General features: G+C 34.8%; 6 protein-coding genes and 1 pseudogene across 10 annotated transcripts; 1 reads left to right on the top strand and 6 right to left on the bottom strand.

Annotated features, from left to right (window-relative positions):
* Nucleotides 1-1,891: 1,891 nt before the first annotated feature.
* On the bottom strand, nucleotides 1,892-3,004 carry LOC110658417 (uncharacterized). Its single transcript, XM_021816016.2, has one exon. It carries the CDS (start codon nucleotides 2,778-2,780, stop codon nucleotides 2,166-2,168), a length of 615 nt encoding a protein of 204 aa, XP_021671708.1. The 5' UTR covers nucleotides 2,781-3,004; the 3' UTR covers nucleotides 1,892-2,165.
* Nucleotides 3,005-24,279: 21,275 nt separating this feature from the next.
* Nucleotides 24,280-26,540, bottom strand: LOC110639679 (protein RGF1 INDUCIBLE TRANSCRIPTION FACTOR 1). Of its 4 annotated transcripts, none has more exons than XM_021790720.2 (5): nucleotides 26,306-26,540; nucleotides 26,087-26,211; nucleotides 25,792-25,992; nucleotides 25,465-25,680; nucleotides 24,280-24,982 (listed from the first exon to the last, which is right to left on the bottom strand). In XM_021790720.2, the coding sequence occupies exons 2-5, from the start codon at nucleotides 26,087-26,089 to the stop codon at nucleotides 24,683-24,685; spliced, it is 720 nt and encodes a 239-aa protein (XP_021646412.1). In that variant the 5' UTR covers nucleotides 26,090-26,211; nucleotides 26,306-26,540; the 3' UTR covers nucleotides 24,280-24,682. The 4 variants fall into 4 exon arrangements, with proteins under 4 accessions (XP_021646412.1, XP_021646414.1, XP_021646415.1 ...); XM_021790722.2 differs by having other exon boundaries at nucleotides 26,129-26,211; nucleotides 26,306-26,519; XM_021790723.2 differs by having other exon boundaries at nucleotides 26,129-26,187; nucleotides 26,306-26,519.
* Nucleotides 26,541-30,359: 3,819 nt separating this feature from the next.
* Nucleotides 30,360-32,960, bottom strand: LOC110639683 (galactan beta-1,4-galactosyltransferase GALS1). 2 transcript variants are annotated; one of them, XR_002491951.2, is made up of 3 exons: nucleotides 31,519-32,960; nucleotides 30,907-31,368; nucleotides 30,360-30,576 (listed from the first exon to the last, which is right to left on the bottom strand). XR_002491951.2 is itself a non-coding variant. In XM_021790728.2 (2 exons), exons 1-2 carry the CDS (start codon nucleotides 32,670-32,672, stop codon nucleotides 31,017-31,019), a joined length of 1,506 nt encoding a protein of 501 aa, XP_021646420.2. In that variant the 5' UTR covers nucleotides 32,673-32,960; the 3' UTR covers nucleotides 30,766-31,016. The 2 variants fall into 2 exon arrangements, 1 of the variants encoding a protein (XP_021646420.2); XM_021790728.2 differs by lacking the exon at nucleotides 30,360-30,576 and having other exon boundaries at nucleotides 30,766-31,368.
* Nucleotides 32,961-35,866: 2,906 nt separating this feature from the next.
* Nucleotides 35,867-37,902, top strand: LOC131171363 (protein VACUOLELESS GAMETOPHYTES). Its single transcript, XM_058131274.1, has 2 exons — nucleotides 35,867-36,626; nucleotides 36,724-37,902. The coding sequence occupies exons 1-2, from the start codon at nucleotides 36,257-36,259 to the stop codon at nucleotides 37,218-37,220; spliced, it is 867 nt and encodes a 288-aa protein (XP_057987257.1). The 5' UTR covers nucleotides 35,867-36,256; the 3' UTR covers nucleotides 37,221-37,902.
* Nucleotides 37,903-42,254: 4,352 nt separating this feature from the next.
* LOC131171362 (uncharacterized) lies at nucleotides 42,255-45,061 on the bottom strand. The gene is made up of 3 exons (XM_058131273.1): nucleotides 44,166-45,061; nucleotides 42,662-44,069; nucleotides 42,255-42,552 (listed from the first exon to the last, which is right to left on the bottom strand). The coding sequence occupies exons 2-3, from the start codon at nucleotides 43,202-43,204 to the stop codon at nucleotides 42,349-42,351; spliced, it is 747 nt and encodes a 248-aa protein (XP_057987256.1). The 5' UTR covers nucleotides 43,205-44,069; nucleotides 44,166-45,061; the 3' UTR covers nucleotides 42,255-42,348.
* Nucleotides 43,926-44,489, bottom strand: LOC131169084 (uncharacterized). The gene is made up of 3 exons (XM_058130598.1): nucleotides 44,331-44,489; nucleotides 44,166-44,222; nucleotides 43,926-44,069 (listed from the first exon to the last, which is right to left on the bottom strand). Exons 1-3 carry the CDS (start codon nucleotides 44,487-44,489, stop codon nucleotides 43,926-43,928), a joined length of 360 nt encoding a protein of 119 aa, XP_057986581.1.
* A 2,621-nt stretch (nucleotides 45,062-47,682) lies between the features above and the next one.
* Nucleotides 47,683-53,065, bottom strand: LOC131171139 (squamosa promoter-binding-like protein 14; annotated as a pseudogene).
* Between the last annotated feature and the right edge of the window lie 4,327 nt (nucleotides 53,066-57,392).

Raw genomic sequence — 57,392 nt, 5'->3', positions numbered from 1 at the left:
TGACTTTTACTTACTTGAAGAAGCCACGCGTCTCGCATGTTTTTTCTTTGGGACAATTTTTGAAAAATCCAAATGACCATATAATAAAAGAAGCATGTATAACACAGTAGGGACCATAAATTAATAATGCCACGTCGTAGACAAGAATGACCGATGTTGCTGTTCTTCTTCGTTGCGCATACATGATATGATAGAACGATGAATTGATGATTGCCATCCATTATTGTCACTTACTCTGATTAACATTCTACTAGTTTTGAAAATAAATGGTGAATATAAGAATCAATTGAGTTAAAGTTAAAAAAGGCACCCAGGAAGTAAAGATTCAGTGTCATACTGACCCAAAATCTAATCAAAAGCAATTAGCAAGACAACACGCACGCATCATATGCCCATATGCAGTAAAAGCAATTGACAGCTGCAGCTCAAAATAGCAGCGAACACCCCGGGGGAGCATCAGATCCAAATGCCGACCTCAAAAGAATTCAGCAGAACCAATGGCTACATCGCCCACAACAAAGAACCTAGAAAAACAGCAACGCATTTAGGAGAGCCGAGAAAGCAGCAGAGCCGAACGACAAATAATAATTTCTCCTGCTGAATTCAACAGTACTCCTAGCTTTCCAAGACAAACCTAACTTGATTTCGCTCCCTTAACACATGATGGAACCAAGTAGTATTAAACTTCATTTTCAAGTTGTCAGTGAAATTAAAATCCTGCTATAGGTGCCATTTTCTGCTGTCATTATGTGCATTAATCCAAGTTAACTTAATTATCAAATTAAGATCAACCATATCAGTATATGATCTTTCGTTTGACTAAGCTGATAGTTAAATAATCAAGATATCAAATTACGAATCACTATCGAATATATTATAAGATGAATTAACTCGGACTCAATTATAATGATCAATTAAGTACTTTCAGTTGATTCAAGTATATTGAATGTACAAGTCAAAAAGAATATATTCTCCTAAAAATACGTACAGAATAAAACTGGCAGAAGAAGATAAAAACTGTAATAAACATCAGCAAATAAAGGTATGTTTTAACTGCCAAATTAATTATGCTTGTCATTGTGATTTTGGATATGGGGGTGATTTAGGTTATCGGAACCACTGCGATTAATTTCCCTCTCTAACTCTTTATGGGCGCTTGAGCATTCTAGGTCCAATCACTTGATTCTCAGAATCAATAATTATGCATGTTAATGCAACCTAATTTAAATAAATAAATAAATATATATATATATATACAAATTTTGCCCATGGGATGGATGGATGGATGGATGGATGGATGGTGGGAATAAGAAAAAGGTGCTTGATACCAAATCATAAAAAAAATTGAGGACGGTGTCGTCATGTTAAGCGTAGGTGCTGCGAATGAAAAAGTCGCAACTTGACTTTGAAAACAGGTACAACTAGAACAGCTAAATCTGGCGAAGCTGCCACGCAATCCCCGGGGCCGGCAGCCAAGCCGGTGAGTGATGAGATGCTTCCATTTCAAAATTTTCGGATTCTCCTGCTTCCTCCAACATTTAGTTCACATTGACCCCACATTTTTGACGTTTTTGTATTAATATGCACGTAATTGTATGGAAGATTTCAGTCGTCACTTTTCAAATATCTGTGTCTCAGTCCGCGTTCTCTAGATAAATGGCAGCTGAGTCCATTCAATCCTTCTTTCCCAATATTCTCTTCTTCCGTTTGTTCATGCCCATATTCACACTTTCTAATGCCTTTCTAGGAAATTCATTTTCTCTTTCATATTTTTCATATAAAAGAAAAAAAAAAAACTCTTTTTGCTGTTTTAAAAAAAAAAAAGATATTCTTCAAAATTATAAAATTTCAAATTCAATTAAAATCAAATGAAATCAATTAAAGAAATTAATGAAAGGAATTTTACGATGGGTAAATTAACTAACTAAAGATTGAAAAATGATGATGACAAAAACTAAATCAGTTACAGATGTTCAGAACAATCTTCATTAATTGTTTTTTACAGGAAACTATATAGAAGTTATGTAAACGGTAATTAACATATGAAAATTGTCTACCAAAAAAAAATATATGAAAATTTGATTGACCTGGCTTTCTTCCCCCACTTCAAAATTGGATTAACGTTCTCCTAGAAAATTAAAAAAAATTAAACAAATAAAAAAAACTCAAAGCACTGTCCCTTCGTAAATGGTGCTTAATCTGAGCTTAAAGGAGCGAACAGCTAATTTCGCTCGTCTGGAAGTATACTTTCGTAATCTTCTAACAGACCCGGATCTCGAAAGCCCTACAGGTGATTGCTGCTGTGCCTGTGGCTTCTCAAACGACTTAATAACATGGCCATCATCATCTAATGAAGGGAACTGATTGCCTAACGAAACAGGAGAAATCCTGGCCTTCTTACGCCGATGAGCTTCTTTCTTCGACGCATTTTGGATGGCTACACTAGCTTTTACGGCCAAAGCTGCCATGTCAGAAGCGGTCAGCCTGTTTTGAAGTTTAGATCTAGGAAGAACAAAGTATAACTGATTAGCGTAGAGCTGAGCGTTGGAATCCAAGGCCGGAATGTAATCATCATAGGATAAAAAGTCAGAATTGCAGAGGAAGTAAGAAGATGAGAACGATGATGAAGACGAGGATGATGCAGCTTCAGAGTCGAGGACTTGAGAGACAAATACAGGAACATAGTATTCCTCGAGATTGCCATTAACAGAAACAACCTTTGCTGTAGGGGGAAGAAGCTGAGATTCACTGAAGACTGAACAAGAGAAACAGGTGCCCATTTCTTTCAATTTGGTAAGGCTGAAATTCACCCCCAGTGATAGTAGCAGAGAAGAAGCGGAGGAGAGGGACGACAGAAGGAGAATTGCAGCTGTAGAGAGTGGAGAGTTGAGAGGGAAGGAAGGAAGGAAAAGAAAAGTTTGGCGAGTCTTCAATTGGTATTGCTTATAAAGGAGAGCATGTGGTCATTGCGAGTACACAAGGGAATGACATAAGAGAGCCCGTCATAACCGAATTTCCGTCGGAGAAGGTTCCATGTAGATAGCAGACAAGTGCTGACTCTCAGATCAATCAATACATGGATTACAGTTTTATTACTCATCAATGACGTGGCACGCCGCGTGACCTATAAGAATTTTCGCCCAGCGAAAGCTTGCTGCCTTGGGCTGCAATCAAAATTCCATAGTTTCTAGCCAATAACCATTGGAGATTGGGAAAAAAAAAATATAGCGTATTCATCACAAATAAGCGGAAACTCAAAGGCCCTTGGCTAGCTGTAACAGACGAAAATGGTAGTCCATGTCCATAGTGTGACACCAAGTAGTGCATCGCGGGAAGTTGATTCCAAAATCGTCCCATTTCCCATTTGCTCGCACGACAATTACCTTGGCGTTAAGATATGTAATTTAGGATTTGTTTAGCATTATTATTGAAATTGTAGTTAAAAAAATTATTTTTTTAAATATATTAATTAAAAAGTATTAAAAAATAAGAGAAAGGGCTGAATGGGCTGAAAGAGACTGGAGCTTCTGTGGGCTTGTGCAAGTCTGCTTCAACTTGGGCTAATTGTTTCTTCAGCCTTCTTATTTCCTGTTCCTTTCTACACCTGAACCTGCTTACTCCCCTTTTGGACCTTTTAACTATTCATATGAACCACCTCCAACATATCATCCATCTCCTTTGTTCAAACCTACTCCAACACCTGCCAGGTATGAGCAAAAGAGTCCATCTTCCTCAGAAGAATCCCATCCTTCAAAAAGGAAGATTGATAAAGGGAAGGACAAAATGTATCATGATCCTCCTCCACAGCATATGGTGTCTATACCCTCTGAGCCAGAACCAGAAGAAGATTCTTCTGAAGACTCGTCTGATGATAGTGAGGACGGACGAATGGATATCACGACATCGCTCATGGTCGATCCTCAGCCAACAGCCTCCCAAACAGGTCCTTCACCAACCACAGATTCTACCAGTGGCACTACAGGCACTACAGGTCCTCCTCACCACCCCCCTCTTGAAATTCCTGATGATTAACCACTTCTAGACTGTGGGCTACCAGCGCTCCACAAAGCCGTGCCCGATTCAGCCCATGGTTCACCTTGGATGATGTTCCCCATCAAGATGGAGAGACCGTCTTGCGAATTTAAAGCTTGGCTTGATGTCCAAATGCTCGGGAAGGTCTTGACTCCCATGCTATACTCGGAGAATTCATCTCTCGAGCAGTTGGCACACTACAAGACCGGTTTTCCTCCATTGGAGAATATCAAAAGCTCAATTTTGCCACTGACTCCCTTACAAGCAATCAACGCTCTCTTTCTTTGAGTTTCGAGATGCATCCTTATACGACAAGCGCTAAGACAAGAGTTCTTTGATATGCGCCGTTCTTTGAAAAGATCGGACATTGAGAAACACTATCGCGCATGACTCAACGTTATTATCCGCTTAATGGTTACAATGATGTCAACCTCCCAAGATACCTATATTGCCTCCTGCCGTAAGCATTGCAACGTAACTCCATAGAAGTATTGCTGCTACCAGAAGAGCGATGAATGCTATCACCATAGGAGAAATCCATCAAATGACTCTGGCTTGTCTGGATAAAATGTGCGAACAACAGAAGCTGTTCAAAGATATCATTGACAACAGTAAAGCTTTGAAGAATGCTGCTGTCCAGAACAAGACGCTACAGCGTATTGATTCCAAGATTGACCAGGTCCTCACCAGGACTCAGCATGTTGATCAAAAGATTGACTCCTTCACTGCTTTTGCCCAAAACATGTATAAGGATCTCCAAAGCAGAATTACCCAGCTTGATAGAGATCTGAAGGCTCTGATACCAAGATAAGTCGGGAGCCCTTACCACACATATAATGAACTCATGCTATGCCTCTTCCCCTCTCCATGGGTACTCTTTGGCTGTGCCCTTTTGTTTGAATTCTATTCTGATACACAGGATCCTCTTAAAGAGGCAAGTGTAGAGCATACGTATCTCTGATTATAAGAGTATGATACACATTCAAAGGTTTTCGGAGAGAAGGAGAAGAGTTTAGAAAGCCATAGAAGAGAACTTCAGAGGATATTATTAAAAGGGAACTAAGTCTGATTACAACTGAAGAGAGCAACTCCTTATATAGGCGAGGAGGCTCTTGACATTACAGGCAACCGGTTAGAAACTGGCTACCGACACTCTCAAAGCAACATAAATAAAGACAAATACACATTATTACATTATTGACAAACTTTTGCTTTTATCATGGAGTGGTGGACAGATTGAGGGTGTCAAAGTCAGAGTCATCAGAGTCGATTCCAAAAAAGTCCTTTGGCCACTGTTGGTGAACAGGAGATGGGGGGTCCGCACTATGAATGGCATCTCGTGACTCTGTGTCCATTGGATCCTGAGAATCTTGCCACATGGGATGGGTCCAGTCAATAGGCTCATCAGTGAGGGATCGGATGGGACCGAGTGATGTACAACTCACATGGGGAGGCACAAGACAAAAATAACTATTGATTTCACAAAGGTACTCAGCTAGTTGTCTTCTCAAGGGTCCCATGGCATCTTTGTCAATAATTGATCCTTCGTAGGTCCTCCATTCGTATTCAGTATTCTGGGTCCAGAGGAGTCCATCGGGCCTTCTAGAGAAAGGCCTGTGAAAAATGAACAAGGTCCTGATGTTGGGCTGAGTAGCGATGGGCCTGTCTTCTATTCCATGGGTGTCTATGATGCGCTTCAGGCTGTAGCGCCATGCTGAAATGGGCTTGAACCATTCTAGAAATCTGGACAGGAGAGTCCTGTTAGTATTGTTCATAACATACTGATACAGGGCCATGAGGGGGAATTCCAGTCCTGTGGAATAGAGTGTAACCATGCACCATAGGAGCCATAGTTCTTCTAGGATGAGTTCTCTGCCAGGTTGGATACTGAAACAGGTGAGAAAAGGATTATCAGGGATAAAGACAGTCGAGGAGGGGAGTAATCCCCTTAGGGTGTTTCTTGCACTCAGGTAGTGAAACAGATGATCCCTTGCGAACTTAGCCATTTTTGAGATAGGCTGGTTTGGTGAACATCCAGGGGGAAAACTGTCTGGAGTAGGAACCAGGAAATTGTGTATTGGAGCTGGAGTATGTGGAGAGGATGAGGATGATGCCATGAGGATCAAGGGGAGTGAAGAGGAAGCTTGGATTAGGTGAAGGATTCTTGGCCTGGATAGGAGGTCAGGAACCAAGTTGTGCTTCCCTTTGATATGCTGGACTGTGAATTTATACTTGGCGAACCAGTCCTTAAGCCTCAGTAATTGTGGTTCAGGAAGAGACTTGTTTTTGAAGTCTAGAACCTTTGGGAAGGATGAGCTGTCCATGACCACAGTGAAGTGGTGGCCAATCAGATGAAATTCGAATCTCTTTATCCAGATAAGTCGGGAGCCCTTACCACACATATAATGAACTCATGCTATGCCTCTTCCCCTCTCCATGGGTACTCTTTGGCTGTGCCCTTTTGTTCATTACACATGTGATAACGGGACCGTCGCACCTTAATGTCAAAACAAAGATATTTCTGATACACAGGATCCTCTTAAAGAGGCATAGCATGAATAGTAATACTTACAGAGCTGTTCCAACCAGTAGGTTTAATGGAAGATGAAGGAATGCACACATATAATGAACTCATGCTATGCCTCTTCCCCTCTCCATGGGTACTCTTTGGCTGTGCCCTTTTGTTCATTACACATGTGATAACGGGACCGTCGCACCTTAATGTCAAAACAAAGATATTTCTGATACACAGGATCCTCTTAAAGAGGCAAGTGTAGAGCATACGTATCTCTGATTATAAGAGTATGATACACATTCAAAGGTTTTCGGAGAGAAGGAGAAGAGTTTAGAAAGCCATAGAAGAGAACTTCAGAGGATATTATTAAAAGGGAACTAAGTCTGATTACAACTGAAGAGAGCAACTCCTTATATAGGCGAGGAGGCTCTTGACATTACAGGCAACCGGTTAGAAACTGGCTACCGACACTCTCAAAGCAACATAAATAAAGACAAATACACATTATTACATTATTGACAAACTTTTGCTTTTATCATGGAGTGGTGGACAGATTGAGGGTGTCAAAGTCAGAGTCATCAGAGTCGATTCCAAAAAAGTCCTTTGGCCACTGTTGGTGAACAGGAGATGGGGGGTCCGCACTATGAATGGCATCTCGTGACTCTGTGTCCATTGGATCCTGAGAATCTTGCCACATGGGATGGGTCCAGTCAATAGGCTCATCAGTGAGGGATCGGATGGGACCGAGTGATGTACAACTCACATGGGGAGGCACTAGACAAAAATAACTATTGATTTCACAAAGGTACTCAGCTAGTTGTCTTCTCAAGGGTCCCATGGCATCTTTGTCAATAATTGATCCTTCGTAGGTCCTCCATTCGTATTCAGTATTCTGGGTCCAGAGGAGTCCATCGGGCCTTCTAGAGAAAGGCCTGTGAAAAATGAACAAGGTCCTGATGTTGGGCTGAGTAGCGATGGGCCTGTCTTCTATTCCATGGGTGTCTATGATGCGCTTCAGGCTATAGCGCCATGCTGAAATGGGCTTGAACCATTCTAGAAATCTGGACAGGAGAGTCCTGTTAGTATTGTTCATAACATACTGATACAGGGCCATGAGGGGGAATTCCAGTCCTGTGGAATAGAGTGTAACCATGCACCATAGGAGCCATAGTTCTTCTAGGATGAGTTCTCTGTCAGGTTGGATACTGAAACAGGTGAGAAAAGGATTGTCAGGGATAAAGACAGTCGAGGAGGGGAGTAATCCCCTTAGGGTGTTTCTTGCACTCAGGTAGTGAAACAGATGATCCCTTGCGAACTTAGCCATTTTTGAGATAGGCTGGTTTGGTGAACATCCACGGGGAAAACTGTCTGAGTAGGAACCAGAAATTGTGTATTGAGCCGAGTATGTGGAGAGGATGAGGATGATGTCATGAGGATCAAGGGGAGTGAAGAGGAAGCTTGGATTAGGTGAAGGATTCTTGGCCTGGATAGGAGGTCAGGAACCAAGTTGTGCTTCCCTTTGATATGCTGGACTGTGAATTTATACTTGGCGAACCAGTCCTTAAGCCTCGTGAATTGTGGTTCAGAAGAGACTTGTTTTTGAAGTCTAGAACCTTTGGGAAGGATGAGTCGCCCATGACCACAAAGTGAAGTGGTGGCCAATCGATGAAATTCGAATCTCTTTATCCCATTTTTGACCAATATCTCTTTATAGATCGAATGATAATGTTTTTGAGATTCGGGAACTCTCCACTCGCATGTCAGCAGATATGCTGTTCTCATTGAATCTCTTCGAGGAGGACTGCACTTTGAAAGGTGTCACTAGCATCATCAAGGATGCGGCATCCAATGCCGGAATCTTTAGTGGTGGCGTTTAAGGCCACTTCTTTTAATTTTTTGATCGCACATGTCCGTTTCTTCCTCCATGGTGGGGATCCTTTTAAGCATCTTTGATACCGCAAGTGTGGGCGGCCACATGCGGGATAAACTTCCTGATGTAATTGATAATACCAAGGAACTGTTGTATTTGTTTTACTGTCAAGTCCTTATCAGGAAACTTCAGTAATTCTTCTGCAATGTGAGGTCCCGGTTGGTATTTTCCATCCTTGAATTTCATTCCAAGGAAGTCGATGTCAGTTTGGGCCAGTGAGCTCTTCTTTTCTGATAGCATAATTCCATAGGAATCCACCAGTTGTTGGAATGTGGAGAGGAGTGTCCTATGGGCCGTAACATCTTTGGAGAAGAGAAGGATATCGTCTATGTAGATAAGAGCACTGTGTAGTATGGGCTCAAATATCCTTGTCATGGCCTTTTGGAAAACTGATGGGGCCGTCTTAAGGCCGAATGGAAGGACTGTCCATTGGTATTGGGCCGTAGGAATGCAGAAGGCAGTCTTGGGCCTATCAGAGGGGTTAATACCCAATTGCCAAAAACCAGCTTTGAGATCAAACTTTGAGAAGATATGGGCTTCATGCAGTTGAGTGAACAAGGCCTCAGGCTTTGGTAACGGGAATTTGTCATCTTGAAGGAAGTGGTTGAGGGGCTTGTAGTCAATGACAAGCCGTTTCTTTCCTCTTAATCGCTCAGATCTTTTTTCAACATAAAAGGCCTGGCAGGCCCACTGAGAAGATGTGGGTTCTATGAGACCTTGCTGGAGGAGCTGTTTGCACTCTTCTTGGGCTAGAGCCAAGTCTGTAGGGTTCATCCCCGGGTGTGATGCCTTTGTCGGATTGATATCTTCATTAAGCTTGAACGGAAGATTGACAAAGAAATCCGGATTCTGCCACAGGGGGTGGTGATGATGAAAATGTGCATGGGAATCAGCACAGGACCGCAAGAGCAGCTCCTTGTGTTCTTGGAACTCAGCTGAGGCATCAGCCAGAGAATATAACCTTGGGACAGAAGTAAATGGCTGAAAGCTCCTCTTATATTTAGTATCAGAGCCTAGTTAGTAAATAGTTTGGTCAAAAGTTCTAGTGAAACCCCAAGTCGCGTATCCGTCAGCCGTTTAGCCGCAGTCAGGCGTTTTAGGCATTTGGAGTAAGTCGTTGACAGTGATCTAGAACTAATGGACAAATTATTTTCTCACTTACCTGGTAGCAGTAGAAGCGCTCGATATGAGCCCGAGGAAAACAAAAAATCAAAAAATAAAAATAAAGAAATTCTGTTAATATCTAATATAGATAAGAGTCTAAATGATTGGAGTCTACCCCCTATTTCGTCAAAATTAATATATAAGTCAACTAATAGTTTTAAGTGGAACTCAGACTATATAGTAAAAACCGTAGAACAAGCTACTCCTATCCATGAAGGATTAAGCTCAAGGAGTCTGTTTTCAAGAGAACTCTTAGATCAGCATCGAAAGATCTATCAATTCCTACACATAGGAATGATACAAGTTGCTCTTAAACCTGCAACTAGATTAGGCTTAAACACCTCAGCCTTAGTCTGTGTTCGAGATAAACGACACAAAGACTTTAATGATTCCTTATTAGGAATAATAGAATCATCCCTGACAGATGGCCCGATATATTTTTCGTGCTATCCCAATTTTACAATCTCAATAAGAGACCCAAACATTATGCAAGCCTTATCCCTGGATATTCAAACCCATGGATATAACATATTGCCAGGATCCGAGAACATTATCCTTATTTACAGGATTCATTACAAAGCCATGAACACTGTAGTCCCTAACCTTAGGGAAAATACTACAAAACTCATCACCCCAAAAGGAACCACCACTTTCTTTGTCACAGACTTGCAGAAAGGAAACCTAGTGGTCCCTAAGTCCATAGCATGGGAACAGGTTAATTTACCTGATAGCTGGATTTTAGAAGAAGCAATTCCTCCTAAAAAGGAAGAATCTGAAGATGTGGAATCCATTATTGAAACAAACAATGGAACCGTAGCAATATCTTTTGCTAGGACTAGGTCCAGAAACTCATTCTCAGGAAGATCTGTAGTTTCAGAACCTATCAGACCTAGGACATCCTTATCAGGAATAGACCTAGACAGATTCAGCTCTATTGGAATCCATAGAACTGAAGAACAAATAGCCCAGCCTATTTATGGCCCAGAAAGCACAGTTGAAAGCCCAATAGAAACAGTAAGCCTTAAAAGGCCAGAAAGCCCAACTCCTACGGATATGGGTTACGAAAGAGAAAGCATTAGGACCCAACCTAAAAGGATTATGGCCCTAACCACAGAAGAAAGTCCATTTGAAAAATGGTTTCAAATAACTTTCAAATTAGATCAACAACAAAAATTCTTAAAGGAATATCATTGGTATCAAGATAAAGGTGGAAATAAAAATTTCCAAGACTTTATGAAATTCAGGTTAGAAATCTCACAAAGATCTTTTCCAGACTTTGAAGATCAGCAGTTCCTAGTCACCCTAGAATCTGCCTACAGGAATTTCATAACTCCTAAAGGTAAAACCATAAGAGGAGTCCATCCACCATTGACAGAGATATCTTACAAGGTATCAGACAATCAAGAATTTGAATGTTCTCCATTCTCAAGATCAGATAAGCAGGGTAATTATGCCAACCTTAGCTTATACACCATAGGTCAACAATTGACCAGAGTAGAAACACAACTCCAGACCTTTAAGTCAAGAGAATATCGCCCAGAAAAAGGAGAAACCTCTAAAGCATCAATGGAGAAAAAGGTTTTATTTAAACCTGTTGAAACAGATAAAACCCCTATTAAACTAGGTGGAAACTCAGAAATAGTCGATGAACTAACTAAAAGGTTAGCAGAGTTAGGATTGGAAGCTAAGGATTCTAAAAAGAAAACTATAGCTCCATTAACCAGATCTTTGAACATTCAAGAAGAATTAGAACAAAGGCTAAAAGCTTTAAGCATTGCTCCTTTAAGTCAAGGACAAGAAGAAACTGAAACTGAGTCTGAAGATTCTTCTAATACAGAAGAACAGATTAACTCTCTAGAAGTCATGTTTAGAGAACCTGAACCTCAACCTCTAGAAGTTAATAGACTAGTTTACCCTAAACCTAGGGCAACAGTCGAAATGAAGCCTTATTATTCCAGGCCTTCGCCAATTAATCTACAATTTGAAGACACTAGTTATAACTACGTACAATTTGATGGAAATTCAATTGTAGAATGGAACATAGATGGATTATCTGAATATCAGATTAAAAATACTATCCATTATATGACCATGTATGCGTTTGCCGCTAAATCCAAAGGAAACAGTGAGCAGCAAATAGTCCATGCAATTACAACTGGATTTACAGGCCAACTTAAAGGTTGGTGGGATTTTTCCTTAACCGAGGAAGGAAAAAGACAAATTCACGATGCTGTTAAAACAGAACAATCAGCAACAGGTCAAACTCAAGTCCAAGACTGTGTGTATACCTTATTGTGTACAATAGGATTACACTTCTTAGGAGGCATGAGTATGTATCTAGATAGATCCCAGGAACAACTAATGAACCTTAGGTGTCCTGACCTATCTCATTTCAAATGGTATAAAGATACATTCTTTTCCCTTATATTTGTCAGGGAAGACAATCAATATGATTTTTGGAAAGAAAAATTTCTTTCTGGATTGCCCTCGTTATTTGCTGAACGAGTCAAAAAACAAATAAGAGATAAGCATGACAATACCTTGCCATACAACCAATATACTTTTGGTGAATTAGCGTCCGAAGTAGTTACTGCAGGATTAACACTATGCAATGAACTAAGACTTCAGCGCCAATTACACAAAGAACGCATCACGGGTAAAAGAATACTCGGTGATTTCTGTGAACAGTATGGTTTACCACCAGTAACTTTTCCTAATAAAGGCAAAGTTAAAAAACTGGGGAGAGAGAGTAGAAGAAGGTTTAAAAAACCCAGAAACTTTTACCCTCGACAGGAAAAAAGGTTTAAAAAACCATTTAAAAGTAAACCTGTCACCTCTTCTAAAAAGAAGAAAAGAATAACGAAAGAGACTAAAGTAGTCTGTTACAAATGTGGAAAGACTGGTCACTACGCTAACAAGTGTAGAGTCAAACAACAAATTCAAGCCTTAGAAATTAATGATAATCTTAAAGATTCATTAATTAAAATCCTCTTAAATGAGTCTGATTCAGAAAAGGATTTAGAAATTAATGTATTAGACTATACTTCTGAAGAATCCTCTACTGAGTTAGAACCAGAACAAGAAAAAATCTGTGATGGAAAATGTGATTATTACAAATCACTCTGTACCTTAAATGGTTTATGTGTTCTAACAAAAGAACAAAACTTGATGTTAGATCTTATAGATAAGATAGAAGATCAAGGAGAAAAAAGAGAAAAATTAAAAGAATATCTGGATCTAGTAAAGGATAAAAGTCCTTTAGAAAGAAAGATAGAAGAAAGAACAAATCCATATGAACTTAAAGAAGTTATGGAAAGAATGAAGAAAGCTAAAATGCCAAGAGAACCAACTCTAAAAGAGTTAAGACAAGAAGTAAATTCGATTAAATTCGAAATACAATTTTTAAAAGAAAAAATAATCTTGCTTGAAGCAAAACAGGAATTTCCCTTAATAGTGGAAACAACAGAAAAGGAAGAAGAAAAGCAGGAACCAGTAGAAATAAATAGCCTTCAGTATGTCAATCGTATAGATAGAGTAATCACTCATAAGTGGCATGCTAGAGTCACAATCATTGTTCAAAAAGAGTACTTATTTAGGACTATAGCCTTAATAGACTCAGGCGCAGATTTATGCTGTATAGATGAAGGACTTGTACCTTCAAAATACTTCTCTAAAACGGTTGAAGAATTGCATACAGCAGACAGTTCTAAAATGAACATCAAATACAAATTATCTGATACGGTAGTTTGTAATCAAGGAGTATGTTTCGAAATACCATTTATAATGGTAAAAGGGTTATCTCATCCAGTAATCCTAGGAAACCCATTCCTTCATATGTTATACCCAATTAAGTCAATTACTGAAAAGGGAATAACAACAGAAATAGATGGAAGAGAGATTATATTTGAATTTATCTCTTTACCCATTGAGAGAGATATTGATGTGCTTAATAGTAACATCAAGAAAAAAGAAAATTTTATTTATTCTCTTAAAAGAGAAATAGATTACAAAACAATAACAGAAAAGGTTAATGAACCTTTGATACAAGAAAAAATAAAACAGCTTCAAAATGAGATGGCTAATAGCATCTGTGCAGAAGTCCCTAATGCCTTCTGGGATAGAAAGAGTCATGTGGTTAATCTACCATATGAGCCCAGTTTCAGTGAAACAGATATACCTACTAAGGCCCGGCCCATTGCCATGGGTCCAAGACATTTGGAGATCTGTAAAAAAGAAATTGCTGACCTCGAGTCAAAAGGGCTAATTAGAAAAAGTCAAAGCCCATGGAGCTGTCCAGCATTTTATGTTGAAAATGCCGCTGAACTAGAAAGAGGAGTACCTAGATTGGTGATCAACTATAAGCCTTTAAATAAGGCCCTTAGATGGATAAGATATCCATTGCCTAATAAAAGAGATCTATTAAACAGACTCTTTGAGGCCCAAATCTTTTCAAAGTTCGATATGAAGTCTGGATATTGGCAAATCCAGATAGCTGAAACAGATAGGTATAAAACTGCCTTTACTGTGCCATTTGGACATTACGAATGGAACGTAATGTCCTTTGGGCTTAAAAATGCCCCATCAGAATTTCAAAAAATTATGAATGAAATATTCAATGCTTATTCAGCATTCTCAATTGTTTACATTGATGATGTCCTTATTTTCTCCAGGACAATTGATCAACATTTCAAACACTTAAATGTGTTTATGAAAATTGTCAAAAGAAATGGCTTGGTAGTCTCAAATGTAAAGATTAAACTCTTTGGACTAATATTAGATTTTTAGGACATAATATAAAACAAGGATCAATTATTCCTATTGATCGAGCCATTGAATTTGCCAGTAAATTTCCTGATGAAATAAAAGAAAAAACCCAACTTCAAAGGTTTTTAGGAAGCCTAAACTATGTCTCAGACTTCTATAAAGACCTGGCCCATGATGCAAAGCCTTTATTCCAAAGACTTAGAAAAAACCCAAGCCCATGGACCAAAGAACATACTTTATCTGTTAAACGGATAAAACAAAGGGTTAAGACCCTTCCCTGTCTGGCAATACCTCATCCATCTGCCTTAAAGGTATTGGAAATCGACGATCCGACATCGGGCACGAGGCATCTTAAAACAAAAACTAGATGACAAAGAAACCTAGTCGATTTACGATGGTATTTGGACAGGACCTAGAGTTAATTACTCTACGGTTAAAAAAGAGATCTTATCTATAGTTCTCTGTGTACAAAAGTTCGAATCTGATTTATTAAATCAGAAATTCCTTATAAGGGTTGATTGTAAAAGTGCAAAAGAAATATTACTGAAAGATGTTAAAAACATCGCATCTAAACAAATATTTGCAAGATGGCAGGCTATTTTGTCTGTATTTGATTTTGATATTGAGTTTATTAAAGGAGAAACTAACTCATTGCCTGATTTCTTGACACGTGAATTCCTTACAGGACATGAGTTTAAAAGCCTCAGTAACTCCGTCAAAACGGACTCACGAGGTATCTCCACCTCCGTCTAAAATGATGGACAAACTCAGAGACGACGCTTATGCTATCAGTGTCGAAGCTAATAATGCTAAGGAGGTTAATTACCCCTACATTCCAATCAGTTACTGTTTCCTTATGCCCATTGACAGGAAACACAAGGATTTGAAACCTTATGAGGTGGCAAATTTCTATACAGAAAATCATACAGTGAATCCTTATTTACCAAAGGACTACACTTATTATCAAGCTATCCTAGCAGAGACCGACTCAGTGGTCTTCTCACCTACAGAAAGGTCCACTAATGAGTGGGCTTTCAGCAAGTTCATCATCAAAAGGGTTATTACCTATGATGATTGGGGAGATTCACTCTTTAAACAAAGAGAGTTGAATTTCGGTAGACCCAGGTACTTTAATTATTTTGATTACATGATTGCCTGGACTGGTGCCTTAATTTATGAAAATAGGCAGAAAAAGTTTAGCTGGTTCATACAGTTCCAGTTAGACAAAGAATCATGGGAATTTCCCTCATGGTTCTATGAATGGTTCTTTAACTGGGGATTATATCCCATTTCTTTACCTAATAAGGTTCGGACTGTTTATGAACAGTTTACCGACTCAAATAAATCCTTAAAGGATTCGAGATTACTATTTACTATCCTTTACAAAATTCCATGGATAGTCAGATGGGATTATATTATCTCAAGAAAAAAGATGAAAAGGTTCAGTGAATTTTCTACTGAACATGTGCCCTGGTTAACCAGAAGAGTCCTAATTAAATGGTGGGATAAGTGTGACTTTTTCGAGCCACCATCAATCTATTCCTCCAAAGGACTAATCACTCTGGCTAAAAAGCCATCACTGCCAAATCCCTCAGTCTCTTCAGGACTGTCAGATCTTTTCAAAGACCTACTCAAATCAGTGCCGAAAGAAGAATTGCGCCGACAACTTTTCAGCGCACTACAAGAAGAAGACAAAGAAGCCAGCTCAAAAGCATCCACGTCAAAAGGCAAAGATGCTGCTGAGTGCTCCAAGTCTCACAAAAAGGACGACAGCGACAGCGACACTGACATGGAAGGACAGTATTGGGATGACAGCCAGGACCCATTTGCGATGTAAAGAAGTCAAAAGATTCCTGCCAGCACTAAAGAAAGCCACTACCAACTCCACCTTATCTTGTCTGCCACTTAAAAGTGATGCAAGCCATGACATCAGAGGAATCCTTCTAAAGACTATAAAAAGGCCTCTCGACTTGCTTAACAAGCAGAATGTAACTTAGGCAATAAGTTGTAAAATAGAGTGCTCTCTAAGTTTTCAATTTGTTTTCTCTGCTTTGCTACTATTTTGTTCAAAGTGTTCTTGTGAATATTGTTTTCATATGAAATAAAGTTTTATGAGTTCTTCTTCAATCCCTTCTCTTGAATCTGCTTTAAACAAAGTATCTAGTGAAATAGATGTTCTTATAAATCAAGCTAAAAAATTGAACAAAGAGTCAGAGTCTAAGTTCCGTGACATAGTGGACTTGCTTGGTCAACCTTCTGGTAAGTTTGATTATAAGGTTTACTATTCACCTCCACCTTCAGCAAGCATTCCTTCATCTTCCATTAAACCTACTGGTTGGAACAGCTCTGTAAGTATTACTATTCATACTATTACTGTTTAAATATTTGTTTTATTGGAAGCACTGTAAGCATCATTACTGTTTAAGTATGCTCTGTACTTGCCCTTAAAGGGATCCTGTACATCAGAAACTGTTCATGTCCACATATATTAATCGTCTTTTGTTTTATTTGCGGTGTCTTGATTTAACCAATAGGCGTGAAGTAGAACTATTTAGACAAGCTTTAGTTGAGAACGGTACTGATCTATATAATTATCATGTCAAAACTCATAATGAATGGTGTGATTGTAGAGAGCATCAACGGTTGTTAAATTTGTTTAATATTATAATTAGATTTTTAGATATTTTACTTAATAATAATAATTTTTAAGACTTTTCTTCTCCTAAGAAAGTAAGTAGTATATCGGCTGGAAACTACTAACTGCTTGAGCCCTTCACTGTTGGAAGGTAGAGCAACCTGTAGCCACAACGCCACGTACTACTGAAATAGTTTATGTATAATCCTGAGAGTCCAGTATTTAGAAATAGGTTTGAATATAATCAATATCATAAAGAGTCTAGAGTGTCTAAAAGTAACTTAGAAATAATAATCGGTGTTGTTTGTCTAGCTATAATACTAGGAATATTAATTTTCTGTTTAAAAAGAAAAAATTAAAAGCGATCCTTGCGTCTAAGTATTAGGCGTCTTCTGTCTTTATCCCTGATAATCCTTTTCTCACCTGTTTCAGTATCCAACCTGACAGAGAACTCATCCTAAAAATATTAAATTAATAAAATAAAATTTTTTAAATTAATTTTTTCAATATCATCTAAAATAATACTTTTATTTAAAAAAATAATTTTAGATTCTAAAACTCAATACCAAATAAGACTTTAAACAGATCATAATATAATTAGAAAATATTAAAAAATAATTAAAAATTTAATTTAATCAATTTTAATTATAAAAATATTAAATTAATAAAATTATTTTTTTAAATTATTTATTTTAATATTATTTAAAATAATATTTTTATTTAAAAAAATAATTTTAAATTTTAAAACTCAATATTAAACAAGACTTTAGACAGATCACAACATAATTAATTGTGCTAGGATTTCCCTCAACTTGTGAGACGATATTTATCATTTGGCACTTTCCCATTGTCTATGTTGAGTAAACTTTTATTTGTGAGCGCACCAATATCACTCACAAAAAGACAAACCAAAATACATAAAATAAAATAAAATAAAAAAAAAAAGAAGAAGAGAGAGAGAGAACTTGCAAGAGAGGCAGGAGCGTATGATTGAGGCACGGCTAAAAGAGAGAAAATTAAAGGATCATCATTCATTCTTACCTGTAGTTTGTTTAAATGTCAATGTGCAAACTGCAAATGAAATTAAACAGATGGACCCCATCGGAGTCGACAGTTTTCTGCACAATAATAATAATAATAAATCACGTCTTAACACCACAGAGCATTGAACCCCGTCATCTACAAAGTGACCAAAAGTCTTCTCTTTCCGCCTGACCAACACGCATAAAATCCAGAGCATCGATAAATAATTTTTTACTTACAAAGTGCTTCATTATTTTTATTTCTTACATTTTTAATTCAAATTTTTGTCGATAGAAGTTAAATACATCAAATTTTATTATTCATGGATGTATACAAAATTTATTATTATGAAAAATTTATCCTATATTTTATTATAAAATATAATTATTCAGAAACTAAATTTTTAAATTATTTTTAGTAAAAAATGATTTATTAAAATTAACTAACTTTATTTAAACAATTCTTAATCAAATATATCAACTCTTAATTATAATATTATGCTATAATTATTTTTAAAAGATACTAAACTTTATAATATATATAATTAATAGTTATTCAATTTTAAACTTTTAACCCTTTATTTTTACCCATTTAATGATCAGTCTGAATTTGAAAATTATGAAAAAAATTTCGCATGATAAAAGAGCGGGCCATAATTTGTGACTAAAAAAAATATGGTGGATAATGAAAAAAAAAAAACTACACATACACAGCCAAGTCAAACTCTAAAGGTGCCACTGCACATGGTAGAATTATTTTAATGGAGGCATCCCCAAAATTCAACACAATAACCTTGCCAACACTCTTGCCATATTCTCTGGATCAAAGAAAATTTCACACAGCTAAGTATAAATGTTAAGGTGTGTGTAGTTTGATTTTTTCATTATCCTATGCAACCTATGAGATTAGAGTCACAAGTTGTTTATCTTTCTGTTGTGTGATTAATCAATCAACATTTTTTTTTTCTTTAGTTGAAATCAATCAACAAATTAAAACCACTAACTTAGCAACTTGGCCATATATGATGCTTTATTCCACTGCTTTTTATTATTATTATTATTATTATTATTATTATTATTATGTGATGGAAGGAGCATCATCATGTAAAATAAAGCAACAAAACTGTCTCTACTTAATCACCTCTAGATTTGATCATGATTTAATTCGAAACTTAAATTAAATTGATTTAATTTAGAATTAAAATTAATCAAAATTATATTTAAATTTGACCGAAATTAACTGGTATATATTATTTCAATCCAAAATCAAATTTTATGTTCAAAATTTTTTTTTTTAAATTGCTATTAAATTTATAAAATCAAATAAAACTTGATACAATGTAAAATAATCATAAATAATACATATTTTTTTTTTAATTAAGAAAATATCTCAATAAAAAAAATATTTTTTTAAATATACTGACTTCATCACTTTTCTCTACAAATCAGTCATTTATTTTTTAACTTGCAGATCCCTTAGATAAGACTATGAAAATGAGACCCATACTAATAAAATAACTGTTTCATATTCCATCAAAATTGAAATTAATACAAAAACTAGAAGAAAATTTAAATCAAAACTCAAAAACTATTTAATTATAGTACTCCGAAAACTAAAATTGAAACCATCAATTTTAACTTGATTAAAGCCTGAAACTGGACTTTGACCGGTCTCACATAGCCAATGCCAATGGAAATCCATTACTTGAGGAAGTGAGGCCTAACTACGATGGGCCAAGCCCAACTAGAGGTCGGATATCCGTATATAAATACACATTATTTTATTGTAATGCACGCTTAAATGCCTATCTATCATCGCGTGGATAAACCTTGAGGCTCAGGTCTAAGTTGAGTAATTTTTAAAATGAATTTCCATTTGTAAATACATGATACATAATTTCTGATTCATTAAATCTATGTTTGATGGAGTGTAATATAATATATTATAATCAATTACGTAATTATCATTATAATATTATATTTATTTATAAAATAAAAATATAAGTAATATAATATAATAATAATTTTTATTTTAATATTTAATTTATTTATAATATTAATAATAATAATAATTGTAGCTATTAGTAATCGAGTGTTATATTAGTAGTAATTAGGTGGTGGTGATAACAGCAATAATTGGGAAGTGATATTAAAGTGAGGATAATAGTGGTGACGGTGACGGTAGCAATGACTAGATAGAGGTAGTGATGTTTCAATGGTGATAACGATGGTGGTGTCAAGATGATGATTGTGGTGGTGATAATAGTAAGGTGGGAGAGATAGCAGATCAGTAATAATAATAATAATAATATTAATAGTAAAAAAAAATCAAAATAAATAATTATAATTATATTTATTTTTATATATAATAATCATTATGTTATTTTTACCAAATATTAACTAAAGTTATTCAACTGATTCTATATATAATTTAGTTGAACTCAATTCGTTTACACCTTAATTTTTAAGGGTTGTGTGCATTTAATTTCATCACAACTTACTAAGACAAAGAATAGAAGTTATCCCTTATTTTATTAAAAGGGGTTGTTTACCGCCATTATATAATTTTTGTAATGTTAAAACTTTATCTTAAAAAAGCCTTACAAACCTACAATAAATATATGATAAAACAAATAGAAAAAAAATATTAAAAATATTATTATTATTATTATTATTTTATCGGAGACAGTATTCTGTTGAATAATTTTTCAAATTTTATTAACAGTATAAGATTCAAATGGTAATCTTATAAAATTGGCAGATTTTATATTACTGGACCTAAAACAAGCAATAATAATAATATCAACTTCTAAATGGTAGAATGAAATTATCAATTGGGAGATCATTTGATTTTTTTTTTTTTAAATAAAAAAAAAAATAGTGTGTGTGGGCATTCGTGTATAGAATTTTATCAAACCCAATGAATGCCACTCCAGTCCTTAAAGCCCAACAAATCCAATCCTCGCGAGGACAATAAAAATATAGCAAGGAAGATTTTGGTTTTCATTGACATTGTTTTGTTAATTAAAATATTCAAATTGATGAAATTTGAGAAATAAATTTCAGTCTAATTAATTAGGGTTGGAGATAGTCAATGCTTAATTTAGGTGTTGGTAGGTGGTATATTGGTTGGTTGTTGAGTGATGCATCGTTTTGTAGTTTCCTTTGTGATTTTGTAAATAGAAGAATGTGGAGAGGGCAATCAAGCACCCATGATCCAATGTTCCGGAATTGTATATGCGGGCCCCTCCTTAAATGGAAAGGACAAAAACTAGCACCGCTCTGTAAATTTTAGGTTTGCAGCTTTAGTATTGGATTCTTTATAACCGTAGATTCGCCACCATTTACACAGCAAATGAGCTCATTTCTTTTTATTAATTATAATAAATTTTTTTTATAATAGATATAAGTATTATAATATTATAATTTTGATAATTACACAACTTTATAATTTAAATTATATTATGAAAATAAATAAAAATCAAAGTATTATACTATTTTCTTTAACATAAAATTAATAAACTCAAAAATTTTAAAATAAATATAAATCCCAAATAACTAAACTATATGCTTGAGATTAAAAAACAATAAAAAGAGATATGAAAAATTAGAGACTGTAAAACAATAAAGTAAACTAATCAGTTAAAAATAAATGTATATTTAAATTGATTAATCCAAAATTTAGACAAGAAATGAAACTATTAATTTTAATAGATAAAAATATAATAATTTTTAATTTGAATGAAATAAAGGAGAAAAAGCTAAATGAGACTGGTGATAAAGAAAAAAAAATATATTGTACCCATGAAACAAGAGAGAGAGAGAGAGAGAGAGCAAAAATAAAATTTGAAAAATCTGATTTTAGATTGTATGGGAAACCATGATATTGACTTGTATTTAAATTTTAAATAATAGTTACGAAATAAAATTTAATTTATAAATATGAAAATTAAAACAATTAATTTTTAATTGAACTTATTTAATGACAGTCAATTAATTTTAATGTATCAATTTAAATTATAATATATAAATTATAAATTATTAGGTTCAATAGAAAAATTTGATGAGGTCAATTAACGGAACCAAAAGTTTGTTACACCTCTTATAATTTTTTATAAATAATTAGAGAAATTATTAATAAAAAAATAAAATTTTACTATATGTATTAAAAAGGTTTTGTAAATTTTTTAGGCTCACACTACCTTTTATCTCCATTTCTGTGGGTAGAAATTATAAAAGTTTAAAAAAGAAAAAGTACAATTTAATCTCTCAATTATATTATAATTAAAATTTTAAAAATAAATAAAAATATTTTTAATTTTATCTTTATCACACACACTTGTTATTTTATTAATTTTTATTAATTTAATAGCCAATTAATAGTTAAAATGTTAATAATAATAAAAATTTATAGATAAAAGATAAAAAATTTTAAAATGAGTAGATATATGAAAATGTATAGTAAAATTAAAATTTATGATTTTTATTTATTATTAAAAATTTAAATATTAACTATATTTATAATATGAAAATAAAAAAGTAATTTATAAAAAATGAGGGAGAGAGAGACAGAGGGAGAGAGAGACGGGGCTTTATGTAAAATTAATACATTTGTTTTGTAGAAAAGGAGAAAAGACGACATTAGAAAAAAAAAAATAATAATAATAAATAAATGACGACATGCCTGATTCCAAAGTAAGCCTCATCTACCCCTTCCCCTCCCTCAGGGTCAGGGACCACATTTGTATATTAACTTATCCATCAATTCTGTAACTTACCAATTTCAATTCACCAAAATTTAAAATAAAACAAGTGTAATGAATAATGAAAATCTATAAGTGGAAAGGGAAGATTAGTTTATTCGGTTGCGTTAAATTTGATGATAAGGATGATTGTGATGAAAAGCTGCGTTTCACACACTGGATGCCAATTTCGCAAACATCATCCCTCCCCGGAGTACTGTACAAACGCCACAAGTAGCGGTGTTACTCTTGTTCTCGGACAGACACCAAAACGAAATTTTTCAAAAATGGAAGTGGGGACATGCGTCCATCCACACTCTTCCGAACGTGGCAGTCTTTGACACAGTTAGTAAGCACTTGAGTAACAGACAAATTAAGCAGCCTCTCGCTCCTCTACAGTTGTTGGGTTTTTTTTTCTTTGGCTTTGGAAACGTCACCCCACCCCTCTTGTTCAACACATCCAGCAACCGTCTTTGCCCTCCAATAATTCTTTTTTCTTTTTTTTAATTCGAAAAAAAGAGATAAGAAGGGAAAGGCAGAGGAGTGGGAGTCGCACACGCAGCCTTTCAGATTCCTCACGGCTCTCATCATCATCCACTTGTTTATATTTTTTTTCATGGAAATTTTATACAAAAATAATAAAGGTTGGGAGCATCTGGATAGGGACGTCCTCGTCGTTGTGGGGTTTCCGTGTCACCAAAGCTTTTCCGTGATTTGAACTTAAGCTCATCCATATCTTTTTCATTCCTCACCCTTGATTTGTATCCTCGCTTACTCACCATTCTACTATTCCCAATTCCCAAATTGTTCCTGGATTATCATCAAGTTTATTGAAATAAAATTAACAAATTTAGAAAATATCTGGGATCATTGATAAACAATAATTGAGGTGCATAGATGCAGTTGCCTCAAAGAACTAACCCTCACGTCCAAACTAACATCCATCCTACGTGAACGCAAACGCAACGCAAAGCCTACATTGGATCGGTGATGGATTGTCAATCAAATAAATTATTCATCCATGAAAACAGATTCCCAGGGAGGGCCGGCCCCCAAATTGACCATAGCTCGTACCTGGTTTTGGAGGTCCTGGAATAACTTGGCAAATCTGGAATAATTTGACCATTTATCTCCATCCATTTCCAACACCACCATTACCATTGATACTTCGTTTCATTCACATCCAATTTACCTTTCCAGCTGGTCACCTCCCCTTTCAATTTTTTTTTTTTTTTTTTTTTTTTTTATAAATTATGTAAAGATTCGTCGCTAAAAAAAGCAAACTGCTCAACCCACGATTTCCAGTGAATCAAAAGCGCATATTTAAAGGACTCCTCAATCATGCTACTACAAGGATCCTCCACAATGGGAAGTCACAGACATTGCAAATTGATCACAGAATATATATATATATATATATATATATAGAGAGAGAGAGAGAGAGAGAGAGAGAGAGAGAACAGATTCCAGTCCTCTACATAACCCATCATAATGCCACTCCATTATTACTATCTTTCCAACTACCTAAAACCCATACATAATCATCTGTACAAACACGTTTTTAAAACTATATGTCCTAAGATTTCTATTCGAGAAATCAAGTCCCAGTGCTAATTAATAAATATGATGGGACTCTTTCCCGTGCTCCATAGTCCATAGCCAACAGAAACAGTCTTTTGCTACTATCTACACAAGAAAACACTGTAACAATCATTTTTTACCCTAATTTTTATGTGTCAAATTTTCACTGCATACTAAACATTATTGCCATCCACCCATCAATTTTTTTTCTCCTTTTTCTTTTTATAATTTTTCACCTTTTCTTATATATGGTTTTTCTCCTTTTTCATATGTTTGTTTTCCAATTCTTGAGAAATCTCAAAATGGAGCACGATGAGGAATACCCTTTCTTCTCCTTGCATTGCGGTGATTATAAATGGGAGGAGTAGATGGAGATAGGTTGGTAGTGGCCTCATCTCCCGAGTTAAATTCATTGCTATGCCCATCTGAAGAATAAATTGTAAGTCCATCCATCAACCGGTTGAAAGCATGTGTCTTTCTAATCTTCTTTGGGGTAGAGGACTCATCGGATTCAGACTCACCAAGGAAAGGATCCCGATTGTGCTTCACCCTCAGTGTAAATGTCAGGTCTGGGTCACCCCGCTTCATGCCTCCAAGCTAAAAAAAGAGAAATGTAAATGGGCACTTCAGTAATCTAGCTGTGAGTAGACCATTAAAACAGAGTAGGTGAGAACAGGGCACAGATACAGAACAGAGAGACCCAAAGATTATTCAAACACGAAATCAATTAACCACCAAATCAAAGATCATGGAGAGGAAAATGTGCGTACAAGTTATTCGAGTTCCCCAAATTAAGATACCAACACAACTTCAATTCTCTCTCTCTCAATTTTTTGGGGTTAGGTCAGCTACAGAGACGGGTTTATTGATACATTTCTCAAGATGAAGCGATTAATTTATCATTAAATAAATCAAAATGAAGTCAACTAAGGCAAGATTGATGTAATTTGAGCCACCACTGAAAATATATTAAAAAAAAAAAAAAGAAATGGAACTTGTAACTTGAACGCGAAGAAAGCGAGCAAGAAACATGAATACAATTAGAAAAGGGAAAAACACTTAGGGAAAGAGAAAAACACCTTGCATCCAAGAGAACAGAATCTGAAGGAATCAAGGAGGCTTCTGCAACAAATCTCGCAAGTGTTGGTGACGCCTTTTCCCGGCCTTGGCTGAGGTCGCTCATTCAGGAACACGATTTTGGCGCTATTAATAATGTAAGTCTGGACGCAAGATATATCTATGTACTTCTGTATTTCATTCACCCTCACCACGTTATGGTATGAAGATCGCCTTATCTGCAATAATCACCCAACAAACAATATATTTTTTCAGTTAACTCTTCCAATGTGATTCAACAGATATTGAAAATCATTCAGAAGAAGAAAGGAAGACTTTTTAAGACAAACCTGAACAACACGGTGATCTTTATGATCGATCAAACAATAAGAGCAGAGGGTATTACCCATACAATCTAAACAAAACATATTACATTCACTTTTATTAGAATCCCCATGAACTGCACAGGGGATGAAATAGCTGGCTCTCAGCATTGGTCGCAACCATGGAGGACCTAAATCCTGCTTGCCCATTTGCCCAAATGGACTCACCTGATAAAGAAAAAAAAAACGTCAATTGAAGTTACACAACCAAAATAAAATAAAGCAGAGGCAGAGAGATGGAGTAACTTGATACAAAACATACCATGATTTTCTCAATAAGCGTTCAAAAATGAAAGACGCTAACCTCCTGCTGCTGTTGATTATCGAGAAAGGTGAACCAAACCCTTCAAGATTTGATCGAATCTGGAAGCAAAGAGTAAAACAATCCTGCATTAGCAACACATCCAATACCCATGTCAAAAGCAATCGAATATGTGAGAGAGAGAGAGAGACAGAGAGAGAGAGCTTAGACAGTCAAAACCTTTTTCAGAATGGAGCCGCCGTACGTAAGACAGTGAGATGGATTGGCAAAGAGACGCAGATGAATGTTGGAGCTGAGCAGAGAGAGCGTACCATAAAATATGTATGTCTGAGCTATTAGGGAAACGCAGAAGGGAAAACCTAAAGATGGAAAGAAATTTATGAGGCGGTCGTAAAAAAAGCAAATAAATTGAAAGGGAAAAATCGAGAGTAAGCAAACGTGCCACATTTTATAACAAGCGGAATATATCAATGGGCATCAACGCAGACGGCAATCACCAGATTCACCCTTTTTATTTTATTAATAACCGTACGATCAATTTTTCAACTTTGGCTTTCAGGGCTGATGAACCGACTGATGCTGGTGGGTCCCGGGGTATGATTTGGCTGATTGAGCACAAGTTGACAGCCGCTTTTTTCTTACTTTCGGAAGACCCACGTGTGCGACGGTGTGTCAAAGGGGCCAATTATACGGTGCAAAACCCTAGCAAGTAGCAGGCAACTTCTCGGAGTTCATGTTTCCCAAGTCAATTTTACATGGAGGGGGAGGTGAACAACACGCCAATGTGCATACATCTGGTGGCTTCACAATTGTTTTGGCAAATGGTTGCTATCTTTTCGCTTCAAATTTTTGCCATTTAAAGCTTGGAATTTGGAACATATTGCAACCAATTAATTTTAATTCTTGATTTTTCTATCAAAATCAATATGCATTCACTTGGACTATTTTATCTGAATTACTCACAACAAAGATTGAGCTTTATATCTCTTCATTTCTGTTTAGTGTTCAAGGCCATCCTTCTAATGTAACTATTGGAATTCAAATTTTTAACACTAATTTTCCGCTGCCCATATGGTTTAAAGGAATTGATATAATTTATTCATAAATATCAAGTTAAATGTTCAAATGGTTTGATCCAGTCAAAATGCATGGTTAGAAGTGTAAGAGGTTTGGCCAATAAAGTCAGTCGGTCAAGAAGCTTAGATGCGCACAACCATAGGACCCGAGCATCAAATGGCCTATATGCTCAGCTGAACTATTTGTGTGTTAGTATCTGTTTGATATTAAATTTAGAGGTTCAAATTATTTTTTTGAATAAAAGTATTATTTTATATATTATTAAAAAAAATAGTTTGAAAAAAAATTATTTTATTATCTTAGTATTCTTATAACTAAAATTTATCAAATTTAATTTTCAATTATTTTTTAATACTCTTTAATTAATATATTAAAAAAAATAATTTTTTTAATAGTAATTTTAACAATAATGCCAAACAGATTCTTAGATAATTCAGTCTTCTAAATTGAGCAATAGCTATCTAAACAATGGCCGGATGTAGATCAATGGTCCAAATGGCTCGGCTAACTTACCATCAAAGAACATGCAAGATTCGGTGAATATGCCCACTAAGAATTTTGAGACTATAATTAAACAATCCAAAATTCTCATAAACCTCTAATGGGTATAAGCATATCAATCTATAAATATCAAAATAGCCTCAGAAATTAAGTATATTTACTCTGTTTAATTCTCTACAATAATCTATTTGCATTGCTTTTATACTCTCTTAATAAGTCATTTGCTTAAACGTTAAAGTGGCTGACTAATAAGTTACTGACTTGATCATTTATAAATATTGTAAACTGACATCACTATTGGATTGGCAAAAAAGGCTCATGGCGGCATTGGGAATTATAATTTTAAACACCTTCTATATGTTTCGATGGATTAAAAAAGAAAAAATTCTAAAAACAAAAACAAGTGGAAGGATCGGTTTGTTCTATAATTTCATAAGATATATAGCGGTTAGTCTTTCAGATAAAATAATAAGTGTGATTTTGAATTTTTGCAATTATTATTTTTTGAATATATTTAGAATTTGGTCTTATTTGATCATTAACTATAAATATAACTATTGCATTTTGTTGTAAAATTTATATAGGTAATTTTATACATGTACATAAATAATTTAAAGTAATGATTAGCATATATATGATGTAATTGAACATTAGATTCTATTATGTTTCATTTGTATAATAGAATAAAATATAGAGACAAATAATATAATTACCATTATATTATTATTTTTAATTTATTTTGAAAATTCAATATATTATGAATCAAAATATAAAATATATTTATGCATATGAATCACAGATATATATATTTTTTTAATATATTACATCTTACCGAGTAGAGTGATAGAAAATGACGATAATAATAATAATAATAATAATAATAATAATTTTGTTATGGGTCATTGGGTTGAATGGGTTGTACGCTTGCAGTTGAGGGTGGTTTAACAAACTTCCCAGCTGGGAGTCGTCCGAAAGCCTTCGAAATGATGGGCATTACGCAAAGGGCAACGCCAACACGGATAATTCAGCATAGTATATATACAAGCAGATATGAATGCAACTAAACATTAATTTTGGATTAATTAATTAGAAAGGAAGGTCATCGAACACGTGAGTCCCAGTCTTATTCGACTGCCACTTAATTATTTGGTTGGACTACTCAGTTATTGTAATTCACAAGTTACATTCCATATATGTAGGGGCCAACCGACCAAACAATGCCTATAGCTAGCCTCTGCTTTGGGAGTTTCATAGAGGCTTTTGGCCCATTTGACCATTAGAAAGCGATTAGAATTTGATCAAAGATAATTATGTATTTTCATATTACCAATTTGCAATTGCTCCTGTATCGACTGTAGCTGTGTGTGTGAGTTTATAGATATGTGTTAAAATTTTATTCAGTCAATAATTATTTGAGTGTGAATATTAATATAGCAATTCTTATACTTTCTTGTATGTATATTTACATTTTAAAAGAAAAAAAAAAGTATATGATGATAAAGAGATAAGAGAAGAGTACACGATCCACTGACCCGTGATCTTTTTAGGTTATAATAAAAAGGCATGTTAAAAAGCAGTATCAAAGTGAGTGGCAATTGCGTCATAAACAACCATTCGCCATTTGCACCTCCAAAAAGTTGTTCGATCTAATGGCTGCCTTTGTGCCATCTAAACTACAATTAATTAGTACAATTATATAAACATTTATCTTGAAGCGTTGATGCTTATCCTCTAGCAAACAACCAAATAGTTGTATGATTATATGGCAAACGCTAATGTTCCTGTATTCTTGGCAGATCAAGATTCCAATCCTGTCCATGAAATCAAATTCTACTACTGCAAAATATACATTTTGCTCCCTTATGTTGGTTTGTCATGTAAAGCCCATCAACATTCCCGCAGCCCTCAAAAAATAGAAATCTTGAAAGAAGTTTGTAGGCACTGCCAACGAGGAGGAGGGGTTACCGAGTATTTTTAATATATATATATATATTTTGCTTTGGAGAAAAATTTTTTTTCTCCTCCTTTAATATTTTTTTCCTTAATCGAGAAGTTAGAAAACACAAGAAAGAAGGAGAAAATTATTTTTAACTATTGCTTAATACATCCATAAGTCGATGAGGCAGCATGATATATATTATCCAAAACCAAAAGAAAAACAAGATCCTATAATCTAATTTATTTTCAAACAATCAACACACCAAGCCTTTAAACCTGAAACAAAACGAAGAGAAATTGGCAAGTTGCAGTTCCTAATAGATGACAATATCATACAAAAGTTGCAGTTCCTAGTGAAATTAAGGGGATTAGAATTTTAGGATGCTAAGTACACCTCTGTTTGTGGAGGATTATTTTTAATGATAAAATCGTGAGACTAAAATAGGCAATATCTCAAATTTTGAATACGATTCAATTCAATTTGGACCCATTCATTATATAATAATTTCATTTAGGTATTACATTTGTAGCTATAATATGAAGACAAAAACAATAATTTAGTCAGAATTTTGGATTGAATTATTTAGCGTGCCTAACAAACATTAAGTAAATTAATAAGAACTTTAGGAGGTCTTGGAATCGTGGATGTATTGAGTTATTTAATGTACCTAAAAAAGGTTTTTAAGTAAATTAATCAGAAGTAGAGGAACATTTAGAAGGCCGAAATGCCCTCAATTGCGAAGCGATGAAGAAAAGCTTACCAAACCTCCCTTAATTCATTCATTTCCAGTTACATGCATCGGAACAAATGGGCCTTCGCCTGTGCAAGCCCTAATATAAACCATGGGCTTAAAAGTAAATGGACTGTCTTCTCTTTGACATTGTTTGTATCTTTTTTGAGGTAGCTAGGTCCACTCCATTTCAGATATGTTTAAATAGCACTTCTTCTTGGGCAAATTCCGTCCAGTCCACCACTACAAAATCAGGAGAACGTTAAGAATAAGAGCTCGTCTTAATAATTTCAGTCAACCTCTAATCCTTAAATCATCAAATTAACAAACCTCAAGAAATTATAAGGTGAAAGGAAAATTATTACTCAAGGGACCTTTTTACATTGGGAAACCACATTAGAAATATATCAAAATCACCAAATTATAAAAAAGTGAAAAAGAACACACTGACTCCTTTTTGATTTTTTTTTTTAATGAAATATAATAAATATACAGACAAATCAAAGCAATACTGGAGCATTTCTGACCACAGAAATAGGCACACACTGGTGGGGGTCAGATCCTAGCACTCACAGGAAAGAGGAGTGAAATTTCAGCAATCGCCCCCAATTACAGGAGAATGAATAATGAAGTCGCAGGTCACGCCTCAACATATGGTATAACTTATTTTGCACATAAATCAATCATGAGTAAGCCTGTACAGTTCCAATGGCATGTCGCTCGAATTCTTTGATGGTTTTGGCCAGCTTCTGCATGTTATCATCATAAACATATGGGAGCTTATCGTACCAGGTCACATTGTTCTTGGCTGACGGAGGCACAAATTCCCGGCAAAGTTCTCCGGGAACCGTAATAGACTTGTGGTAGTGATAATAACGAATCTTTGTTTCGGTCTTGTGCAATGTCTTGCCAATTACATTCTCCGACATGTGCACTCCAGTGGCATATGCATTCTTTGCCTGAATCGCGTACTTGCGGTCCCTCCGAATCCCCATTCTCGATTCCCTGAATAATAGCTTCTCGAATGCCCATTCCCTGAATTGACGACCCCAAACAAACATGTTTCAGTGTTGAACCCATTTATTTACAACATGATAAATTGGGCTTAAAATATTCTGTTTTTTAGGACCCGCGGATCTAAAGATCAATTGTGTTTTGGGAATGTGGAGCTGTGCAATAACGTACCTGCTATAGTCCTCACTGGAATCATTCAAACACAGCACACTGGACATAGGATTCTGCTCAATCGTGAACTGAGTATAATCGGAGAATTCTTGAAGAACCGATTCCAGAGTATTGCCCACTGGCAAATAAATATACTCATCCACATCAAAGTAAAATGTCCAGTTGGCAGCAAATCGGTACCGATGCAAGCAGTCGTTAACCACCAGAAATTGGTTATAATAATACCCATCGAACTCAGCCTGCCCTCTAATGTCCTGAACCGTGGCCCTCCCTGCTCGCACCCATGGCTCAAGTGCAGCCCTTACCTCAGGACTCACTCCACCGGCATCGTGAAACACGAAATGGGAACTGGGTCCGAAGAACCATGCGTGATAAGCCATCCATTCCCTCATTCTGGCCGCACTCAAATTCCCGTATAAAGAAGACCCACAATAGAGATACTCGTACTGGTAAGGCGGGTGGTACTTGGACTCGTTGTAAGAGCCTGGTGCCTCTTCCAAAGCAACAAACTTCTCGTATTTCCTCTGAGATTCACCGTAATACGCATTGAGCATGAGCTTTCCACCCGCATTGTCGTGGTTAGGATTCACGGGGAAGGTGCAATTGACAACCACAACAGTGTAGACGCGACCATAGCCCCAGTCTGGAAGCATCTTATAGGCCTTGGCCCTCATAAAAGAACCATTGTTGGAGATCCACTCGCACTTGTACCAAGGACGACCAAACACGTGAATGGGCTTCGAAGCAAGCCCCACCACCGCAAAGGTCCTCGGGCCACCACGGTACGCTCCCATCTGAACAAAAAGAGCAGCGGCGTTGCCGTATGCCTGGAAGATCCGTTTGTTTGGGTCGGTGACGGTGGTTGAGTACTTCTTCTCAGATAATGAGGTGGCGGGGGAGGTCATAGGAAATGAGGAAGCATTGGAAGCGATTAGGGGGGTGGTGGTGGTGGTGGTGGTGGTGGTGGTGGTGTGGGCAGAGCAAGGGCGAGTCGCGGATAGGAGGTTTTGGTAGTAGGGAGGGAGGTTCCAGAGGAGCATCACCAGAGTGAGAGCTAGTAATGTGGCCACTAAAGGCTTAGTTTCGAAACATACAGATAGTTTGCCCACGGTGCCGCCGGCGATGGAGGAAAGGGGTGGGCAGTCCTTTCTCATCTAGCTCGTCGGCGGGGCGATATTGGTGATGGCGAATGGTCAAAGGAGGGTCACAGCTACAGGCACCGACACACAAAAGAAAGGACTTGATGCCTACCTCTGCCTTAGTTTTGGGCCTTGGGGAAATTTGATGCTTATATATTACGAGTTTGGGTTTTGCTTTTCCCTTTATTACCAAACTGACAATTCATGTAGTCGTTTATTGGCTGTGTTTTTGAGATGTGATTATTGGTGGGACTGATGGCTTTTTCTTTGATATATAAGGCTAAGAGCATCCTTCCTTGGCCTCTCTCTACTCTCAAATTGTACCTTTTTGTTGTATATTGAATTTTTGGAATATTTTTTCTTAAATTCGATTTATCTTATCTGTACAAGATAAATGAAACATTGAGGTTTCAAATTTTTATTTTCATTAAAATTAAATTCTTTTTTTTTATGAAATTTAATAAAAAAAATTATTAATTTAATTTAATTAAATTACTTTTTTTTTCTTGCATGTAATTTTTTTTAAAGGAAGGATTAGAGATCACAGGTTGGCCACTAAAATCACCTGCTCGAACCAACGGATCACACTAATCCATCATTTCATTATTGCATTAACAAGTCACAAGATCAACGATGGTGATTAGATTAAAGTTGCTGGTAAGAATAAAACCTCACAAATAAAGAAGTGTAAATAAATTTCCAAATGGATTTTTTTTTTTTTTAAAAAAAAAACAAAGTTACAAGGTGGCGGAAACAGTGGCATGTGAAAGAGTAAATACCATATCCAGAAATTTGCCCTTTGGCGCTTCTTTTCCTACTTTTAATTAATTATTTGAAGACACTCAGTTTCAGGCTTAAAAATTATTTTTTTATAAAAATATTATTTTTTAAAAAAATTATTTTATCATTTTAATATTATTGTAATTAAAATGCTGTCTCTCCCTCGAAATTCCATTTATATTAATTACACTTTACATTATATTTTAAAATAAAATTGATAGATTAATATTATAGTATTCACGGAGTAGTATAATTAATATAAGCGAGCTCCAACGGATTCCAGACATTGGTTATTTAGGAGGCTCAAAACTAATCTTCATATTTTTGCCATCATCAACACGTGTCGGTGGTAAGTTTAAAGTCAACACTCAAATTTCAAGGCTAATAAATTCTTTTTACATATAAGTGCACAATTTTATTTTATTTTTTAATTTCCGAAAAATTTTCATTTACATTATAAAACGAACTTTACCAGAAAATCATCTCTAAACGGAGGTTGTTAAATGAAGGAATGGTGCCTGCTGCTAGGGATTGGAGAATGGGAGCGTCCCTTCTTTTTTTTTTTTTTTCCTTCTTTAAGAAAATTATATATGTAAACAAATAAACAATAAATTATTTATTTTTATATGATTTATGATAGATTTTTTCGTAATTCAGTTCAAATCAAAATTTAATTGATCTAACTTAGAATTAAAGTCAAAATAAAACTACATTAGATTAATTAAAATTTATTTTGAAATGAATTTAAACCAATTAATTTGGTTTGATATAGTTTTGAGTCAAAATTAAATTTAATCTATACAAAAATTAAAGATTTTAATATTGAATTTAATTAAAATCAAAATTAAATTGAAACAAAAATCAAATTTTAATCTCATTATATATTAAAATTAATTCGAAATCGCTAGTAGCAACCCTAGTATATGGTATTGGTCATTTACCGACTATACATTATATTTATTCCCGTATGGGAACAATTTACCAAAATTTGTACGCATGTGTGTATTTTTGGGCCATTGTCTGTTCTGAGAATTAGAAGCTAAAAATTCAGGGTAGCTAAGATATGATTCTAGACAAAAACTGTATGCTGTGTGCACCTCAAATGTGGGCTTGTGGGGACATTGACAGAGAGACGCATTCGCCATTTTGTGCAATGCAAGTTTGTGTTCTGTCGGCAGAGAAAAGAAGACCGCCTCCCTTGTTTCTTATGTTGGATGTGTTCCTCTTCCCCCATCAAACGGCAAGACTACTTTGGGTTTTGTCAAAATGAGCCCAAAAGGTATCATCCGACGAAAAGCCAGCTGCAAGGGCTTTTTTTGAGGACATTGGGCTTTAAAAACAAGACCTTGTTGAGAATTAAACCCATGTGGAGGATGCCCATCTTTTAATGTAATCCTTCAAGATTCCAATGCTTTAGAATTTCTCGGACTTCAACTTCTCCAATACGTAAAAAGCTAGAAAAAATTACCCGAGTGTTGGAGAACATCATAACTCCGCTGTTGGGTTTTGAATGGAATAAGCTTGCTTTGCAATTTCCAAGACGCCCTGATGAGTTCATGCATGATTTGATTTTTTCTTTTCCTTATGTTTTTGAAGAATTTGAGTGCAGTGACCGCGATCAAAACTTAAGATGGTTGATATCCTAAAACGCCAACACCAACGAATATGCGAATTCTTTTTCTTTCTGGTTTCGTCTGTGTTTTACTTGGCCTTCAATTGGAATCACCCGTTAAAAAGGATAAAAAAGAAAAGAATACCACAAACTAATAATTAGAGGCATCTGTGACCCTTTTGTCTAAACTGATTGAGAAAGGTTGTCCTATTAAAATTCACGTCCAAAGATGCTCTGCAGCCAATAACAAATAAACTACGAGCAGGTAGGGTTGCAACTTACAATATATTTTGAATGCACATCCCTTTCTCTAGTGAATCTGGGCATGTAATTAATTATTGTTTTCAACATTGTATAATGAGAAGAGAGAGAGAAAGGCTGCCAAGTTTTCTTCGCTTCTACTTTAGAATCGAATATTAGAGCTCTGTTGGGGATTCGGATTCGGGCTCTGTAAAGGTAAGGAAATTTAGTGGGAAAAACCTAAAAAGCTTGTTACGTATCGTTTGCATGAACTAAAGCTAAAAGAAACCTTGACTTTGCTGCAATGGGTATCCATTTTTTTCTCCTGCAAGGAATCGAAACTGTTTCTAGGGGCCCTATCTGTGGATTCTCGTGCTCACCTCCAAGGGACATGACCCGTATGCAAAATTTTTCATATGATATCTTCAGTGCCTGTCACAGCCTCACTTTTAATTTTAAATCATACCATTAATCTGCTTCTTCCCTTTTCCATGTGTTCTATACATGTGATTGAACTATAAAAGTAATCGCATATGTATATGTATACTGCTTGTTTGCAGATTATGGGATATGTATCATGTTAGCAAGTTTAAATGGTTTTTGTGTTTTAGATTTCAGCTATTCAATCAATCAGTCAATCAAGAACAGTAGTACCCAAAAAGAAAAAAATAATTCATATACCCATGTGTTCATCCCATTTGTTTTGAAGTCTCAATTTGTGCTTTTTTTGTTTCTTTTTTTTTTTCAATTTTTTTATTCCGGTTATCTATTTATTTTCTATAAAACGGTGATAGCACAAGCAATCAATGCAATATGTATGTGATTGAGTGGCATCATCCTTTTTCTTCATGCCCTGCACATGGTTGATGGTGCCCAACTTTCCAGCAAAATAAATATTCTCCTTCTGTGGTGCAATTAGAAACAAGTCTAATCCACATAGCTAGCCATTCTCACAAGCCAAGCCATCATGAACAACAGGCCATTGAAGAAGACGACTTCATTTCCCCTGAAAAATTCTCCTTCAATGCAATTCCCAAACCCTCCTCCTCAACCACAAGCATATCTTCCCAAAAGTCCTATGCTTGAATTGCCAACATCTCCTCACCTAGGCCTGGGAGAAGAAGTATTTCTTTCCCTTCACCACCAACATGGCTTGTATAAGGTTGACATGCCCGAACTCTTCACCTGCGCAGGCTGCAAGGAATACGGCTCAGGCACGAGGTTCACTTGCCTACAATGCGATTTTCAGTTACATGAGTTCTGCGGTTTGGTTCCTCGAGAACTCAAGGCCCATCCTCTCCACATGCATCACCAACTCTTATTCTCTTCAAAAGCAGGTGAATTCTACGGTTCAGTAATAGCTACTATAGCTGCCTAGTTGGATCTTGATCGCTTATAAACTTATTCACATATCATTTTAATTTGCTGCTTCAGTTAAAGGTGGAATTTTAAAATCAAAGTGTGACGTTTGTGGGAAGGCTGCAAAAGGTTACACTTTCAGATGCAACGCCTGTAGTTATCAGATGCATCCTTGCTGTGCTATGCTGTCCTACGAAATTAAAATTTCAGTGCATCCACACCCACTAAAAATCCTCCCAGCTGCCATGACCATGAGTTTTCCAAATGGGGAACCTGGTTTTGTATGCGGAGAATGCAATAGGACCAAGAGATCAGGCCGAGTGTATCGTTGCACGGTTTGTGAGTACCATCTGCACGCAGTTTGTGCAAAGAACATGGTCAATGGCCTTCAAGCCAACGGCATTAAGGGCGTTGAGAAGTCCAGCATGTTGGGAACTGCAGCTCGGCTTGCCTCTCAGGTAATCATCGAATTCATCGGAGGGCTCATCGAGGGGCTTGGGGAAGGCGTCGGACAAGCCTTAATTCAAAGTATTGCTAGAGGAAGGCGCCCTACAAGGCCTCCAATTGAATAATACATAAACTGTTTGCTTTATCTTGAACAGGCTGATATATATATATATATATATATATGCAAGTTTGGATAAAAAAAAATGCATATATTGATGGGATTTCAGATGTAGGTTGATGATGTGTAGTGTTCAATGTGGGAGATACAAGTTATGTGATTAGGGATTGGGTCATTGTGTATTTACAAATTACAAGTATATTATTGTATTGTACATTGAGATCAGACCTGTCAATAAATTCATTGGAGGGCTCATCGAGGGGCTTGGGGAAGGCGTCGGACAAGCCTTAATTCAAAGTGTTGCTAGAGGAAGGCGCCCTACAAGGCTTCCAATTGAATAATACATAAACCGTTTGCTTTATCTTGAATAGGCTAATATATATATATATATATGCAAGTTTGGATAAAAAAAAATGCATATATTGATGGGATTTCAGATGGAGGTTGATGATGTGTAGTGTTCAATGTGGGAGATACAAGTTATGTGATTAGGGATTGGGTCATTGTGTATTTGCAAATTACAAGTATATTATTGTATTGTACATTGAGATTAGATCTGTCAATAAATTCATTGGAGGGCTCATCGAGAGGCTTGGGGAAGGCGTCGAACAAGCCTTAATTCAAAGTGTTGCCAGAGGAAGGCGCCCTACAAGGCCTCCGATTGAATAATACATAAACCGTTTGCTTTATCTTGAACAGGCTGATATATATATATATATATATATATATATATATATATATATATATATATATATATATATATATATATATGCAAGTTTGGATTAAAAAAAATGCATATATTGATGGGATTTCAGATTTGGTTGATGTGTAGTGTTCAATGTGGCAGATACAAGTTATGTGATTAGGGATTGGGTCATTGTGTATTTGCAAATTACAAGTATATTATTGTATTGTACATTGAGATCAGACCTGTCAATAAATTCATCGGAGGGCTCATCGAGAGGCTTGGGGAAGGCGTCGGACAAGCCTTAATTCAAAGTGTTGCTAGAGGAAGGCGCCCTACAAGGCCTCCAATTAAATAATACATAAACTGTTTGCTTTATCTTGAACAGGCTGCTATATATATATATATATGCAAGTTTGGATAAAAAAAATGCATATATTGATGGGATTTCAGATGTAAGTTGATGATGTGTAGTGTTCAATGTGGGAGATACAAGTTATGTGATTAGGGATTGGGTCATTGTGTATTTGCAAATTACAAGTATATTATTGTATTGTATATTGAGATCAGACCTGTCAATAAATCAATTATTTATTAACTCCACTCCATTCTTACAGGCCTCTCCTTATCATGTCTACATACAGCCCTGCAGGGAATATTGGCAAGAACCACTCAATAAGCCTACAATAACTGCAAGGAATTTCTGCTCCCAATTCTATTCGAAACATGTTAACTTTTGAAATTCTCAGTCTTGATACAGTACTGAATAATTCAGGAATTCCTCTGCTTTATTTTTCCCCTTAATTTGTATCTCAAGAACAATGTCAATGTGCATTGCTTTACCTATTAATGATTTTGGTTCCTTTTTTCTTTATGAGAAGAAAGGAAAATAAAAATAACCGCATTTAATTGCCGCTTTCTTCTTCTCAGAAATGACTTTTTCTCTCTTAGAGATTCTGGATTTTCGTCAACTTAGCCAAATGGACGAACAGGAAATCAGCCGAACAAATGAAACTAGCTATTCGAATAGAAAGGTACTATCCTATGTATTATCGAATTGCTTCTTCCCTAATCAAGACTGACGCAATATTCTCATAGGTAGCCGCCAAATATAGGAATACGTTACTCTTTTGGTTCATAAGAGGAGGTGAGCTCAAGAAGACTGGAATTCAGGAGTTCCCTGAAAATTTCTCTAAAAAAGAAGAAACACCTTTTGGCGTAGTGTTAAGCCTATTCAATCATTGTACTTCATTGATGATTTGAGGTGACACAGCGTGTGTAGCTCGAAAAAAGATTGACATAGATCAAATCCTTGAAACTAGATAAAATCTAATACAAGATTTTAAAATAAACAAGACTTAATCCAAAATTTATTACAAAATAAAGTAAAAACAGCTTTATGAAGAAGAAATACTTCATTGAATAAATCTTAATACTTTTACATAATAAAAATTCAATAGGTATTTATAGAGTTTTAATCTAAATATAAAATATATTTAAAGATCTAAATTAAATAGAAGTAATATTTTACATTCCTAAATAAAATTGGGAAATATAAATAAAATTTATCTAGTAAAATAAAGAATCTTTCTACTAGAAGTCTTTGTGAAATATGAAAAACACAAGTTTTCGGATCTAATATGGATTTTCACACCACAACATTCATTTACACTTTAGATAAAATTTGACATCGAATTTTAAAGTGCTGGAGAATCAAAATTTCTATCGGAAGATCACATCATATCTTCTTCTTGAATGATAGCAACAAGATTGACTTGAACAAATTTAATTTGAGCAATTTCGCATTTCTTTGCACCTGTTGGAACATTTGGACAAATAAAATCAACAAAAATAATAGGAATTAAAGGATTAGAAAAATCTTCATTCTCCATAAATTCCATAATTTGAGTTTCTTCAATTTTCATTGTCTTCTTGGATTGTTTGTCTTCAATCCCCTTTGAAATCTCCATGATTTGTTATTGTTCATTTCCCATAGCAAAATGAAATAAAATCAAACTTTCAAATTCTTCGATCTCAAATCATTTAAGTTTAGGGTCTTTAACTTTGAGTTGTTCTCTGTTCATGCTCAAAATCTTTAACATCATTTGATGTCTCTATAAGAATTACTTTCACCTCCACATTCCTTATCTCATGGTTGACTCCTCTTGCTTGATTCAATTTATGATTTCTCTTCTTAACATTATGAACTCCCAATATGACGTGCAATTGTTCTTGAATCTCTTTCAATTGACGTCTTATGTTGCGAAAAGATGTAGTTTGTTCTTCAATTATTCGACAAACAGCATACAACTCCTGATCACTGTCATGAGATTAATTGCCACCACCACTAACATTGACCATCCTAATGAGGGTAAAATTCTTACTCTGATAGCACTTGATGCAGCGTGGAGCACAGAAAAAGATTGACACATGATTAAACTCTTGAAAATAAATAAGATCTAATATAATATTTTAAAATAAATAAAACTTAATCGAAAGTTTAAGATAAAATAAAGCAAAAATAGCTTTATAAAGAAAAAATACTTCATTGAATAATACATAATAAAAATACAATGAGCATTTATAGAGTTTTAAATTATAATTTACATAAAAATGAATTAAAGAGTTTTAATTTAAATAAAAAATATATTTAAAGACTTAAATTAAATAAAAATAGTAATTTACAATATTAAATAAATTAAAAAATATAAATAAAATTTATCTAATAAAATAAAGAATACATCACAAATTAAAAATCCCTGTAAAATATGAAAAATTCAAATGTTCGAGTTTGATGTGGACTTGCGCGCCGCATCATGAGGCGGCTGCATCCTTCCTTGAGTATTCTCATTCGACTTTCAACCCATGACTACTTTAGCCAACCACTTTGGGTAATAAACCTCTCAAATAAATCTGAACTTTTCCTTTCTTTTTCTTTTTTTTTGCGATGGCAGGCTATTTTTTCGAGGCATGACCGCGCTTTTATGTTTGACAAGCTTGAATGCCATACTGACTTTAAGACTATGCATGATGATCCAAAGGTCAATTTACATAATGTAATGTGGCTTCCAAACAAATGTGACTATTCGGCGGTGAAGGAAAACGGCTATGTCCATGTGGCTTTGCTCATGTCAAAGGAATGTGAAGAGGAGGGAAGTAAAGCCCACATGGATATTAAAAAGAATGGGACATGTCTGTTATTTCGAATATAATTTAACAAATATTTCACTATTTGATCATACAATATTTCAGTTCTGTGATTGATCCTAATCAACTTTACCGTAAAGAAATAAAATCAGTAACACCTCAAACTTAGAAGCTCTTTTAATTGTAAGACTAGTTGGTAGTGGGGGTCGGATTAATAAGGAAAAATCGGCTACTTAAAATTAACATCTTTCTCCCCTGCATTTCCCTTAATTTGGGTTTAAGGCCAAGGTCCAACCTACTAAGGGCCTGTTTGGTTTAACTGAGTGCAAATGATAACCTAGAATGATAGTTATCGTTAGTTGATAAATTTGGTAGTGATAAGAATCGATTGATGTTAAGTGTTTGGTAAAATTATGTTGGGTGCTGCTGTTCATATGTAAAATGACCAATAAAGGTATGTATCATCTAATTTATTTTATTATTAAAATAATTATATAATTATTAATTTCTTATATATTGCTAATTATTTTATTATTAAAATAAATATATATTATTAATTTATTATTTCAACAAATTTAATTATTATTGAAATATATAAATAAAAATTAAATATTTTAAAGTAAAATATATTTGAAACTATAGTAAATAATATTTATTTAAAAAAATTAATAATCATTGTTTGCCAACATTAAATTACAAGTGATTTGATCACGTAATGCATTCATTTGAAGTGTTCCACTTTCTTGACTACTTTCTTCCGCTTTAATGTCATCTGCATCACGAAATATGTCTGGTGATATAAATTTTGGACTTTTATCTAATCGCTCAAATGCTGGATCAGCCAATGCTTTTCTTCGAATGTAATTATGTAATGCTATGGACACAACTGCTATATCTCTTTGTACATAAAATGAATAAGGAGGCATTGTTCGTAATATCTTCCATCTTGCCTTCCAAACTCCAAAAGTTCGTTCAATGCAACATCTTAGAGATGAATGCTAACGATTAAAAATTTCTTTGAGTCTCATTGGTCTTCCACCACGTTGAAAATTAGGTAAATGATATCTAGTACCTTTATAAGGTGCAAAATATCCTTCCATCTGTTGATATCCAAAGATCCACTACATAATATTTTCCTACATATGAAATATATTTTATTAAAAATAAATCACTAATGTATAATAGTATAAGGTTTGTGTGTACATCTGTGTACTTGCCTTTTTATGACCAATTAAAAAAAGAAATGAGAAAAATGAAAATAAAATACACATTTACCTGGTGGTGGTTTGGAAAAGTTTAAATTTTATTTATTGATAGCATACTGGAAAAGGCGTCCATCATGAGCTATACCTTCCCATTCTGCCATTACGAATGTAAATTGCATATCAAAGCTACAAGCAGCCATAATATTTTGGGTAGGCACCCCTTTTCTACCAATAAATCGAATCAAATTTTCTTCTTGAACACAAGCAGACACATGAGTTCCATCAATTGCTCCAATGCAGTCCTATTTTTCAAATGTTTAAATTTAAAAAATTAAAATACTTAATGATTTTTAATGATATTTGTAATATAGTACTACATATAAAGATAAGAAAAAATTTTGAAAAATATACCTTGAAATGAGGCATATATCTGTCATCATTCAGTACCTCAAGAGGAATATTACTGAACGTGGGGTCTGTCGGTTTTATCATATCAATTGACAAGCACAGCATTGCTTTTAATACTTCATGAAAGTTCCTACTGACAGTTTCTACTGAATGCTGAAACTTTTCTTGAACTTGCCTATTTGAAGCTCCCAAAGCGAGAACATATAAAAACATGCCAACTTTTTCTAAAATAGTCATTTTTTTAGAACATTTTAATTTGTAATGACACTCTAAATCTAGACAAAGTTTTATTAATGTGTCTTTATCCATTCCGAATAAATTAACACATCTTCTCTCATTACCTCTCATTATTTCTTGTAACCATACAAATCCTGTATGGAATGAATCCATACAAGGTTCTTTATGAATATAAGACAAGTAATAGCTACATATAATATCAACTGCATATGTGGTTGTCTTCCAAACTTCATCGTCATCATCATCCCAAATCATTCGCTGAACAACATTCATATCTATCAAGAAAAAATAAAAACAAATAAACCTCATATATAAATTAATATCAAGTACTAAATATTTTAACTTTAAAAGTTCATGATTACACTAAAACTTTATTGCAATGCCAAACTTGATAATTAAGAGTTCAAACAAGTAATGAAAATAAGAAAAATAGCAAATACAAGTAATAGCATCTACTAAGTAGAAGGCTTCCACACACCATTAGTCCATAATGAGAAATGAAATTGAAGCCATTTCCACTTTGTTTCTGCATCTTCGAAAATATTGTACATCTCTCTTTTTGACTTTTGATCAAGTAATAGTGTGCAGAAAAAATGAATATCACTTACTTTCTCTATAAGTGGCAAAGTTAATACATCTTTCATAACTTCTTCAATAGAACAACCAAGGCAATCTCCCAAAAGACTACACATAGTTGCAGTCTTAGACTCCATGGTCTCTTTTATAGTTTCTTTTAGCTCTTTAACTGTATCAGTCATCTATGTAGCACCTGAAACCTTTTTTCCCTTATTATCTTTTTTTTCTTTGTTGCAAGGTCATTAGACAACTCTTTCCTCTTTTGTTTTTGCACGTTATGTTGACTACTATCATTTTTTGTATTTTCTAAACCCACATTTTCACCTACTGCTTGACTGAATGAACCTCCAGATCCAAAACCAGCATTCATCATTTCATTTAAATTATCATCAAAATTTGATTCTGCACTAATATTCTCCTCAACATGATCTGCGGTATTAAATTGTTGCGTCTCCTAAGTTTCATTAGGTAAAACTCCAGATGATGGTGCATATGCAAATTCCCCAGTAGCCACAATTCCTAGAAATAATTCTTGATAGTTTTCATAAAGCTCTTGTCCAATTCCTTTCTCTCGAAATCTTGCAAAATTTGAATTTTCCTAATACATATAAAAATCAAAACATTAGTGTTAATAAATAATTAAATGCCTATTTGTTTAATAAAGCCTTAAAAGCTAGTTCTTTTTTTAACTTACCTTAATTTTTTCGTTCCACCACTCATCAGGAGCAACAACTGTGCCTTTTATGGGATCCTATCCTAATTCTGTTTCATTCCCTTTTAATGCTTTCCACATCTTCCATTGATCTTTCATCCAATCCCACTTGTGCCTTAATTGCTCTTTAGTATACTCTACACCAACTTGCCTCAATTCATTCTGTAACCATGTATATCCTTTGTCACCCCATCCACCACCATTTCTCTTGCCCAAATTAGTGCCTCGAACACAAATTTTAACAAACAAGTTAAATTGTTCACTACTCCATGCAACCCTTCCAGCACCCTTATTTTTTGTAGCCATATCAACCTATAAAGATGAATGCTATTAACTCCAAATAAAAATAACATTCAAGCAAATAAAAGTATGCAAAAGTATTAAACATAAATCCCCATTTGAGATTAATTCAAGAAAAAAAGCATGAAAGTAAGTTTCCTATTTTGTAAGAATTCAAGCTTTTGAAAGGCAAATAAAACTAAAAATAATAATCTAGACCTTCAGTATTACATGAATTTATCATGAGATAACTAATAATAACTCTTTCCATAATCTCCAAATTCCAATGATGAAAATCAAATAATTCTTAGTATTATAGCTAATTCCAGCATTAAAATTGATCATGAGAATTGGAAATCGACTTGTTTAGTTAATAAAAGAACTGTATAACCAACTTCTATTCTAATGCAAAGCATTCATACATCTAAAGATGTCTATCATCATGAATGGAACAAGATTATGAAGGAACGGAAGCATGAAAAACACAAGTTTATACCATTGAATTCAAAAATTTTCACCTAGGGTCACATGCATCATGCAAGATTTATTTTTATCTATTTGATTTCAATGATAAACAACATATTAAAACTCTTTTAATATGTTTTTGGATCTCAGATTTGCCATTTAAGATTTTAAAATTAATCGATTAATTTTAGAACCCTAGATTAAATCAAGAACGATTACACTAACCTCTTGATGCAATCGCAATATGCGTTTGCGCCTTTAAGATTCGCTCTTCAGACACCGTGATGTTGTCCCTCTAGCTTGTCCACACCAAGAACACCTATGACAGCCCTTGAACAGCTTCTAAAGCTTTTTCTATTAATTAGAAATTAAAGTTCTGCCTTTTAAGAGATTAAAGATGTAAACAAGACATTAGAAACAATTTCTAGTGTTCTTAATTCAAGAGATTGATGGATAATCTCTTTGAATTGATGAGAGATGAAGAAGAATAGATGAAAAGCCTCAAAGTGGCGTGACAAAGGAGAGGAGTGGCTGTTGGTTATTTTTCTTTTCATAACAACACTTAAATAGCTAGGTTAACACATTAAACCCTTGCCACATGTCACCCTTTGATTAGCTCTAGGTTTAAGTGACCCAATCACATTGTGCCAAGTGTCAAACCTATATTTAATCTTGATTTTAATCATCTTACATGATTAAAAAAAAACATTTTGCAAGCTTATGTGTAATCCCATGTGTCACAATCTCATGGTGCCACGTGTCACACTGTGAAATGACCCAAATGCCCCTGTGTCTTAATTTTGAGTTCTTAACCCAAAATAATTATTTTTCTTCTTCTAAGTAATTTATATCAAATATAAATTAATTAATTAATCTCTATTAATTAATTTCTCATTAATTAAATTCATATTTAAACACTTTAAATATAAATTTAATTTATACTACACATCCAATAATCTAGATTTGGTTTCAAGTCATGCTAGGGACTTTGCAATTTAATTGCAAACCAAACCTATTTAATTAATCAATTAAACTCTTTAATTAATTAATTAAATCATATTTAAATAGGTGATAACTTGTGTATGTGTGTGACTTACTAGGCTTATCACTAATTGGCAATGAGACATGATATCAACTCTTAATATCATCAGAACTCTTTCTTACCATAAATGATTTCTCTAAATCATTTTATGCACCTCATAGACCATGGTTAACACCTAGCATAGCATGTCATGGCCACCCAATTAGTAATAAGGTTTACCTTAAATGAACCTATAATTATATGTTACCATGCACTAGAATCTCTCTGTTACAAAATCCCAACTCAAGCTGGAGTCATGGTTTATGTCAAACTCCATTTGCTGTGAATATTATGTTCTCTTTTAATTCCAGTTCTTGATTAAAAGATTTTCTCATCAGAAACTCCTTTCTGAATAAATCTATCTATCCTGGCCAAGAACTTGAAACATCAAGAACAATTAAATGAATATAGGATTTTATCTCTATTTACTTAAAGGAACAGATTCCATCTTGATCAACACCTACCTTCATATATAACTAGTAGGAGCCAACACATGCCCATATACCCATACATATTACAAATATGAAAGCAGTATCAAACTCAAACTACCTATATACAAGATAACTGTGCTATCTCAGGTCTAAAGATTATATGCACTGATATGATTTATGACAAAACATTGACAAGAGTAAACTCCATGTGTTTGTCATAAGTGTCACTGGTTCGACCTACTTATCATTTATAAGTGCCTATCATATTTGTTAGATGGCATGAGACTCACCATTCCATCTTATTTATATCTCATATAAATAACTTGGAAACAAACATGAATACAATCTTTCTGGATAAGTCATGTCCTTATTATGAAGTATCCTCGATTGCGAACCTATTTATGATACTTTGTGCTAGAAATATTGTCACTCATATTCTTAACAACTTAAGAATAATATTTCTAACAAAATATCAATGGAACTTTTCAATTACACATAAATATATTATGTAAATGGAAAAGTGGAAATGCCTTTTATTAATAAAAATATGTACAAGATACATACTAAATGATATGCTCTAGAGCATACTATTAACAGATTACTACTGTTCTAGGCACAGAACATAATTTCTAAGTCAAGCTATTAGATTCATGAACACCATTGATTCTTTTTCATTGTGAGGTGAATAACATCAGGAAAAAAAATATATATATATATATAGCAACTATTGTTGACTTTTTTTTCTTTGTGAGGTGAATAAGAAAAAAATAAATTGATTTTTTTATTGCTAGGTGAACAGGGGAAAAAGAAATTGATTTTTTTCTTTGTGAGGTGAATAGCATCAGGAGAAAAGAAATTGCAATTAAGATATATATATATATATATGCAGCTAAACTGAAATCATAATGTATGAATTCATAATTTGAGTTTAGAGTTGCTACCTTTTACTCTTTGTTCATAAGCAGTGCAATCACATATCATTAGAATTAAATTAAATTCAAAACTAAAAAAGGAGATACAACAATAATATAAATAGAATTAAAAATCAGAAAATCATACCTTTTTGACTCAATAAGGGATAATCTGATGCACTTTAATGTCACAAGTTAATTCTACCTTGAGAAGAAATTAGAATTTCAATTGATAAGCTCAAGAAGGAGACACAATGATGGCACAGAAATTGAAAAGAAATCACAGCTTTGATGAAAATAGAAGCAAGGAAATAAAATAAGGAAAATGACAGATTGAAAAGAAATTGGTATTTTAATTCAAATAGGAGCAAGAAGATAATACAGTGAAGGACACTGCATAAATATTAAAGTAGGAATATTTTAATCAAAAAATAAAAAAATATATAGAGCAGTTCTAAACAGCTCCTATTTTAGAGCTGATAGAATCTGCAGCTGATAAGTATCCTATCAGCTGCTTTTCAGTTATCGGGTAATTTTTTAGAGTTTTACCAAACACTTAAATTCAACTGTTTGGGTATCCGCCATCAGCTGCATCCAACAGCTAAACCAAGCACCTCCTAAAATCCTTCATATTTCTGCAGTGTCTCCCACTTCATAACGCACCTAACGCCTGTCCTGTTAAAGGTCTCCAGATCCAAAGATTTCAACAATTCAAAAAATATTTTGTGATCCCAAACAATAATCGGTCCTAACCTATATAACTCGGAGAACTCAGGCTTCCTAACAATAGCAGGCAGCATTTGACGCCACACCAGCAGCAGCACCTATATTTCCTGCTCTCACTAATAGGTGATGAACACATCTTTAAATAGGTTATTTCTTTGATCCCTCCCTGTTTCTCCCCAAAAATGTTTCATGTTATCACTAAATGGTGCCATAATCCAAAGTCTCCCATTTGAAGGGAGCAACTAAGCCAATGTCTGGCGCATCTTGCAAGAACAGACATACACAAACATAGACAATGGTAATGGTGAGCATTGAATGAACATAGGGACGCTGAAGCAACCCTTGTGAACCCAAAACCCTCTTGTCGTATCTTGCTGCCACAGTCTTACATTTTGCACAAGAACTACGCCCTTGCTGAAAATTTGATGTCATTCTTGAAGATGATGGTTGCCCCACGTCATTTCCAATTGTTACAGAAACCTTACCATTTCTTCTGTTGGCAAGTTTATGCTCCACCAATGTGTTACAAGACTGGTTATTTGTCACAATAGCATAAGCATGTGGCGACTGGCAATTTGGATCCAAAAGAGAATTCCAACAGGACAATCCAATCTGCAGCAGAAAGGGAAATTTTACCACAAAATGATTCTTGAGAGCATTAAACATAAAACAATACATAAAACTAATAATCCAGAATAGTACTACTACTTTTTCTGGCAAAAATCTCCAATCCCCCGTCCCTCCCAGAACCCCATCCACTCCAAAACCCAAGACAAGTGAAAAAGAAAACATATAACCTCGCAGCCAAAAATGAATGGAAAAACAAGATACAAATCTGCATAAAAAACTAGGGTTTTGTCGCCATTCTCAATAACACCACCTCAAAAGCAGATGCTATTATGAAGTGATGACTTCAAAAACTATAGATACCCTGATAGTTCAATTAGGATAATCATATGGAGAATGTTTCAAGAGTGAACGAATGAAAAAGGGGATATTTAAGGCGTCACAAGTCAGCCACCCCAGGCTAGCTTATGAGCATAGGAATCTTGGCAAAGATCCTATATCCTCTTCTAACCAGTCCCCACTTGCAAGCCAACACACCAAAAAAGAAAATGGAAAGGAAAAGCAAGAAGATGAAAGAATGATTACCTCCTGTGGGTCATTTGTCAAAGCATCAATTAGATTATTAGAACCTGAAGTGGAAGCAGCCAAATGTAGAGATGTGATACCACTAGGTCCAGCAATACTTGGTGGGAAAATATATTTTTTAGAGGAAACGTCACTGCTATTAATGGAATAATGGATAAGCAAGTCCACTATTTTCCTGCACCTCCTTCCGCTCGGTTCACAAGCTGAATCTCAGACAACATCTCCAATGACTCCTTGGCTAACCCTCTCATGTCCAAATTTCTCTCTACCAGCATGTCCAAAATTGTTTTACCAACGTACAATAGTCTCTTTCAAATGAGAAAATGAGCAAAAACTTGAACCGGCTACGTGAATAATCTGAAAGCTCAAACATAGAAGACACTTTCCTCTGTTGGAATAGCCATCCAAGTTCATTCAAAAAGTGTAGAACTTCCTCCCTTGATGTAGGCCGATGGAAGCATTGAGCTTGTTTTTCTGAAAAGTTATCAGAGTCTTTAGCCTCTTCATCAAACTCAGATTCAAGAAGTCTTAGCTCTTTACAGATCGTAGCATCAGCTATTATTACAGGAAAACTGTTGCTCTTGAAACCATTTTCCGCCTGTTTATAATATAGGCAGAAGTCACATGCATCATTCTCAAAGATTGTTTATTACTAAACTTCAGATGCTTACAAAAAGGTTCGAACTCTTACTTCAATGAAACAGCGACCCAAAATGCTAGAAGAAGAAACATGAATTTTAAAGCCTTTCACATTTATCTCATCATACATGGCACTTGGAGAAGTTGATCCAGTGACTTCCTTTGATGTGTATCCCCCCATATATGTGCAATGAATCCTGCATAAATTGTAGATGAGCATTTCCGTAAAATAAGAGACAAGTCAACAAGCAACACTCAAGAATAATTCTGCTTACTTTGTGCCAGGATTAGTTAGATTTCTTCCTCTTAACAAAATGGAGTTTTCCTGCCCACCAACAACTGCCAATGGACACTGCAATCAACTCCGGGGAGATCCATGTTCCCCAAGATTTGCATAAACGAATATTTCCTGAATTTTATTACATGCAAAGAGCCAAAATTAAATCATGCCCAATATTTTTCACAATTCACATAAACACTATATCGTTTTTATTATGTAATGTGCACGATAAGATTAGAATTTGATTGTTCTTTGGCCATATGGAATATCATCATCATTAACTAAGACCCTAAGATTACAAAAAGAGAAACATAAGCATAGAAGGACAAGGGTGGGAGTGGGACGCAACCTCATCTATTCTATGCACCGTCTTTATATGATGCTAATTGCCTGCTTGTATGCAATAAAAATCTCCCACTCCTCCAAAATCAGAATCTAAATCTTGAACCAAAGAATAGACTTGTTGAAAAAGGTTTCTTTCAAGCTGCAAGGAAACAAATAAACCTAGAAATGGTCAGCATAATGCTACATTAAAATTCCTAATGTGCATTATAGCAGTTCACTCACATGCTCCCAAGCTGCAGATGACATAGATAAATAAAATGACAAAACCACACAACCAAGCCTTACGTGGCTCTCCATTTCAGATGGACTGTTAGAAAGCCAATTGTAGAGCTGAAACAAAAGCAGAATAATGACAATTAGGTGTATTCAAAAGCAATTGTTACTGCATCTCCACCTCCTGTCCCCCTAAAAAAATCTATACTATAAACAAACCCATGAACTAACCTGCATTCAAAGTTTCCTGGGAAATGGCTGGGATCTTTATCAGTTTAATCCTGTGGAGGGAATCATACCAAGGCCATACTATTAAATACTTGATATTGAGAATTATCTCATGTCCAAATGCAAAACAGAAAATTAAGCAAACAACAGGCTCAACACAATCTAAAGGCAGTAGTTAACTGGGCATCAGCGTTCTGACTAATGAACTGATCCAGAGGAAGACGTTTATTCAGCTTGATATGGAAAAGTTTGAAATGAACTTCGGTTAGCCCCTCCATTTGAACCTTTAAAGGGTTCAACAGGCAAACCACATCCACGAGATTTGGTACCTTCAACATTGGCATTGACACCTCTACTGATTGACATCTTTTCAGATTTCACAGTCTCTGCTGTACTCTTCAAAGCAAACAACCTCTGTGCAACTAGAGGAGATAATGACAGAGATCTCCCTTCACTTGGATTACTGCTGTCAGAAGACAAGTACTTCCTAGAAGATGCCAGTTTTGGTGGACTGTTATCCTCAGGTGAAGAGCTAAATAGCTGTAAATGTAAACTAGTGCAATTTTCTTGAAGCTGGCTATCTGAATCTTCAACAGGAAACTGGTAACAGCTACTACTTCTCTCACCACCCACAGAAGGGAAATCGACAATAGTTCTCTTCTGCAGATTGGGACCTGTAGCTCGATCAAGGCAAGTCAACTTAGACATCTAAGTGTCACTGCTCTGGCTGCTTCTTTGAGATAGAATTGCTAGAGCATCTGGTGCAGATGCTGTCAAAGTTGCTGAAAGAACAGTAAGCAAGTCCATGTTTGATGGAGAAGATGTGGTTCCATGCAATATATGTTGGCGATCTGATGATGGTTGTTCAGGATTTTTCCTATTTGGAGTTCCAATATTTGAAAGCTTAGCAGCAAGATCCATTGGCAAAGGTAATGCATTTATTTTACTCAAAATTTGAATCAGCTGGTCCCTATCTGGCGCTGATGAGTTATTAGTACTTTTTCCCTGGTTCTTCCCGTAGTTTTCAACATAAATTTAAGCAAATGAAGTGGAAAATAACAATTCAATTCATTCAGACAATTCTGTCACCTTGAGTGCGTGCCAAAGCAGTTAACAAGTTAACCGTGTCTAAATTTGCGTTGCTGGTGGAATCCTAGTTACCAGGGAGTAGCAGCTGTGAGGTAACATCCTCAGGTTGGGTTTTCCTCCTCCGTCAGTTGTGCCCAGCAAGCCTACGCCTACAACTTCTTGTCCCCTCATCAAACTCAGAAAGTGTTTGAAACTTGCAAACAGCAGTGAAGGTTTTGATGCGAGTGAAATCAAAGCAGCCATGGAGAAAATAAATTAATGATATCCAGAAAGGAGATATTCCAAGTTAACAACCAAAGGTATCAAACAGACTATACTTGTAAACTAAAGATAAAAATAATAATGTGTAATAAACAAGAATATGACGGTTAAAGTTTAACTAATGATCAATGAGGTCAATGAAGTAATGAGATGAGAACCTGCTACACTGCTGACAAAACCTCTGCATCTGCTTCCCAACAAGAGCTTTAGTGGATTTGCTATGAACCTCGCAAACTTTATGACGGCGTTGATAGTCCTTTGCATTAGATAGATTTTCCTTGCAATTATCGTCCTGGCACATTGGATAGGTAGCTGTGCCGGGAGATACAGAGCGGACTCTTTTATTGGGCGTGGAGACAAGCTCCTCAACAGAATTCAAGCCTCCAGCAAGATGCAAGCGAAGTCCATCATCTTCATCCACAGCGGCCTTTTTCAAGGGAACATGATTCCCAGAAGCTTCAGTCTTCTTCTTAGGCTCCGAGGATGCGGAGCAAAACTGCAAAATGTTGGTGTCAGAGTCCAAGGGGTTGGGCGACAAACCTGACGCTATCCCAATCCCATGCCTTAGGATTCCAATTGTCCCTAGGATTTTGAACAAAACGGTGCAGCTGCTGGAGCTGAGAAAAGCAATCAAATCCCGCTTTTTCCAACAATACAAAAACTTTCCCCAACCTCAGATCTACAAAACAAACAGTGAAAAGCTGGTCGACCTCAGATGCCAAAAAAAATTGACTACCCCTGAAATCTGGTAACTGACTGTCACAATTTCTTTCTCCACAGCATTATTCTTGAATAGACGGAGCTTGGAGAGACAAAATGGAAGGGAACTAAAGGAAGACGAAGACGCCAATCCACGAGCTTTCTTTTTTAACTTTTGCTTACCATTTATTTACTTTTTATTTTTTCTCTTTGGCTTGTAACAGACGTTTCCTTCCGGTGATTTTAGCGATAATTTCTAGAAAAAGACCAAGTAATATTATCATTCGATAGCGTAATAGTTCCCTACTTCCATGAAATAGCTTCCAAATAAAGAAATCTTAGCAGGAAGTTTGATATTACAAAAGGACTTTCAAAAATGGTCATTTTATGTGAACCTGATGAGATCCGAAAAATTATTTCGAAATGATTTGGAAAACTATTATGATGGTTTCGAGTAACATAATATCTAGATTTGACAATATATTTTTCATGCCTACTTTAATGCTAAATAAGTCATTCTTTTCTTTGAAAAAGAGAAATTGAATGTTGACAACTTGTTGAAATTTTTCATTAAGCCCAGCAATTTCAACTGTCATAACTTAAATTAAGATCTTCTATGCTCTTAAAAAAAATTATCTTTTAATAAAAGAAAAATTATAGTTTACTAAGAAAAAGGCATTTAAATTGACTCTCGTTAACAATGTTAGATGTAATATTTATTAATTGAAGGCACAAAATTATTTTGACTTGGCAATTGGTGCTTAATATGGGCATTTTTACTTTACATAATAAGACATTTTCTTTATTTGCTGCCTCCTCCATTGTCAAACCATCACAGCAAATAGTCATTGTTTTAGAAATTAGGGTTGAACTCATTGTGTAATGATTTTTTTTTTTTTTTTTTTTTTTGTAAATAAAGGACAGATAAAGCACATGAGAAAATTCAATTTATGAGTTTTTTTTTTCTTATTTAGATTCAACTATAACCTAAATTCAAATTTTGATAATTTTAAAAATACTCCATTCTCATTAGATGAGAATCAGTGGGACAATACTTCAAATTTTATGGTATGAAATTGTCAAAAATGTGTGGTAGTGTAAATCAATTCCTTATGTTCTCACCATTAGCTTATACATTAGATTACACATTTGAATTTTAATATATTTTCTTTTTTATATTTTTGAATTGAATTCATATATAAATCATAGTTGAAAATTGAGATTTTCTTTTTATAAAAATAAAATTATCCAATGAATTTTCTATTTTCTGCTAAAAAAAAATCTCAACCAATAATCTAAGATTCCACTCTTTTGAAATATTATATAAAATTGTGATTTCATGTGAACATATTGTATGGATGACAAAAGTTAACAGGTACATAATTCAGTTATTAATTTAAAAAAACTGTTTAATTATTTAGCAACTACAACTTTATAAAACTCATTTGTATATATATGTTTATCCTTTATTAATTTATCATTCCATATAGGATGTTTTATATGGAATTACTATGATATTGTATAACTGCTCGTACACCATTTTTTTATGCATTGGATACATCAAATTTAAATTCATAGTTTTTAATTATTTTTAATATAATTTCAAATAAATTAATTGATTAAATTTAATAGTTAATCTTTTTTAAAAAATAATTTAAAAATAAATAAATAAAACACTAATTTGCATTCAAATTTGAATTAATTAATTTCAGTCTAATTTAATATAAATTCAAGAACAATTTTAATATTATTTCAAATTAAATCATTTTGATTCAGTCTATTCTATTCTACCATAGGAAGGCAAAATAGTAGTGTGCAGATTCATGTAAGTAGGAGAAATTGTCTCCAAATAAGAGCGTGAAGTGGGGGGGATGGTAGGGCCGGCAAAGGAAAAAGGGCAGTGGAGGTGATGGCGCTATCGTCTGGATACTGTTCCTTGTGGAACCGGCTGTATTATCGATTTCTTCAGGTGCCTTGCATGTTTTTTTTTTTTTTTTCCAAAGGCAAATATTTCATTTGATTAAAAGGGAATTTAGCTCAGATACAAAAGCTTGAAAAAGCTTGATCATATAAGGTCCATAGCCCAAAACAACAAAATCCCAAAATTAATATGTAACCCAAACATATAAAATCAAACTCATACCCAACAAATATCTAACCCTAATCCAGAAGGACAAACATCAACAATTCATCCTTTCTGCTGTTCAACATTCCAGCACTATTAGAATTGATTATCGGTTGCAAGCAAGGTAGGGAAGTTATCTTCATAACAAAATAGAGAGTCACATATTAAGTGAGGTATCAGACGAGTAAAGAGAATAAAGTCATAGATCAAAAAAAAGTGCCGAAGCCATGGAACCTAAAAGAGTAGCACCGTACCAGCAAGAAAGAGGGCGACGGTGACAAGGACAATTGGCATCTCACTCGCGCCATACCCTAATGTTGACCAACAAAATGAGCAACAACACCACACCTCTAAGTCGACAGCATTATTCGCACGAGCTACCGCTGGGATGCCAAACAAAAATAGGAGATTCATACTGATGCCTGAAGGTTCCCAAAATAACTGCACACACAAATAGAGTAAAGAACAAAAAAACACACAATAAAATAGCAGCCCAAACACCCTAAACATTAACGATCTAGCTGCAACTAAAATAAAAAAGAATATCTACAACCTACTCCAGAGGTGAGGAGGGAACCCACGGCGGGATCAGGGAAAGAGAGACTCTCCTTTGTCTAGAGGGGTAGAGGAAGGCTGACGAAATTGGCAAAAAAGAGAGCTTGAACCCTAGCCAAAGAAAAGAGAAAAAAGAGACGGATAAGAAGAAGAAGAGCCTGTACCTTGCATGTTCACCTACTTTATGTACTGTGTTTGTCACACCTTACCTCTCTGTAAGGCATAACATGATCTCGTAGAATACTTAATGAACTACTGAACTTCACCTACTGATAACTCATTAAGTACCCTACAAGGGATTTTAAAACAATTATCTTTTTTTTGATAAGTGGTGAGCATTTTTTTAATAAGTATTAAATCATTTAATTTAAGTTGGAAACTAGTTGAAATTTTTGGCCCATTTTATTTCTTCGCAAATTTTATAAAAATTTTGCCAGAGTTCCGTCTGTATTTTGAGAAAACAGTTCTTCAAATACCTGAAAAAAAGCACTTCCAAAAATTTTCTCAACCACTACTTCAATTTCACAATCCATCTCAACAATTTCTCAAATCTCAAAATTCAACAGTCAACATTTCTCAATTTCCAAAATTCAATCATCAGTAAAATAATATTTATCAATCTTATTCAAATTAAAATAAAACATTTCCATTCATTAAAGACAACAATCTATATATATACATCATACCAAAATCTACAATAAGAAAATTCAAACTAAATTTTATTACAACTTTATACAAACTTTGTACAAACTGCTCAAGACCGATTTACATGTTCATACATTTATGTGCAATACATACATCAAAATAAATATTTACAGGCAGGGTATAAATTATACCTGATAACTTCAAGCTGATAAATCCTCAATCCTCGTGACTCGATCTGCTTGCTCTTCTAGTCTCTATATCTGCGGCAAAGAATAAAGCTATCGCTGAGTACTAGGACTCAGTGGTGCACAACATACTAAATTAATCTTTATGCAGAACTTAAATCACATTTATTCAAAAATTTGACTAAACATGAGAATTAAATACAAATCATGCATTTTGAGATTTTAATCCCAAACAATTTCATTTTGAAGCATCAAATCACATTCATAAAACTCACAGTTAGATCATGCCATTCGAAACAAATAGAATCTCAATAGCTAGGCTAAAGAGAAATCACATCACAAGGCTAGCTAGCTCAAATATATGGATATCCATTCACAACCTCTTCTACTGGCACACCTCAACACTTATCCAGAGAAGGAATCAAAATTCGAAACTAATTACCCCCACTAGTCATGCTAATGAGGTGTTCAAATATATGGTCATAACACTGTGGTTTCAAAACTTATCTTAACAATTTGCTAAACATTATCATTTCAAATATACACAATAACTTTCAACAATTTAAATCAAAATATCATAGATAATATCACAAATAAACTTTCACAATTCAAAGTAAAAGTAAAATACATATTTCATTCACTTTATCAATGAATTCCAAAGCATAGTGATGTTGTGCACAAACCTCAAGCGAGTCGCCTCTTGGCCTTGACTCGGTTCCTCAGGTTCTTTCCCAGTATTTTTTTCAACTGAAACACATAATTTTGCAGTGTTTCAGTACCATAACTTAGCATAAATCCAAAAATAAATTTAACTTCACTTTTACCTAGCTCTAACGTGCTAAACTCGACGTTCCTTAAATTTTTGTGTTTCGTGTTATTATTCACTACACTATTCAAGTC

Source organism: Hevea brasiliensis, chromosome 12 (genome assembly GCF_030052815.1).
Source record: "Hevea brasiliensis isolate MT/VB/25A 57/8 chromosome 12, ASM3005281v1, whole genome shotgun sequence".
NCBI lineage: Eukaryota > Viridiplantae > Streptophyta > Magnoliopsida > Malpighiales > Euphorbiaceae > Hevea > Hevea brasiliensis.
Note: the sequence above shows the minus strand (reverse complement) of the source record. Positions and strands in the feature narration are given on the sequence as shown.

What these genes read in the sequence shown, in the direction of transcription:
- LOC110639679 (XM_021790720.2), bottom strand. An exon ending in AAGATCACCGTGTTGTTCAG is followed by an intron (nt 25,681 to 25,791) that starts GTTTGTCTTAAA and finishes TGATTATTGCAG; the next exon opens with ATAAGGCGATCTTCATACCA. An exon ending in TCTGTTCTCTTGGATGCAAG is followed by an intron (nt 24,983 to 25,464) that starts GTGTTTTTCTCT and finishes CTCTTTTTTTAG; the next exon opens with CTTGGAGGCATGAAGCGGGG.
- LOC110639683 (XM_021790728.2), bottom strand. Translation starts at nt 32,672, where the DNA reads ATGAGAAAGGACTGCCCACCCCTTTCCTCCATCGCCGGCGGCACCGTG. An exon ending in TCCAGTGAGGACTATAGCAG is followed by an intron (nt 31,369 to 31,518) that starts GTACGTTATTGC and finishes TCGTCAATTCAG; the next exon opens with GGAATGGGCATTCGAGAAGC.
- LOC131171362 (XM_058131273.1), bottom strand. Translation starts at nt 43,204, where the DNA reads ATGAGGTTTATTTGTTTTTATTTTTTCTTGATAGATATGAATGTTGTT. An exon ending in GATATATGCCTCATTTCAAG is followed by an intron (nt 42,553 to 42,661) that starts GTATATTTTTCA and finishes TTTGAAAAATAG; the next exon opens with GACTGCATTGGAGCAATTGA.
- LOC131169084 (XM_058130598.1), bottom strand. Translation starts at nt 44,489, where the DNA reads ATGGCTACAAAAAATAAGGGTGCTGGAAGGGTTGCATGGAGTAGTGAA. An exon ending in TACAGAATGAATTGAGGCAA is followed by an intron (nt 44,223 to 44,330) that starts GTTGGTGTAGAG and finishes GAATTAGGATAG; the next exon opens with GATCCCATAAAAGGCACAGT. An exon ending in GGTGGAACGAAAAAATTAAG is followed by an intron (nt 44,070 to 44,165) that starts GTAAGTTAAAAA and finishes TATATGTATTAG; the next exon opens with GAAAATTCAAATTTTGCAAG.
- LOC110658417 (XM_021816016.2), bottom strand. Translation starts at nt 2,780, where the DNA reads ATGGGCACCTGTTTCTCTTGTTCAGTCTTCAGTGAATCTCAGCTTCTT.
- LOC131171363 (XM_058131274.1), top strand. Translation starts at nt 36,257, where the DNA reads ATGAACAACAGGCCATTGAAGAAGACGACTTCATTTCCCCTGAAAAAT. An exon ending in CTTATTCTCTTCAAAAGCAG is followed by an intron (nt 36,627 to 36,723) that starts GTGAATTCTACG and finishes TTGCTGCTTCAG; the next exon opens with TTAAAGGTGGAATTTTAAAA.